The sequence below is a fragment of the Erpetoichthys calabaricus genome, chromosome 4, assembly GCF_900747795.2.
Source record: "Erpetoichthys calabaricus chromosome 4, fErpCal1.3, whole genome shotgun sequence".
Lineage (NCBI taxonomy): Eukaryota > Metazoa > Chordata > Cladistia > Polypteriformes > Polypteridae > Erpetoichthys > Erpetoichthys calabaricus.
The window spans coordinates 263,115,596-263,187,684 of NC_041397.2; the positions used below are offsets into that span (position 1 = coordinate 263,115,596).

The window sequence follows — 72,089 nt, forward strand, 5'->3', positions numbered from 1 at the left end:
ATCACAGTCAAGTATTTTATTACTGCAAATGAACTTACAAACATTTTATCATTTATTACTGAGCATGCAATGCAAATACTTTCAAATTGCAAAAAAAAAAAAATGTCAAGACACTATTTGGAATATCTGAACTTATTATGTGACTTTGCTGACTGAGACTCAAGAGGTGACATTTGTTAGAATACTGTGGCATATTTTCTACCGAGAAAAATCTGAGAAGCATCTTTCTGATGTCATTGTTGTTTAGGAGAATCCAAAAAGATATTAAAGAGATCTCGTCTTTGATTTTTACTTGCATGGGTGCAATGCTGGACCAAATGATATGTCAAATTCTGAGAAGCTAAATAATTAAACTTCTTTTGTTGCAAATGAAATCTACAAGAGTCTTAAAAGTATGACTAAAGATTTTATTTTTCTAGTATATTCTTAGCAGATAAATAGTGAGCCACGCACTCAAGGACACTTGATGGAAAATAAGATGCACATTATTGAGTGAAACCAGGAATGACTTCTTTACAAAAAGACCTTGAGAAGAGAGAACAAACTGTGTTAGTTAGCTGAAATAAAGACCCTGACCATATTTTTAAAATGTGACGATAAAATACAAAGACATTTCATCTGCTATCTGGAAAATATATTAGCTTTTGGCATGAGGGAGGACCTCTGTGGCAATCCTCAGCACCAAGAACAAGGTCCAAGATAAAAAAGGATGGAATTTTTGTTAAATAAAAACGTCAAGGGAATGATGATCATAGAAAGGACTAACAAAAGTAATTGGGTGGGGTTTTTTTCCCTACTTTTTCTTCTCATTTCATCTTGTTGTTTTATGCATAAATATAAGTTTGTAGTTTACAGATTCCATTTCTAGTATTTATTTGTAGTTTGAAAGATATTTTAAAGTTGGTTAAATTAACTTGTGTCTTTCCTGACACCATTTTGTTTCTTTTCTTGAGTGCTACCATTTTATGTGTTGTCGCTAGGGTGGTTGCCCTATGGTGGTCGTGACCTGTGAGGTCATGTCAGATTGAATACTTCCTTGAGACTTGCTCTGTGATTTTCCATGCTTGTAGGCTCCTGGTAATAGAACTTTAACTTGAACGTTCCACTTTTATTTAGGGGTTTGGTTTTGGCATTGGTGACAGTTGTGAAAACATAAAAAGATGTAATTGAACAAAATGTATGTGTGTATAGAAAATAGGACAGAGTGATGAAACTTGTTTGTGTTTTGCGTACGTGACAAGAAGCATGTATACTTTCTGGAAGTTTCTTTTCATGATGTGTGTGACAAGAAAATATACCTTTAGGGTAATGACTTTACAAAAATTGGAAAAGTACAATGAGTCAGGATGCTATTTTTTGCTTACGTGGTCAACGATCAGGAGATTAGAAAGGTATAAAAGAACAAGGACATCTGCGCTCGAGGCAGATGAAGCGCGGTGTCCTGGGACTGTGTTTCTCTGACATTTTACCCTTGCCTGGTATGTATTAATAAAAGGTTTTGACTAATTTTAATTTTCTTCTCTGTCTTCAGTCACAAAAAGTGTCCACAGTTTTTGGCGCCCGGACGTGGGGCAAGAGACGGCCGGTCGACTCCTCCGGCGAGACCATTTCAGTGATCCGTCTTAACAGCGGACTGCCGTTAACTTGAGATATCCGGCAGCAGAGCATGCAGCTCCGGCAAAAGTTAGGACTGCCCTGTCCTGAAACAGTTCTTGCGTGAGGAGCCCCTGGTCTCCTCTTTGCTACATCCACGGTGACTGAACGGATTTCCAGACAGAGCTTGCACACTTCCAGGCTGGGGTAAGCACCGGGGGATTTCCGAACATTTTTTATTTTCTAAATAACGGGAGGGCGAGTTTCCTGTTGACCGTCTAGTCATACTCATATCTCAACGGGTTGCTTAAGGTGATGGAGACTTGACCCAAGCAGTTTGACGCATACGAAAGGTCTGACGAAAGGATACTGGCCTCACCCATATCCTAGACTCGGCTGGACGTATTGATGTAGTATTCTGCTGAACCGAATCGGACACGAAGTCACCTGAGCTGGAACCCGGGGATGTGAGCGGACAGGCTAACGGGACGAGTAACGGGGTGGTATGGAAATATAAACCGAAAAGAGCACAGATTGCAGGATTGCTGTTAGGAACGGAATGACACGTAGCGCTATGGAAGATATGTAGCTATGGAAGATACGTAGCGCTATGGAAAAATAAATAAATCTACATACGAAATAAGCAACAAAACCGTGTTCTCCTGGGAACTGGATCAGTTGATAGTTAGGTGTCTCCCCTTGGAACTAAGAAGGGAACAGTTTAGGTTTAGTGAGTGGCACACTTAATGCCTTGCTGATTCATACGTACAAGGGATTAGGCGAATCAGTATATAGTTGGAAAATTAAATACAGAACCCGGGAGAGCAAGGGGATATAATGGAAATTTATAACAGTAAGCCTGTTAATCGCCGCACAGGGGGATCAAAATCATTAGTGCTGGAAGGATTATTTTCGGAGGATCAACAGACGCCCCGTAAAAATGGGTCTCCTAGAAAATTAATAGAAAAGAAGACAGGTTTAGATTTCAAGAAGGCATGTAAGAAACGGAATAGACAGAGTGGTGGGCGTTGGCCAATAGAGGGGACAGGAGATGTAAATAATAGTGGACCGTATCGAATCGATAGAAATTTAGAAGCAGTACCCCCTTTATCCTATTATTTTTTTCCCCTCCTCAGATCCCCTCCTCTATTCCCCATTCTGATTGCCCCCCCCCTGCACTACAACTAGCAGAAGTTTCCCCTGATGATTCCCTAGGCACAGATCACTATGACCCCTCTACCCATCGTGATGACCCACCCTGTACTAGACAAACCCCCGTCTCCAAATGCACTCGAAGTCACAAACCAGCTCCAACTTTTTTAATAGAAGTTCCCAATCCCCATTGCCCATCCAGCTGGACCCCAAAATCCCACAACAGTTATGATAAATCGGAATTGGGACATCCAAGAACTAAAAGATGTCGTGAATGCACTTCCAGATCCAAAGGAAGTAGGAGGACTAAAATTTGTTGAACAACTTGATCAGTTAGATAGCATGTATAAGCCTAATGCTGCTGAATGGACCCAGGTACTTCGTCAAAAGTTTGGGACCACATGGGCCACTGTTAGCAGGGGTGTCCGCAATGACATTCCATGGGTATGGAACCCAGCTTTAACTCGAGGACAGGGGATAGGTGGAGAAGGCGAATTTAACCCACAATGGGAGGCGTTGAGACAAAATATTGCAGAAAAATATAAAAAAGGAACGGACTGGTCCCTTATTTCTGCTGCAAAACAAAAGAGAGACGAAACAGTTGATGAATGGGCACATAGGATTCAAGACCTGATGGCTAATCACTCGGGCTTGGGAAATGCTGATGACCGCACCCGAGCTGCAGTTCCACCTTTTGTTTCCGGTTTGCACTTTGATATACAAAACAAGGTCCGCACTTCCTGTATTGAGTGGGAAAGTGCCACGTTTGATGAAGTCAAACGACATGCTGAACAGGCCGAATCGAACTCTCATGCCAAATTATTGGCAACACAGATGAACTATTATACCAGGAATACTCCTGACCAAGGTCGAGGATATGGCTTTAGAGGAAGGGGACGAGGACGAGGAAGAGGACGAGGTGGTTTTAGAGCTCCTCCTGTTGACCACACTAAGAATCCTTTTATTCCCTCTCCCTTTAATCCCAATGTTAATTCCTACTCTTGTTACGCCTGTGGTGAAACTGGACATTTTCGTCGAGAGTGCCCTCACAGACAGCAACAGCCCCCACCTCCCCTTATTCCACCTGTTTCCTCTGACACCCCTGACTAACAATACTGGCCGTAGGAAAACGCTGGGACCTCCAGCCACTCTTTTCAACTACCTTTGCTCACCCATAATTCAGAGACTGATCCTTTACTGACATTGTTCGTTGATAGCACTGAGACTGTTTTCTTAATCGACACTGGTGCCACTTGATCTACTCGCTAGCTGGCAAAGGTCCCTGCTTCGAACGAAACTGTTACTGTGCTTACTGCTTCTGGACAACCTCACCTTTTTCAAGTTTGAATCAGCTTTGTTTTTTCTGTTCAACCCCCAAGTTGTTGTGTCAAATTACCCCTTACCCCAAACCCTCTTTTGCAGCATGGACTTTAGATATTTCCCCACACACCATTCTCCTCAAAGCCCTACATTCTTTTTCCCCTTGTCTTTTTCCCAATTTACAGGCCCCTGACATTTTACACTGTACTGCCCAATACTTCCCTATAGAAGTAGACACCACCTGGCTAGAATTTTTCCTTACTTCTGGTATTTGCCCCGAAACCCTTCACATCTACTGTGTTTTTATTTCATCCACAAAGGCAGCTGCTTCTGTTCATTTTACATGCTCACAGCACATATATTATCTTGGCAAAATAGTGCCTCATATTTTTTCCTTAGCTAAATCTCACACTGTTAAATGGGGGGAAATAGGACCATGGGTGGAAAAATGCCTTGAAAGAACAGACTGGTTACAAGTTACTCCAGGTATTTTTGATACTCCTGACCATTTAATAACTAAAGTAGTGTTTCAAAGGATAGCCCACTGTGAGCCTCTGGTGATCCATCCAAAATCCTCCTTCCGCCCGCACCGTGCCCAATATCCTTTGTCTCCCGAAGCAGAGGCTGGCATCTCCGCCGTACATCCCGATCTCGTCAAACGCGGTACCGCCGATGGACATGGACCGTCATGCCTCAGGGATACAGAGAAGCCCTTTGTGTTTCTGGTTAAGCTCTTGCCCAAAAATTTGGACGGCGTCTGGCCGGAAGTAGTAAATTTAAACGGCGTTTGGCCGGAAAACAGTATGTAGATGGAAATCGCGACGGAAGAAAATTGTACAATAGACACCCAGAAATTGTTGCTGTTTCTGTGGGAAAATGGCCATAAAGTTTCTAAAAGTTAAGCTGCAGCTAATCAAAACAACTGTAAAATCGCATTACAGCCACTGCAGACAGTGGGTTCTAAATTTTACTGAAAGAGCACAGCCGTTGCAACAACTGGCTGAGAAGGCTCTGTAACCTCAAAATTTACTCTTTTATCTGCGCCCGCGCTAGGTTTGCCTGATCATTTCTCGTCCATTCACTTTGTTCGTGGACGAAAAGCAGGGATTTATGAATTCAGTACTGACGCAACAACATGGAGATAAACAAAGACCGGTGACTTATTTTTTCTAAAACAAAACTGGATCCAGTGGCCGCAGCATTTCCTCCGTGTCTTCGTGCTGTGGCTGCAATAACAGAAGCTGTATTAGCAAGCACGGATGTAGTTCTCATGAAATTTCTTCTGTCTTTTTCTTTTTTTCTTGTGACGTGTGTATTTGAGAGGCTGTTTTATGTTTGTTTGTCCTGAAGAGTGGAACTTGCTTTTCTTCAGAGTCCATTTGTTTCTGTTTCCTTTGCTGCATTGTTTCCAAATATAGTGTAAATATAGAATAATACTGGGGTGAAGTGTGTTGAAAATGGTATGGGTGATTTTGTGTGTTATAGAGTGTATTAAAGGGATCCCTATGAGTATCAGAATGTACTCTGTACTTTGTCAAATGTTACAATTGAAAAATGGAGCACCCTCAACCAGTTACGCAGTGGTCCAAGGGGACCGCCTGCTGGAAGCAAAACAAATTTCATCAAGCTAAGTGCACAAAACAGCTGAACTCGTAGCACTCACTCAAGCATGTCAGCTGTCCGAAGGGAAGATCGTAACAATTTATACAGATTCCAGGTATGCTTTTGGAGTCTGCCATGATCATGGAACACTATGGAAACTAAGGGAATTTAAGACCAGTCCTGGAGAGCTCTAACTAAAAACTGAAAAAGATAATTATCGATTTGTGTGATTGGTTTAGCGCAAATGAATGTCTCCACTTTTGTTTAAGGCTTGTAAATATACAAAAGTATTTTTCCTTTTAAACCCTGATCAAGTTTGAAGGGAAAATGCTCTTTTAATAATATTACATGAGAAGGGAGACAAGTTTTTTGGCGATAAGCGGAATGTGTCTAATTGTGATATGAATGTGTGTCTAATTGTGATATGAATGGAAGTTGTGTATTTTAGGTACTATAAAGGAAGAGCATGGTGACGCAGTGGTCAGCACACTTGATACGAATAAAGGTTCAAGCACGTATGTTTTCCTTGTTAATAATAAGCATGAAGGAAAAGACGCGTTTAAGTATGTTGCATAGATAACCTTTTAAGCACAACTTAAGACCAGTACTGGCAAACCCATCCAACATCAGAAATTGATCGAATCCCTTTTAGAAGTTATAACCAAACCATCGGAGCTAGCGATTGTTAAATGTCAAGCTCACACAGGAAAACAGGATTCTGCTAGCAAAGGGAATGATTTAGCTGACCACTTTGCTAAAGAGGCTGCATATAATAACACACCAATTTCTTTATTCCAACAGAGAAATGACCAGGACCCTGATAATCAAATTATTTCTTTACAGAATGCAGCCACGGATATCGAAAGGAGAAAATGGTCCAAAGAAGGGTCCCTCTCTGATGGAGTCTGGACTCATAAACACACTAACAAACCTTTTCTCCCAATGATTTTCTCTCTAGTCTTGCAGGTTTGCGAACCTCGTTGAAGGAAATCCACCAGCAGGTTGATCAAGCCTGGAGGACCAGCCCCCTTTCCAAGGATTTACCAATTCCTTTGGGCACCTGGATCCTGGTTCGAGATACTCGGAGGAAACACTGGCATCAGCCTAGGTGGAGAGGATCATTCCAAATTCTTCTATCCACACCACACGCCGTGAAAGTTGAAGGACTGCCTGCCTGGATTCACGCCTCACATTGCAAGAGATGGCACCCTTGATTGCTGTGCTACTATGTTTTTCTTTTCCCTTGTCTACTGCCCTGGTCACCTTGACTTTCCCGTTGGGAATTACCACATCAGTGCAGTTTGATTTCTGCTCTATTATCAACTGTGGGACTGGTCGACAAGCCCAGTGGACCGGATCTGACAAATACGTGTGTATGAGGGGAAGTGACTGCGACAACTGGCAATGGGTTTTTGCTAACACTGGAACTGAGGACTGGGGTTATCAACCTTTTGAGGCCCAAAAATACGGTTTGAAAAATCGGTTTTCTATCATAAAAGGACATGCCTCTCATTGTATGTGCTGACAACCATTGTAACTCAGGTATTTATGTATTAGGGGTATATGTATCTGGAACAGACCCTTTAGGGAGATTTCTAATTAAGATTGACAATCCTGTTACTAACACCCCTCATTCTCTGGCACACACACCCATCTCCCCAACTTTTGGTTCAGATTTTTCTCCTGTTAAGATTATGAATATTTCCACCTTTTCATCCATTTTTTCAGTAGAAACTGGTTATGGGGATCAGAATAGATGGTTGCAGTGGGTTCTTTATTCAGCTAAGCAAGTTAATCGTTCTCATTGTTATGCGTGTGCTGCAGCCCGTCCTCATTTAGCTACAGTCCCTTTCCCATTATCTAACATTTCTGACCCCGTGGGGTTGCCCTGCCTTCTACTTCCAAGAAACCCCTCTCTAGTTCAAAGTGTTCTAATCTATCTATTCTTTTTTCCCCCACCCGTCACATGGATACCCCTATGTTTCTAACTCACGAAGGAAATTATACATGTTTCAAATCTAATGGAGCGACATGGGTAGTAGATTTACCATTTTCTTTCTGTTCTCAAACTTTTCAGGTTACCTTTTCTCTGAACACCGTTCTGTCTTCCTTTCTTCTCTCCCAAACCACTCCTAGATCAGATATTTGGTGGATGTGTCGTAGGTCCAAATTATTTGCCACCTTTCCCCCTAATTGGTCTGGTACCTGTGCTCCAATCCAATTAGTTATGCCTTTTAGACTTCTATGCCTTTTAGACTTCTATGCCTTTTAGACTTCTATCCTTACCTCCCTCTCCTTACATGGCCCTGGAGTATACATAGATGCTATTGGAGTCCCTAGGGGTGTCCCAGACAGATTTAAAGCTAGGAATCAAGTCGCAGCCGGTTTTGAATCTATCATACCCCAAATTACTATTAATAAGAATGTAGACTGGATTAATTATAACCAGCAACGTTTCCTTAACTTCACCAAAGACGCTATTGAAGGTATACATGAACAGCTTGATCGTACTTCTCTGATGACTTGGCAAAATCGTCTAGCCTTGGACATATTACTTGCCGAAAAGGGAGGTGTCTGTGCTATGTTTGGTGATGCTTGTTGTACATATATTCCAAATAATACCGCGCCAGATGGATCAATAACTCGTGCATTGGCAGGCCTCACTGCTCTCTCTAAAGAACTTTCCACTAATTCTGACATTACAAATCCCTGGGATCAGTGGTTTGCATCCTCCTTCGGATCCTGGGGACAATGGATAAGATCTGTTTTCATTTCTTTGGTAGTGACATTTTGCCTCCTCCTCCTGGTTGGTTGTTGTATTATTCCTTTGGTTCGCTAAAGGGCATATGTGCTACATGATGAGTGCATGTCGTGTATAGCTTCTTCCATTTTCTCTCCCCCTTCCCCTTCATCAACCATTTCAAGATAGAGTTATATAGGCCCACATCATTTTTGTTCAAAAAGGGAGGAGTGTGAAAACATAAAAAGATGTAATTGAACAAAATGTATGTGTGTATAGAAAATAGGACAGAGTGATGAAACTTGTTTGTGTTTTGCGTACGTGACAAGAAGCATGTATACTTTCTGGAAGTTTCTTTTCATGATGTGTGTGACAAGAAAATATACCTTTAGGGTAATGACTTTACAAAAATTGGAAAAGTACAATGAGTCAGGATGCTATTTTTTGCTTACGTGGTCAACGATCAGGAGATTAGAAAGGTATAAAAGAACAAGGACATCTGCGCTCGAGGCAGATGAAGCGCGGTGTCCTGGGACTGTGTTTCTCTGACATTTTACCCTTGCCTGGTATGTATTAATAAAAGGTTTTGACTAATTTTAATTTTCTTCTCTGTCTTCAGTCACAAAAAGTGTCCACACAGTGTATTGTGATCTCCTGGTTCAGAACTTTGTGTGATTCTTTTTGAGAATGTGTGATCTCCTAATCCTTTTATTTATAGTATCTCTTTGTGAGTTGATATTTTTAGCAGGGATGTTTAGCAGGGCAGCTGAAATGCTGTATTTCTTGTCTAGCATTATTATTAATTTGTTTGTTAAAAGAAAAACATTTTTTCCTGCCTTTTCTTTCTTTCATAGGTCTGACCTCTGTCTAGCAGGAGAGGTGTCTCACTACTTGCTCAGCAAACCCACATTGTGTCTGTCTCTGTCTCCCACTTAGGCTGGTGCCCTGGCCTATGCTTTCCAGGGTCACTAGCAAATGCAGGAGCTCACCTGCTGCCAGTGTGACTTCTTTACTTTACTATAGAAATGTACTGTAACCCTACTTTGTGCCACTGGGTGGTGCCCTTGGCTTTTGCTAATCGGGAACAATCTCATTAGTAAAATACTAAATTCTGGCTTCTCTTCTCTGGGTATATTTTTTTTAATTCGTCCTACATTTCCTAATTTCTGCTTAAATGATTCTGATGGATTTCTGAAGGACACATTTCATCCCTGTGCTGTAAGAGGATGCCATCCATAAAGTAAGTGCCCCTATCCACAGAGCAAGTCAAAGTTTGAAAGACAGTGAATTCCCGTGTCTGGAACCTCAAAATAAATTAGTCAGGCCCCTAAAAGTATGAAAATCAAATTTTTTGGTAGCTCCTGAAAAAAAATCGTACAACCTGTTATATTGTTAAAAATTATGGAATTTGTGAGAAAATATTGTAGAAGGGAGCAGAGAGCTCTTTACAGGCAGGCCTACAAGATGGCTGTCTGTGAGAACTTATTGGCGGAGTGGTGGCTCTGAGGGTAGGGATCTGCACTTGCATTCGGAAGGTTTCCGGTTCGAATCCCGTAAATGCCAATAGGGACTCTGCTCTGTTGGACCCTTGAGCAAGGCCCTTAACCTGCAATTGCTGAGCGCTTTGAGTAGTGAGAAAAGCGCTATATAAATGCAAAGAATTGTTATTATTTATTATTAACTTCACAGGATGGATGGGTTGAGATGAGTGTATGGCAGCAGCCTGAGCAGGACTTGATATTTGGATGGCAGCAGCCCTCTAGAAAGGAAGGAGTGTACATCCTTTAAATCTGGAGGAGTGCAGAAAGAGGATGGTGACTTTATTAGGAAACAATGCTGGGGTGTCATCTTAGTGAGTGGGTTGATATGTGCTTGATGAACCCAGTTATTCACAGAAACCTAGTTTGAAAAGTGCCATGTATACACTTATTCCAGTTAGAGAAACCAGATTATTGCTCTCTCAGAAACCAGATTAACACACAAAGATTTCTTGGCAAGTAACCCAGTTGTGTGGCCATATAAACCCATAATCAGGTTGCAGTTAAGAATGTCATAGTCTGCGTTATATCCATTGCACTCTGTCTACCTTTGCATGTCTCTGCTTCACAGATGCTTCCAGCAACAGGTAGAAAACAGTGGAAGTGTCCACAAAGATACATCTCCTGAGGCAAATGCCCAAAGGGGGCATTGTTCCTTCATCTGGTAAAAATAATCTGTCTCAATGTTTCAGAAATTGATAAATGATGAGCTGAATAAGTTGTGCTAAGCTCAACTGCACAATCTTAGGAGATACAGACTTCATGTTTGTTCTCAGATTCATTGCAGCCATTAATGATGATCAATCTTTTTTTAGCACATTTTTATGACATCTGAGCATTTTGCCCAAGGAAAATACACTTAAGTGGACATGTGCATGTAAACAGAGGATTTTAAGCAACCAGGTTTCTGCCTTAACTGGATTACTCACCTTATCCTAGTTTTGTGTGTGCATATAAACTCACTCAGTGACCATGATTTACTGATACCATAATACTGAGAGTGTCCAGATTGGGAACTGTGTAAGCCAGCCGTGTCGTGTTGCCAATGTGTATCAGTTCTGGAGGCATTTCCTGTAACCCATAAATATGAAAATGTCAATACATCAATCTCGATAGACTTGTAGAGTTCGATTGTTGCTGAATGTTGATTTTCAATAAGCAGGCCCATTTTTGGGATGAACCTGTGGCAGTACTTCTGAGATTACTTCAGTTTCCGGCAATCAGCGGGAGGGCACACTTCAAAGGGGGTTGCTTTTGGATGGAAAAATTCAGAATGAAGCTGCAGTGGTCTTTATATGTCATGAATGGTGGCTTTTACACATGATGCAGGGCATAGTTTTTGTATGCTAACTGTGTATCCATGTAAAATGCAATTCCTGTACTTAACACATACATTTCGGAACTAATAACTTTCTCCATATAAAATTTATTGCATAATAGAGTAATAATAAGTTGAGTAATAGAGTAAGATTTCACTGTTCAACCAACTGGATCTTTAGATTACCACAGAAAATTTCACACACTGGAGAAAATGCATTAGCTCAGTGGTTTATTAAGCTATCCACCGGAATTATTCATATTCGATGGTCTACTGAATTAAAACCTGTATGTCTAACAGGGCACTGTTTCTGAAGTAGTATTTTCAGATCTAGCAAATTTTCATAAATAAATGCACATGCATCAAGTAAATCCATAAAAAGATGGCCTGTGTCCAGGTGGTATACAGTAACTCTGCTTCCTGTGCAGGAATCCATTCTAAGGGGAAAGGAAGTGACCCGCTCCTCCTAGAATGGATTACCCGATAGAAATAAGTATCAATAAATAAGACAGACATATGAATCAATAAATTTGATTTTATTTATGGCATTTTAAAAGCTCAAATTTCATCTTATTTTCATCCATGCAGAACATGTTTTAGGTGTGTGCATTCTTCCTAGATATTAGGCTGTTTTCAGATACTTTTTCATAGGATTTTCTTCCCATTCAGGTAATGAAGTCAGCTTGGCACTAACTTCCTCTGTAATGGGAAAGCCCCAAGCTTTGAAGAAAGGAACCAGATTCTTCTTCACCTGGTTGGAAAACCTTTCTACCCACATATTCATTTTGACAGTGACATCAGAACTTATGTCGGTTATTTTCTGATAGTCAGAAAACAGCTGAATGTAGGGTTCCCAGCCAAATGCCTCCTGCAGCTGAAAGACAAAACAGAACAAATATGTACAGTAACATAAAGTCCTAATTCAGTAATGATGTTGTTGTCTGCCTCTTCTTTTACATATTAGTAAATATAAAAGTACAGTCTGAAAAATATTTAAGTAATTTTTATAATATTTCTGGAAACTACATCAGATGCTTTTGCAATTGTTAGTACTATAATACATTTTAATAAAATAAAGGTATTCTAATATAAAACATTTCTGTTTTATGACTGTGAAATTTTACAATGCATACAGCAACTTTCATGGTTTACTCACTTAATTTTCAAAGCCATGTATTCAAACTCAGGATTGCAGCAGGCAGGACTCTATCATAACATCATTAAAGATTGAGGTTAAGGTAAGGTTTAGGTGCGATAAACCAAATTAAAAGTGAAAAGCACCTACTGGGTTTGCGTTGTTTGTCCGTCTGTTTATCTGTCCACATAAAACAACTTGGCTTCCAGAAGACTGATTTTTTTTTTTTTTAAATGTGTTGTAACAGTTCAATATTCATTGAAATTTAGAAATTTACGAATTTCCCACTGAAAAGAATTTGTGAATTTGTAAACTTGTCTATCTTTAAAAAGAAACATCTGTGAGTTTTCAACTATGAGTTTTGTTTACAGTGTTAGTTTTACCTTGGGGGCAGTTACTTATAAATTCTTTATTTTACTCATTTGACACCCCGTCATGATGGCAAAACACTGAGATATCTGCAGTGAGCAGTGAATCAACTGCACCTTGCTGCTGGACACAGAATGGGGAGATGCCATATTACTGTGTATTACCATATAAGAAAGGTAAGATGTCAGATGTGTATTTATTTATTCAATTTGGTAATAATGATATTTTTATGTATTCAATATGGTATTCAGCACAGATTTTAAATCTCCATTGGGACAGAGAAAATGTAATGTTAAAGCAATTTGAACTAAAATTAACCACATCAAACAACTAACAATACTAACACATGTAATTACATTTTTTATCAGTGTTATTTTTGAATATGACTCACTGTTGCAAAAATATTAAGTCCATACTTATTTGTACAGTGATACAATTTTAATAATTTTGGCTCTGTGCACCACCACAATGAATTTGAAATGAAGCAATGAAGAAATGATGGTAGTGAATACTTGTAGTTTTAATTTAAGGCATTTAACAAAAACATGTTATTAGCCAGACAGACTCACGCCTGGACAAACTAGTGAGGAAGGCAGGCTCTATTGTAGGCATGGAGTTTGACATCCATGGCAGAGCGATGGGCACTCAGCAGACTCCTGTCAATCATGGAGAATCCACTGCATCCACTGAACAGTATCATCTCCAGACAGAGGAGCAGCTTCAGCGACAGACTGCTGTCACTGTCCTGCTCCACTGACAGACTGAGGAGATCGTTCCTCCCCCACACTATGCGACTCTTCAATTCCACCTGGGGGGTTAAACGTTAACATTATTCAAAGTTATTGTCTGTCTGTATACCTGCATTGTTATCACTCTTTAATTTAATTTTTTCTTTATCAGTATGCTGCTGCTGGAGTATGTGAATTTCCCCCTGGGATTAATAAAGTATCTATCTATCTATCTATCTATCTATCTATCTATCTATCTATCTATCTATCTATCTATCTATCTATCTATCTATCTATCTATCTATCTATCTAGACAGCCATTTTTACACATGATCCCTCCACTTTCAAAGGATCAAAAAAGTATTTGGACATGCTTACACAATCATGAATATAATAATTATTTTTAATATGTTGTTGAAAATACAGTCAGTGACTGCCTGAGGTCCAGAACCCATGGCTGTCTCCAATTGCTGGGTTTCCACCCTACTGATGCTTTGGCAGGCCTTTATGCAGCTGTCTTCAGGTGCTGCTTGTTCTTTGGACTTTCTGCCTTCAGTTTTCTCTTCAGCAAGTGAAATGCATGTCCAATTCAGTTGAGGTCAGTTGATTGAATTGGCCTTTGAAGAGTATTTCATCTCTTTGCCTTGAAAAGCACTTGATTTGCTGTCACAGTATGTTTTGGCTCATTGTCCATCTGTACTGTGAAGCATCGTCCTATCAGTTTTGCAGCACTTGTCTGAATCTGGGCAGACAGTATAGCCCCGTACACTTCAGAATTCAACTTTTGTCAGCAGTCATGTCATCGATAAACACAGGTGACCCACTTTTACTGGCAGTCACTGTTGCCCATGCCATAACACTGCCTCCACCATGTTTCACAGATGAGGTGGTATGCTACAGATTATGAGCCATTCCTTCTCTTCTGCATATTCTTCTCAGTTCATCATTCTGATACATACTGATCTTAATTTTTATTTGTCCAAAGAAAACTGTTCTAAAAGTGGACTGTTTTTTTAAAAATAGTTTCTGGCAAAGTCTAATCTGCCCTTCCTATGTTTGAGACTTGCCAATGGTTTGTACCTCGTGGTAAACCATCTCTATTTACTTTCATGAAGTTGGTCTGCCTCCCAGTGAGTGTTCTTGGTTTGGCTAAATGTCGTGATTTGGTTTTATTCGCCATGAAAGAATTCTGCAATCATCCAGCACAGTTGTCTTCCATGGTTGTCCAAGCCAAATAGTGTTGCTGAACTCACCAGTGAATTCCTTCTCTTTACGAATGTACCAAATGGTTGATCTGATCACTCCTGGTGTTTCTGCTCTTTCTGTTAAGGGTTTGTTTTATTTTCTCAGCCTAATGATGGCCTGTTTTTACTTGCATGGACAGCTCTTTGGACCTCATATTGAGAGTTTGCAGTGACAGCTTCCAGATGCAAATTCAACACTTGGAATCAACTCTAGACCTTTTACCTGCTTAATAGTTAATGAAATAATAAGGGAACTGTTCTCACCTGGCTATGGAACAGCTTTTCCGTTGAATGTCCAGATACTTTTGAGCCATGTATAAAAATGTCTGTCATTCATAAATGGCCAATACTATATTTCTGTTAAACCCTTTGGATTAATGCTGAAAGCCTACACATCAATAATGTAATTCATTTCAAATCAATTGTGGTGGCATATAGAGCCAAAATTATGAATATTGAGTCACTGTGCAAATACTTATGAACCTAACTGTATGTAGTAAATAAAACTGTGATAATAAAGTTTTTGATGAAAGTGTTTTAGAAAATTTAAAAATTCTTTCAAATGAGCTAACCAAATCTATACATGCACCTGAATGGTATGCCAGGGAAACAATTTGTTAGTTGTTATTTAGTCACATTTAAAAATGAAAAAAATGAAATCTGTTTTTTTCAGTCATATCTACTGTACTTAACATTTGTACCCATGTTTGTAACCTTTGTGTTTAATTTGGTTTATTGTATTTATGTCATTTTAACTGTTAAAGTATTCTGGGGATTCTGTTTTTAGAATGGCCACTGATATTTATATATCTACAGTATTATTAAGTCTGATCCTGTTTTTCTAACATGGAGGTCATGCAACATAATTTATCATTTTTGCCTGCCTATTGCTACATCCACACTATAATGTTTTCATTTTTTGAATCTTCATCACATTATTTATGAAAGTTTCTTTATCAACACTGCAATGACAAGAAATGCATATGATATCGATGTCTGCCTGCACTGGGCATGCGTGCATCATTGGAAAAATCCTTGAAGGGATAGTTACACTGGGGGTTTATTGGAAAATTGTAGTGTCCAGTAAAGTATTTGGCTTTTTCATAAGTATGCAACATTCGAGTTGTACAACAAATAGATTATATGCATACAGGTAAGCAACACAGCAAGTGCCATGGAAACCAACTCTTCTAGTTTCTGCTATGTGGGAATGTAATTTTCTTCTGTGAAGGGTGACCAATCAGGGATTGAGATGTTGCAATAAGCAGGATCCAATCAAGAAATGGCTATATAATAGACACAAGCAAATCAGAGCTTGATTAGAGTCTTCATTCTTCTGTTTTCAGAAGGGACTTTAAAATCCCAGTGTAGTGTGGAAGAAAGGCAAAAACAGAGACTAATATCCACATTTTTAAATAAAAATGTAGAAGTGGGAACCTAACTGGAACTGTACAGCTTCTGCCATCTGTAGATTCAACCAAATTATAATTCACTAGAATTCACTGCATCTTTCTTTAAAGTATTAAGAAGAAGCTAAAATACAATGCCAAGAAGATTTACTGTTAGGATATTTCCTTCGTTTCCATGAACATGATTCCTGTTTTATAGATTTGTTGTTTGCTAAGCTTTCGTTCTCTCAGATGAGCATGGGATAGATGTTATATAAATAAAATGTATTATTATTATTATTATTCTGACCCCTTGCCTGGCCCTGATTATAAGTTTGGTCACCCCTACTTTCCTGGTCAAACTCCTGTTCTCTTTCTTGTTCACTTTGTATAGCCTGAATTTTCTCAAGAGATGCTATAGGTTTTTAGAAAATAGATTTTCTTTATTACAATTTTAATTCAGAATATTATTAATGAGAGTTCCTAAGTATTTATATTTAGTCCACTATTTCTGCCTCTCTAAGAACTATGGGAGGTGAACATTCCGATTTCTGTATCCAAATGTAATTTCCTTAACTTGTTTATTTTATTTTTCTCTAATTTATTCTAAATCACCTGGGAATTCATATATACTGTAAATGGTGGGTACACACAACAATGTTGCGTATGCCCATTTCCACAATCACTTTGAAATGTATAAAAACTAAACTGCGCACAGTCTATCTGAACTTCCCTCATCCGGAAAACGTTTCAGAGCCTTTCCTGTACGGACCTTGAGGCTCAGAAACAGTTTCAACCCAAGAGCTATAAAGGCACTCCATCAGTCCATCAAGTGCTCCCAGTAGAACTGTTTGTACTTAGAATTACAATTACCTCACTGTAAACTTGCACTACAACTGTAATGCTGCACACCCTGAGCCACTTTATGAAACAATTGCACTATCTGCACTATATGTACATGCACTATATATTATACTTATGCGTTTATATTGTATATTTTTTATTGTTTTTTATCGTATTATTATTTTATAGGAAAATTTAGCTTATGGATGTTTAAGACATTAAGTTTATGGAGGATTTACATATTGAATCTCATTGTAACATACAATGACAATAAAGCAATTCAATTCAATTCAATAGAAGAGAGTGCATATTTACAGATGATGATGACTGGCTTCTAAGTCGATTTAGATTTCCAAGAGCTATTCTCTTGGAGTTGTGTGCTGTTAGAATACTAGGATGAATACTTGATATCGTTTTTATGATGGAATGCATTAAAGTATGTATATTACATTTTACAGAAAAATTGTTAACATCATTTACATAATGTATACTGCTAATAATTAAACATGTGTGTGCACCGATGAGCTGGCACCCCGTCCAGAGATTGTTCCTCCCTCGCACTGTATTCTTGCTAGAATCTGGATGGATAGATGTAATAATTAAACATGTATTACGAAGATTTCTCAATGTTCCTTAAATGTTTTGAAGAATTGGTGCTTTAAGCTTATAGCTGGTTTTACATTTATTACAGAGATAATACTGTGGCAATTGTTTACATGGAGAAAGAAAACAGAAGGACAGGAATTGGGGGTTGGCACATTTGACAGACACAATACTGCTGCAATACATTATATCATCCATGGTCGCATGCGTCATAGCATGCATTTTGCGGGAGGCAGGAACAATCCCTGGATGGGGCACCAGTTCATCACTACTGCTGTGCAATTGTGCCCCCAAATGTTTAATACATGCTTTAATACATTTCATTATGAAAATGATATCAAGTATACATCTTAGGATTCTAAAATGTTCAGAGAGCTTTAATATTATGAATGTAACGTATTCTATGTGGCAATCACTGCCTGCACGCTCCTGTCTGCAAAAGAGAAAGTCCATTTAAGAAGCATTAAGTGATTCACACACATAGAACACATAGAATGCTATTTTAGTTATGATGGGATTTGAGAAGCTCTAGTAAATTAAACAACAATGTTAAGATGAAGTGTACGACATTCTAGTTTAATGATTAGATAAACTATGATATTAAATTGTAAATTTCTGACTAAAAGTCGCCATTTTGACATTTTTTTTCTTCACTATGTCTCTATTTTTTTTTTTTTCTCTGTGCCCTAATATTGCTTCTATGTGACAGTCAGACAGTGGGCTATGAATCGCATTTTTAGATCGACTTTGACATCTGACCACTTCTTTTTTATTTTGGGCACTTTCTGAACTTGAACTTTTGAGTGTCATTCCATCAATTTCCTTTTGTTGCTCATACCACTACCTAATCCACCAAAAAATAAGTTTTTCCTTGCCTCCAGTTCACTGAGTAGGACCTCCACTTTGCATTCGGTGAAATTCTTCTTTTTTATATGTGCTTTTACCATTGACTTTTAACAAAACACAGAACGGAATGGGCAATTTATATTGATTTGCATATTCAAATATGCAAAATTCTGGGAGGAGTTGGGGTGGGGCTGTAGGCATGTGCATTAAATTCACATTCATTGGGATTTATAAAGGGGAAGTGTGTGGAACTTGGCATATGCACAGTTTTATGCACCTGGATTATTTTGTGTGTATGCACATTTCCACTTTTGTCCGTACGCCATGTTTTAGTGTGAATTCTACACACAGCATTATACATGAGGCCCCTACAGATGAAATTGTTTATACAATGTTCTGTATAAATAAAATGTATTATCATTATTATCTATATTTTCTAATTCTTTCTTGCATGTGCAACCAGCATGGAACACATCTCCACATCTTGGTGCCTCTAGATGATCTACTTGATTTGTGTAATGGCTTTCTTTCTCATCAGTTATGCATCATAAAACCACAGTTATTTTGTCATATTGATAATGGAACCATGAGCTTAGTTGTGTTTCTGGTCACAAGGATGCAGTGTAATTAATAAATGATGAAACAACCTTGAGGACTTCCTGTGTTTCATTTAGTGAAGGGGAGCAGTAACACAGACATCCATTGTGCCATTGTGCTGCAGTCTTCAGTGGCTTTTAAACAATTATACATTGCATGTTTTAGTTTGTCATAATTTATTGTGTTATAGTTTGAAGTGGGTACACATTTAACCAAAAAGGCTCAACAGAAACCAACTGTAACATTTAAGTGAAAATAAGATCTAAACATCAGCGTAAATTAATTGAGAACAAAATGCTGAAAATGGTTGCATTTAATGGTGTCTTCCTTTAGATGGTGTTCTATAAATTCAAGTTAAACCAGCAGTTCTCAGTCTCAGTCTTGTTTTGTTTCAGACAGTGTCACAAACACTGTGTCATTTTTACCTCCATTTGCTCTCATTAAATGAATTACTCTCCTCCTCTCTTTTTCTGCCTTCAGATAAACTCAAGTCACATTTTAACATGTAGATATTCAATTCATCTACGTAGATTGTCCAAAATAGCATCAAATTCAGATTTGAAAGTCCCTAAAGTTCCACTCTCCCTCACACTATTTGGCAATTTATTCCATGTGTCTTTGGTTCTTTGCATGAAGAGTAACTTACCAACATCTGTGCAAAGTTTGTCATTAATAAGTTTCCAACTGTGTCCATTTGTTCTTGTTGCAGATCATTTAATTATAATTACATTTATAATAATACATTAGTACAGTAATTTAAAAATATTTATAATAGATTTAGAAATACTGAGAGAGTCTGCAACTACTTCAGTCTCGTTTAACATGCTCAGTAACAGATAATGGAGCAAATAACCATAAGGCTTGGAAAAACGGAATGAAAATCATGGTGTAATGAAAGACTTAAAAACAATTAAAAACTAAATTATCTTCATGCAATATACATAAATGTGTTGGTGCATTCTAATAAAAACTTATAAAACTTAGTTTTAGAATTTGTAAATTGATCCCAAAACTTAGAACTTGGGAAATAACAGCCTGTATAATTAGACTACGAGTCCCACTGAAATCATTATTTGGTGGGAACAAAAATCAGCAGCCTTATGGGGCCCCCATGAGTTTGAGAACCACACACTCCAAAAGATGTTAGGTACAGTTTCTAACAAAAAGTATATTATGAATGCATAAGAACATTCACAACAAATCCAAAATAAAAACAGCAGAGCTCTGACAATGTTCCTTACTGCCCTAACCTGAAAATAATATAGAAAATGGATGAATGGATAGATTTATAATAGTAATGATAACAGAAAGAATTAGGAAACAATGTTTAGAAAGTATACCAAGCATATAAAGTATCGTAAAAAGCATTACCTCAGGGCCATCTTAATGTATGAGCACAATGGGCAAAGGCCGGGGGCCCCAGGAGCATAGGGGCCCACAATGTTTCTGAGGCCTATCTGTGTTTATGTTTTGCTATCAAAACAGGGGCCACAGCGCACTATTTTGCCTGGGGGCATATGATGCTGGTAAGACAGCCCTGCAGTTTTTATATAATTGGGGAAGATGTAAAAGTGCAACAGTGTATATATCTTATGTCTTCCAGAGAAAATAAAAGTAAATATGCCTAAGTTCAAACACAAAGAAAAAATGTACTTAAAACATGGAATCTGCAAAAATGTGCACTACTTATTTTTTGTCCCCCACCAAACATGCATTTTTCATTTTTAAGAAGCCGATCATAATTTCTCTGTACTTTATTTTGAATACTATGTTATGTAATATTATTTTACATTATATCATAAAATAGTAATATAAATTGCTCACAACCCTAAACTGGTACATTTACCCTATGCAGGCAGCGTGGTGTAGTATAGTGGTCAAGCCAATGAACCTTAACTTTTAAGGTTGCCAGTTTATTTTTAACTTTTGTATTATATTACAGTTGAGTCACATTCTGCATGACACATGTCATGATATCACAATGTCAACAGTCACCTATTACCTTAAATGCTTTGCTTTTTCCTCAAAGATAGCTTGGGCTAGAATATAGCAGAGTTGCCAGGTTCATCTCCCAGAATTGAAACAAATGGTTTACAAGTAGCATTATGGAAAATAGAACTCTTACAACAGCAATCTGTAAAATGTTGATTACGAGTGGCATACATGTGAAATATGTAACACTCACCTGCATGTATGTCTCCAAACAAGTCCAAGTTGTCCAGTTTTCAAGTTTGGCTCCTTTTCCCAGATAGGCTTTTATAACTCCTTCACGGTATGCCATTGTATAGTCACCTGCAGCTAACTCCCGTGAAATGTTCAAGACTTTTTCATTAACATAGACAGACCACAGGTTGCAGGTTGCTTCTTTGGTGTAAGGGCGGAACTCCCAGCCATCCTGTTGCTGATTGTGGCCTAATTCATGAATGGGGCCCCATAGGCCTTCTTTTCTCATAACCTTTTCATCTATAATAGACTTCAGTGAAGGCAAATGAATCATGATAGGGTAACCAGCATGCATCCAACCTAATAGAAATTGGTAGAGGGTGACAGAACAATAAAGACAGCAAGGGTGAATGTAGTTTTAGACAAAGTAAAGCGGTGTGGATAGAGTTAAAAGAGGTTTAGTAAATGTCCACAACTGTTTTCATGTGATTAGATGTTGTCGAGCTTACATGCAGCCTTAATTCTTAAACCATGCCCTTTCCATTTGATTTTGTCCCTTCTAGTGTTCCCTACAAACTGTAATTATGCATTGGTCACATTGGTCATGCCGTGGTTGTTTGTAAATTAATTTAAGAGCTTTTTTTTTTTGAAAGAATGTAAAAGGACTTTGAAAGACAGAGGATTCAGGATAAATAGGAAGAAGACAGAATATATGAGGTTTAATGATGGTCAGGAATCAGAAGTTAGTCTGCAGAGAGAGCTATTGAAAAGAGTGTATATATTTAGATTCCTAGGATCAGTGGTATCCTAAGATGGAAATTAAATTCAGAGATAATTAATAGAGTGCAGCACGGATGAATCACTGGAAAAAGATATCAGGAGTATTCTGTGAATGATGAATTAATGCAGACATTAAAGGTACAGTAAGGTTTTTAAGACAGTAGTAAGTTCAGCAATGATGTATGAAGCTGAGACATGGACAGTAAAGGGAGCACAGGAGAAGAAATTAGATATTTCAGAAATGAGAATGTTGAGGTGGGGGTATGGAGTTACAGAAAAGCAGAGAATAAGAAATGAGACAATCGGAAGTACAACAAAAGAAAGTGCAGGAAAGCAGGTTGAAGTGGTATGGACATGTGGTGAGGGGAGACGATGACTATGTGGGCAAAAGAGTGATGGAAATGGAAGTCCATGGTAAGAGAAAGTGACGGACGCCAAAGAGGAGGTGGATGGACAAAGTAAAAGAAGATCTGAAGGAAAAGGGCTTGACGAAGAGGAGGTGCATGACTGAGCATTATGGAGAAGGTTAATCAAGCACACCGATACCAAATAGAAATGGGAAAAGATGATGAAGAAGAAAGTATAGCAGTGCATATTGTGTCTCCATGAAAGTTTGTTTTGAGCATTGCCTATTTAATTATAGATTTTGCCATTGCCTTATATTGTGATTCATATTACCTCGTGTCTTTGCTTCACCCAATGCCAATGTCTGCTTTTACTCTGGTCCTGGAAGCCTATTTAGTAATTTATACAGTACATCTATCAGCTTCCTATCCTTTGCTTGTTCTGCTGCTACCCAAATTCTGGCTTTATGTCTGCCTATTCTGTTCTTTAAAAATCACTCACAGTCCTTCCAGTAGCATCGACCATTATTGGGTTGTACCTAAAACCCACTCATTGCGACTGTTTTATGAAAGTGACAAAGTGACAAAAAGTGAGTGAGAACATACAACTTATTTTTGCATAACAAAACAGGGTAATGGATAGGGTGATGTAGTTGATGTCTTTTACATTAAAAGAACATTTTCATCCATCCATCCATCCATTTTCCAACCCGCTGAATCCGAACGCAGGGTCACGGGGGTCTGCTGGAGCCAATCCCAGCCAACACTGGGCACAAGGCAGGAACCAATCCTGGGCAGGGTGCCAACCCACCGCATAAAAGAACATTTTTACAAACAATATTTTCAGAATCAATGTGTTGGTTGTTTGAGTGCAGTGGTATATGCTAGACATTACTTGCTAACTATTCTTTATATACAGTAGTGTAAAGGTATTTTTACGTAGCCTATAGTATTGTCACAGCTTAATATTTTATTTATTAAATTATCCATTAACTCTTTTGATTCATTAGTGCTTTTGTAATTCTACTCTATATAGTTGTAAGGTAGTCCAATTATAAAAAAGTATCTTAAATATGGCTTTATATGCCTGCTTTCCAACATTAAATTAAACACGTGGAGGTTTATAATAATACATGGTGATGGGGAGCAGGCACATCATGGATATGGGGCATTAGTATCTGGAAGGGATGCATCATTAGATCCTTCTTAGATTGGAATTGTAAAAAAAGAATTGGAATCCCCAAAGCTTCTAGAGGAGAGCAGCAATATGTAACTATGATGTCTTCTCACAGAAGTCTTTGCATGAGTCTCTGTGGAATAAGGGCTGACTCTAGAGAGTTTAAATGGCATCAGAAGTGCTTCAGGTCGTAGCCTTGTAAAGGCGGCTGCCTCCTCAGTCAAATGAGGCTTGAGTTGGGAAAAAGTAGAGATATGAGCTTGACTGGTGATGAGGAGTAGTATTCTAGTATACTGAAGAAGGCATGGAGGTAGGCTTAAACACACTTCATGCTGGAGATCACTAGCTAGCCTGACTTTGTTTAGGTAGGCCCAGAAAGGACGTAACTTTTGTTATTTTATTCTTTTTACTGTTTTGTTGTTTCTTCCATTTTCAACCCCCCTCGTGTGTATTATTTTTGAGTATGGCTGCTTGCTGTATGTTTGAATATACTGGTGTCTTTCTGAGTATGAGGTTGTGCTCCACTGAGCCCCAATTTGGTAGTTCTTGCTATAATAAAACTGTAGTTGAGTTTTACAAAGAAATAAATGGCTTTGTTACTTTATACAACAATATAACAAATGACTAATTGTCATAATATACTTGCCAGCAGATATCTGGACATCTGCTACGATCCTTTCTTTTCGAGGAAATGTTTCTGGGATTGCTGCCAATTCGGTGATACTCTTCATCAAGTCATTCCAGAGCCCCAGAAGGGATTCAGGATCGTCCAATGTGCGAATGCTATCAGATGGTACTGTTAGGATGATATTATTGGCCTCAAGCTCAGCCCAGGGTGCTGGATGGTTCCGAATGCTGTCAGTCCACTTGGCATTACTGCTTTTTCCTTAATAGAAAATAATCTTCATTAGAAAATTTACATGTACTTTACAACGTTCTATTCCTAGTGTCATCTTATATTAACTTCAATATACAGTACATGGTAGTGATTAATGATATTAATAATAACACAAGTATAGTAAAAACAAATTACCCAGTCATTTTTGGATTTTCATAATCTTTAACAACAAAGCATTCAATATATTTTCACAAGCCTAGAGTCTCACAGGTAAGACCAGAGAAATATTACACTAACTCTCCTCCCTGTTTTTTTCATGAATTCTTTATAACATTACGTGGGGCTCTACCACAATCCCTCCGCTATCACTTTATTCAGTATCAAGGTAATCAGCAATTTAAAAACAGCATAGAAGGTACAGTGTGCATAAAACATATGTAACCGTTTTGCAAGTTTTAACATCTTATTATTATACAAGACTGAACTATAGTGGATTTACTTTAATTTGACTTTTGGGTCAACAGAAAAAGAGCATTGCCTGTTATGATGAAAACAGATCCCTGCAAAGTGATCTAAACTGATGACAAATATAAAACATAAAAAAAATTGATCGCACAAATATTCAGCCTCTTCAAATCAGAAGTTAGTATATGGCAGCAACTCTAGGGCAGCACGGTGGCACAGTGGTAGTGCTGCTGCCTCACAGTAAGGAGACCTGGGTTCACTTCCCGGGTCCTCCCTGCATGGAGTTTGCATGTTCTCCCCATGTCTGTGTGAGTTTCCTCCGGGTGCTCCAGTTTCCTCCCACAGTCCAAAGACATGCTGGTTAGGTACATTGGCGATCCTAAATTGTCCCTAGTGTGTGCTTGGTGTGTGTGTGTGTACCCTGTGGTGGACTGGCGCCCTGCCTGGGATTTGTTCCTGCCTTGTGCCCTGTGCTGGCTGGGATTGGCTCCAACAGACCCCCGTGGGTTGGACAATGACTGATTGGCAGGAATTCTAGCCTAGAGTCTGTGCTGACCAGTTTCTCTGTAGCAGCCCTTGCATGTCTCTGCATTGCAGGTTTTTCATTTGTTCTTTACAAAACTTTATACTGTGTCAGGTGGCATGGATATTGTGAGTGAACAGCCAATCAGATTGAGATCTGGACTCTGACTGGGCCTCTCCAGGACATAAACATTGTTGTTTTTAAGCCATTCCTATGTAGCTTTGGCTTTATGCTTGGGGTCATTGTCTGGCTGTAAAACAAATATTCTCCCAATTAAATTGCATGTTTTGTCAGACTGCATCAGGTTTTTCCTCTGGTATGTCCCAGTGTTTTTCTGCATTGATTTTATCCTCTACACTTACAAGTTTTTTCAGGTCTTCTGCAGAGAAGCATTCCCCCAACATGATGTAGTACCATGCCTCATGATGAGATGGTGTGTTTTTGATAGTATGCAGTGTTTGCATTACACCATCTGTGACATTTAGTTTAATGTCCAGAAGGCTCATCAGGCCATGGTATCTTCTTCCAGCTGACATCAGAGTGTCCCCTGTGTCTTCTAGCAAACTCTATCTAAGATTTCATTTGAGTTTTTTTTTTTAAAAAGCAGTGACTGGACAAGCGCCCGGGGAGCAGTTGTTTTATGCACAGTCTCTCCAATCGTAACTACTGTGACTTTTAACACCTTCATAGTTATCACAGGTCTCTTGGTGGACTCCCTCACTACTCTTCCTCTGGCTTGGTCAGTCATTTCTTTGAGGACAGCCTGCTATAGGTAGGTTAACAGCAGTGATATACTCGTTCCATTTCTTAAAGACTGATTTAACTGGGCTCCAGAAGTGTCCTTTTGTCTTTACTGTGTAGGTTAAGCTAGGCCACCATACTGACTCAGCACATGATGGACCTTTCAAATGTAGCTGCAGTTGTTGTACATCACAATCATTTAAAACCCCTTGACTATAGATCCCCATTTAAATAATTATGTGACTTCTAAAACCAGTGATGATTTAGCTGTGTCATATTCAAGTGCGTGAATAATTATTCAATTAATTATTTTGTGTTTTATAGTAATTTACTTGGACCACTTTGCAGAGGTGAATATTTTTACTGGCTCTATAATTATTGTAAATTATATGAAGGTGCAAAAAAATAAAAAAGGTTGTGTCACTTTTTGTTTTTTATAAATTGACAATCTCCAAATCAGAACATGATTGACCCAGTTTGGGGGCACTGGGGCCAGAAACTACCTAGAAATATTGTGCACAAGGCAGGAGACAGCCCTGGCAGAGCTATTCAGTCCATCAAGTAAGTGTTAAGGGGTCACCGTCGGTCATCAAAATGCAATGGTAGTGAGTGAGTGCCGTTAATGAAACCAAACCAGAGGGAGGCAAGTCTTCAGACTCTGATGATACTGAGTGGACGCCGTTACTCACTGGTCATGCACCCCTTTAGGTCCACGGTAGTGGCACCACTTGTGCTATTGAAAGGGCTCCAGACACCAAGGGGTAACAGGCAGCTGAAATTTAGTAATACCGACTACCCACTGTGGACAATGAGGAGAAAGTCTCCACAGTGGGTAGTCTAGGTCTCCAAATGGCCTTCAAACGACACTGAGACCTGGGCAGAGGTCCAGTCCATTGCAAGATCAGCAGTTACTCTAACAAGGACATCTTGGGGGATGTGGAACAAATGTCAGGAAGAAAACACATACAAACATGGAGACACAGGAATGATGATTGAGCAATTTAAACCCAATTTGCACCACCCAAATGTGAACATTAAAGTATAAACAAAACAATGAATATTGCACATATTCTATGCTTCATGTTAGTTTAACATTGAGGTAAAATACAAAACGCTTTAAAGCAGTCAAGATCAAATACGTTTGTTTAAGATAGGGTGAGATATCAGTAACTAAAGATATTTTATGTTAAATAAACAATTCAAGAATGCTGCCATTTTGACCTTTTAACTATGCTTTTTATTGAAGGTTTTGAACAAGCAAGTCCAGTCCAAACTGGTCTGAAGAATCTAACACATTTTTCATGTTAATTGTTGAATATACCATAATGACAGTTCAACAATACAACTAAGGAGCTGTACTTGAAAATGCAGACTAGCAGGCTCATGTCTCACATCTGGATTGCAGAGTTGCCCTGAGCAAATCAATAAACCTGTCAGCACAGCCACAAAAGAGTCACTGAAAAGTAAGCAATGGCTAAAGTGCGATAAGAGGTGTAAGCCTGTGTTTTTTACAGAGTCAAGGAATGGAGTTATTTGACGATATCCTTACATATCTATGAGAAAACGGCACAGCTCCACTAAAGTATATACTTAAGGTCATTAAAGAAGTATGCTACATAGGAGAGATTTTACTTTGAAGACAACAACCTGTAGACATAATCATTTCATTAGACACTTTGGTAACACTTTAGTTTAGGTACTGCAAAAATGCATCTATTACCCATGTACTCTTATGCAACAAGGCTTTAACTGCTTCTTTTGGTCTTCATAACACTTTTATAAAACATCAGTAGATACATTATTCATCCCTGGGCACTGTCACATAGTGGCATGATGGTAAAATTACTTGCTAATATGAAGGATTCACAGGTCTTATACTAAATATGTAACATCAAGAGAGATGTGTCACAGTTACACCACCTCAGAGCACTCACCCCAAAGTGACATTTTGTCAGTAAGTCACATTACAGAGATGAATAAACACTTTACTGATGCTTTGGAAGTGTTATGAAGACCCAAAGAAGAGTTTGCTAAGGTCTTGTTACATAAGAATAAACGAGTAATAGATGCATTTTTTCAGTACCTAAACCAAAGTGTTACCAAAACCTTTGATGCAAGTCTATTAGCTTTAGCAATTTCAGACATTTGCAGATAAGTATAACACAATTACAAAACTACAGCCTATGTAGTCTGTGTAGACTCATATTTTAATTGTTCTAAACACACTATCAAAAATGCAAAAGTTTTTTGTGTCTTTGGTTATTCTGATGAGATGAGAGCATGATCCTCTTACTGCAGCATAATAAGACAACATCACATATGCAAGTATATTATTGCAGTGTTAAAAGAGATCACTCATGACTTTGGCACCATTAACATGTGCTACATGTCTAAATTCAGTAGTATTTCAATCATTAATCTTTCGGATTTTCACAACACTTCTAAAGAGTGCTTCCTGAGATAGGTACGCAGATGTTATTGCTGGTTTAAATCAATGTTTGAGCAGCTGCAATGGTATTTGTTGCTTACATTTCAAAATCTGATCACAGTTTGCCTTTTTAAAACCTGTCTTATACAATTGACAGGATTTTGCTGCTCATGCATTTTATTTTAATAGACTAGGGGGCTCTTCCCCCTGCCTTCTTCACTCACCCACCCTTAGGTTTGGTTTACTAGATATACAATTTAAAGAGATTATTATTTTGATGGTTACATCTCTTTCTCGCAGGACGTATAACGCTGCTCGCGTTGTGAAGGGGGTGCGGCTGAACGCACGCTAAAGAAATGCCGTAGGATCATCTGCTGTCTTTCTGCTGTTGGCGAGCTGCCTGTTCTGCTTGTCTTGCTGCCCGATCATTTCAAAGCCTGTACATCAGCTGCCCTTTTCGCGTTGTGAAGGGGGGGGGGGTATTTAGAGCGGCTGAACACACGCTAAGGAAAAGTGGTCAGATCATCGGATGGCTTTCTGCTGCTGGCGAGCTGGGAGCATATGAAGCGTGTCTTCCAAAAGCAATCCAACAACTGTTAAGTTAGATGTCCGTGGACTTATTTTAAATGATGCCACACTGCCTTGTCTCGCGTGATGTTGTAAAAATAATACTTGTCCTTTATTTCAGATCCCGGGTGTGGTTTAATCTCTCACAGGACATATAACGCTGCTCACGTTGTGAAGAGGGGGCGGCTGAACACATGCTAAGGAGATGCGGTCGGATCATCTGCTGGGTTTCTGCTGCTGGCAAGCTGCGTGTTTTGCTTGTCGCTTGTCATTGTTTTAAGAGCTGGGAGCAACTTAATGTGTCTCTCGTGGGACTTCAAATTGTTTTCCAAGAAGATCACGTCTCATCTTCCTAGTCTCCCTCCCAAAGATTTTTTTTATAATAGAGAGATTCCCTTCTGAAATAGTTTAAGTAGAGATTATGGTTCATTTCAAGCTTTCAGAGAGTTTGTTCATATTGTCACTTGGGGAAAATGAATACAGTTTGATGGATATATTACCTGAAACAGCCAGGCTGAGATGTTTAACTTAAAAAACATACTGCCATGACAAGAATACCCAAGAAATGTTCCACAGAATTCCTCAACACGTGTTTCCTCTTATGATTACGTGTGGAGCAATAAGCCATAAGTTCTGTTCCTAAATCGAAATTTTTGCAGTGTACAGTAATTGAACTGGACAAGGCCCAAAAGAAAATAATGAGCAAGGATACATGGGAACACGTGAAAGCGAAGGCCTGCATTAAGAGGCACTTAGACGGTAAATATGCCATTGTTAGGGGTAGACTCTGCCACATCTTTGTAGACTGTCTAAACACCAAACCAATTCATGGCTACTATGCCTGCAGAAATAATTGCTAAAAGTATCATTGTGTTTTTCCGACTCAAATAAATAAATAAAATGTTGTGACTTACTTGTAGAATAAATGGAAGAAGAAAACATTTTCCCTGAAGTAAGCATATTTGGTATATAATTTATTACACATAGGTTGAGAGCCTGTGCTAATAACGCACTGCAAGACGAACCTCCTGGTTATTGAAAAAAATTGATTCTGTGATTTTTTTCAGGTAAGGATAACAGAAGTTTTGATGTAAGGATGTTACACTCATTAATTGTGGTGCTGGAAAATCCTGGCCAATCCCAGCCAACACAGGGCACAAGGCAGGAACCAATCCCGGGCAGGGTGCCAACCCATCGCAGTATATAATATATATATATATATATATATATATATATATATATATATATATATATATATATAATATTATATTATATATTACATATATAGTATATATGTATATATATATATATATATATATATATATATATATATATAATATATATATATATTATATAGCCGACTATACTTCCTTAGAAGGCTGGCGTCCTTCAACATCTGCAATAAGATGCTGCAGATGTTCTATCAGACGGTTGTGGCGAGCGCCCTCTTCTACGCGGTGGTGTGCTGGGGAGGCAGCATAAAGAAGAAGGACGCCTCACGCCTGGACAAACTGGTGGGGAAGGCAGCCTCTATTGTAGGCATGGAGCTGGACAGCTTGACATCTGTGGCAGAGCGACGAGCGCTGAGCAGGCTCCTGTCAATCATGGAGAATCCACTGCATCCACTAAACAGTATCATCTCCAGACAGAGGAGCAGCTTCAGCGACAGACTGCTGTCACTGTCCTGCTCCACTGACAGACTGAGGAGATCGTTCCTCCCCCACACTATGCGACTCTTCAATTCCACCCGGGGGAGTAAATGTTAACATTATTCAAAGTTATTGTCTGTTTTACCTGCATTTTTTATCACTCTTTAATTTAATATTGTTTCCTTATTAGTATGCTGCTGCAGGAGTATGTGAATTTCCCCTTGGTATTAATAAAGTATCTATCTATCTATCTATCTATCTATCTATCTATCTATCTATCTATCTATCTATCTATCTATCTATCTATCTATCTATCTATCTATCTATCTATCTATCTATCTATCTATCTATCTATCTATCTATCTATCTATTAGTTGTATAGTGTAGTTCTACATAAGTGTCTCCTTCCATGTTTTTCAGTGGCATTGTGCTCATTGTCTCCTTGTATTCCCATTCACTCTCCTCTGTCCATACTGATGAACACAACATAATTTGGATCTCATCATACGTATGACGTTAATCTGCATCCATTCCTGCATATAGGCCCTCCAACCTGCAGGGAAAAACTTGGGGATTGGTGGCAGAATTGGCACTCCAGCCACCATAAAAAAACCTCACACTGGTTCCATTCCATCTGAACTAGTGTGGTGCTGAGGTGTCACCTGTTGCATGTCTGCACTCGGGTCCTAATCTGGATCCAGAGTGGGTTTGTCGTGTGGTGGGTGCGACAATGAACTGTATCAGCGCATGCTCCTAACCTAATGAGCTAATACTGAGAAAGGTGCCTGATAAACTCCAGTTTAAATAAATCTAATCAAAAATAATGCTAGCTTTCCCTTATTAGCCTTTCAGTTTTATTCACTTAAAAACGGCATTTTATCTAAATAATCCTAAAATAATCTTAAAATCTACACATATTAAATATTATGAGTCTTATTTAACAAACCGTAAAAAGTACTGTTTTTTTTTCACTCCAATCCACTTACTGCCATGCTTAGAATTCTCTGTTGACTTATAAGACAGACAGCAGGTCACTGCCAAATGATCTCTAGGTTCAGAGAGCGTTTGGCAAGAATGTCTGTTATTTTTCTAAACTAAAACTATGTCATTCAACATGACAGAGTTACTAAAAATTTCTATTTTGTGTATTTTTCCTGGTATCCTGCTGTGATATTCGAGCCAGTTACTAAACTGACCAAGTCATTCTACCCAGCTTATGGAATGAGACACGAAAGTCAGTGAGAAACACAACTACAAACAGCAGCAGATGCATTACATGGACACTGATATGGCTAGCAGCCTGCTGTACACCTCTTATCAGAAGAGGTAGGTCACTATTTGTCCAAGACACAGCAGACTTTGGCTTTACAGATAGCAAAGACTCTGGGCCCCCTGAAGTTTACATGCTCCATGAATTGTGTCAAGTGTAATTTTTTTGCTTGCTGTGTATTTTTTAAAACATTTTTTAGCTTAGTTTATGCTTAATTTCTTTGCTTCTTCTAACAATAAAAAGATTAAAAATAAAAAGTATATGCAATGTTACATTAATTAAGCTACTCCCTGTGTTCACATATTGTTTGCAAAAAATGCTCTGTTGTATTGAACAAGATATTCTGTCCCTTGAACCGGAGAATTTGTTAGGTGGCTTTTGTAATTAATGCTTACACTTTTGCTTTTGGACAGCACTGCTGAATTCCTTCTATCAAGTTAGTGCCCTAATCTGATAGTCTAATTAAGATATCATCTTTAATGTTAAGACAAAGAAAAATTTACAAGTGTTTCAGAGAGAAAACAAAAAACATGCATATAATCTTAGACAGAAAGCCACCCATCCTTATGTTTGGTCGAAATGTTTTTATATTTGGACTGTAAAGTTTGCTGGTTGAGTAGAAAAATATACATAATATACTTCTGTGATTTGACAGAACAAATATAATGTAAATGATGTCCTTAATAATCCTGCACCCAAATCCAGGTAAACATAATTTGACATCAAAGTACAAATCATACCACTGATGCTGTAGGTTTTCTTTTTATAATTGACATACTGATTCAATTTTTCGATCATCTATACAGCTTAAGCAAGTTATTTTTACATCTTCAAACATACCTGAGTATTACTTGTTTAATGTTAGCAACGATGATGCCATTAAGAAGGCTAACAAATTGCTGGGTTATAGAGTGTACAAATCTAAGGAGGTTACGCTCAAGCTTTAAAGGTGAGGCCTGTGATAAGGCAGGTCCACGGTGTGTTAATCAGGCATATAATTAAGTAACCGTCTACACTCGCGTCTTTGGGTTGGGCGTGGCAGGAGCAGTTCCAGAGTGGGATATGGGAGTGGACAGCCCTGTACTTCGTGCACATGTGCAGGAACACCCGCAACCCTAACTAAGGCTGGATCTGTCATTGCTGGCAGCTCTGCCTCCCCCTCGCTTTAAAAAGGGAAGTGCGAGGGCTGAATGGGAGAGTTAAAAAGAAAGAAAGAAGAAGAGAAAGGGTAAAGAAAGATGGAGGTTAAAAAAGGGAAATCTAAAGTAAAGCTGGGCAGGGAGCAGGAAGAGCAGGTGCGAGAGGGAGAGTAGCAGGCAGACAGGTGCGTGAGTCCCAGGAGAAGGAGTGAGCTGATCAGCACTCATTGGGGATGGGTCGCTCCTGTAGTGCACCAAGTGTGCTCTCGCAAGGAGGAGCCAGGAATCAGCAACGACTGGAGAGTAGATCAAGGTCCAGTGTGGGCGTCTCATGGCTGCACTCTGGGGACATGGAAGAGGGAAGGATCTGTAGGTGACCCATCTAGCGGCAGGATGGATGGGTAGGAGAAGCGATGTCCATAATGGGAGCCCCAGTAGGGACAAATGAGGACCCGGGCCAGAAAGGAAAGGTGCCTGCACCTGCTGGTAGACGTCTCCTCAGTCTGCAAGGTCCAAAGAGGGCATGTTGAGGAGTCATCTGCTTTTAAAGGGGCATTGAGTCTCAGTGGTTTTTTTAACAAGAGAATTCCCATATTGTTTTAACCTTGTTTATATGGATTTTGTTTTGGACTTAAATGTTTTTAACCTCCACAGAAACACCCTTTTTAATATGGATTATGTATATGCATAGAACTGAGCACTGCACTATTTATGTTTTGTTTTGGATTGTTTTTAATAAAAGCATCTGCACATGTTCACCCATCCCTTGTTATTTGTCCTCACTTGCCACGGCCTATCCATAGGTTACTTATCAATGGCGGCAGGTTCAAAAGGATCTTAAACTGAATTGAGAATATGGAGCCAACCCGTATTGTCACAAGGCCTTATCTGGAGTACTGGGTACAGTTTTGGTCTCCAGGCTACAAAAAAAACATAGCAGCACTAGAAAAGGTCCAGAGAAGAGGGACTAGGCTCATTCCAGGGCTACAGGGGTTGAATTATGAGGAAAGATTAAAAGAGCTGAGCCTTTACAGTTTAAGCAAAAGAAGATTAAGAGCTGACATGAATGAAGTGTTTAAAAATATGAAGGGAATTAGTACAGTGGATCAAGACTGATATTTTAAAATGAGTTCATCAAGAACACAGGAACACAGTTCGTAACTTGTCAAGGGTAAATGTTGCCCAAACATTAGAAATTTCTTTTTATTTGGGTCACTTGCCTTTCCCAATGCATTTGAGAGCAGGAAACTTGCAGCAACAACAGGTTTAAGTCCAGAGATAAAAATCCCAGTTGAATATGGAAACAGTTATACTGGTTCTGAATGATGGACGTTTTCTAGTTTGAAGTTAAAAGAAAAGAGGCTTTTGGAGACCGTGGGAGGTGAAGGTACAGTGAAGTCACAGTTGTAAAAAAAATGGTCAGAAGGAATATTAATTTGGATCAAACACAGGACTTTTCTTTTTGTTCCTTGTAGTAGGCACCGAGGCCACAGATGCACAATAGAGGGAGATCAAATAAGTCATAGCAATATGTATGAAAAAGCAACCACTTACAATAGCTCACAGAAACACTGACTTTGAATAAAGATAAAAAGAAGGCAAAAGTTAGATACATATTTGTATATATATATATATATATATATATATATATATATATATATATATATATATATATATATATATATATATACTGTAAATACTTACCAAAAACAAAATAAGGAGCTGATACTGCATTTTCAATCGTTACATTAACTGTTCCAATCTGGCATCCTTCGGGAATAATTATGTAGATCAGGCCACCCCACAGATTAGAAACAGATACGCGTTTTGCATTCACCCTGAATCTTCTTATTACCACAGCAGCACGACAAAGATCATCCCATTCCTCCAAATTGTCTGAGTGACACCCAATTTGCACCTAAAGACAAAAGGCATGCCAGCATTTCTTACAAGCATGACAATTTGAATCAAGTTTCAAAACTGGATACAAATCTGTGCTTTGAGATTTAATGTTCTTGGGCATAACTATGCAACAATCACAGTTTATGTATAGGAATCCATGAACCATTATTTCAAACTTTTAAAAAATTGCTGTAATCATTCTTTGTTAATCAAGAACACAATGTTAGCTCCCCAAAAATCACAGTACACCACATCATACAGCTTAATAGCCATTTTCTCCGGAGAGGGGGTCAGGGGCACAGGCTAAGTTGGACAGACCCTGCCATCCTATCCATAATGACTTTTTACAGCTCCTCTTGTAGCATTTATAAATGTCGAAAAGTCAAAGGATATAATCTCTCTGGATGGCTGTCATCCTCATTAACGTTTCCAAATTCACTTAACTGACTCTTGTGAGAGTCCATCAATCCTCCACAGAATCCTCATTTGGCCACTTGTACTTGTAATCTCATTCTTTCATCGACTATGCAGAGCTCATGGCCATAAATAAAGACTGGAATTTAGACTGACTAGTAAATCAGGTTTCAAAAAAAAGAATTCATGGCTATGTAATGAGTCCTTTTAAAGTGCACACCCAAGCAGTTAAACTTAACAACTAACAACCCCCCCTCTGTACACTTTCCAGGGATTTAGGATAAGAAAAACATACCTGCCAGCCTAATCCAAGCACTTCTGTGGGGAACTCAAGAGTCGTCGATTCTCCAGGAGAAATATACATTCCAGTACTTCTCCATGCCTCTCCACCTTTAAAATTAGATGAGGAAAATAAAGCACAATTTTAAAAAATGGAATTGTAACATTAATAGGAACACAAACAAGAATGCAAAAATGTATTGTTGCTCAGAGTCCACTTATTCACCTTAATGTCTTTAATCTTTTTGATATTACTGTTAGTTCATATTAGCCAACTGATTTATGGATGGTGGACATAGAGAAAGTATAGAAAATAATAAGCAAAAGAGGAAAACGAGTGCAATAGTATCTTAATATTCTAATGTAGATCACTCCAAGATGATGTCCAACCTTACAGAGCTGTCTTATTTTAAGCACAGAATTAAAACTGCCACTGGACATTGTATAACCCAGAAAATATTCCAGAACAGATGCAGAATTAGGTATGTGCTGTGATGCAGTTTCTTTAACCGTTTTTTGATTTGTTTTTCCCAAAAATGTCAAAATGCTATTCATGTTATTTTCAGCAGAAACAAGATGTGCAACCATTTTTTTAAATTTCATTTTAATGTTTGTTTTGAGCTTTATCCAGGCAAAGCTAGATAGTGCAAGCCTGTGATGAGCTACACAAAGTCCAGCACTATGTATTCTATTGAGCATGGGAAAGGCGCTATATAAATAAAATGTATTATTATTATTATTATTATTATTATTAGAGTTTGACACAATAATTTGAAAAAAATAAATTTCTATAATGTTTCTTACGAAAGCTAATTAAGCATTACATGAAATGGGGACCAGGGTTCTGCAGTAGAGCAAGCAGTGGAGATGAACAGTAACAGAAACTTAAGCTTCCAGGAAGAAATCATCAACTTTTGGTAAGTACGAAGGACAACTGGATAGTGGAACAAACTGCAAGGGGTCTGATATCCCTTGGAAACATCTCTCAAATTGGGATGCCAAAAACCTAACAGGAAGGTTATTAGGAATACTAATTGAAGGACAATGGAGTGAAAGAATACTGAAGGACTTTGGTGCAGTTAAAGTTGTGCCAGTCTTTCAGTACAACAGATGGCAGCAGATGTAAGATAGTAGAATAGATCAGTCACCTGCAGTGTGTCAGTAGAATTCTGTTTCCCTTTGGGCTACCTTGCAGTGATATAAACCTAAAGCTATTAAAAATATCCCTGAACAGTTGGTCTCTTTGCTTTAGCACTACTACTGACCAGAAATGCTTCCTAGTTATGACATAGTGAAACCAGAAGTATTCCTGGGACGGTCCTTAAGAGTTTAGAGAGTTTAAGTAGAGAACAAGGCAAAAAGGTGGATAAAAAAGAATACAGGTGGAATCCCTTTATAATGAAACTCATCCATCCATCCATCCATTTCCTAACCCGCTGAATCCGAACACAGGGTCACGGGGGTCTGCTGGAGCCAATCCCCAGCCATCACAGGGCACAAGGCAGGAAACAATCCTGGGCAGGGTGCCAACCCACCGCAGGATACACACACAAACACACCCACACACCAAGCCACACACTAGGGCCAATGTAGAATCGCCAATCCACCTAACCTGCATGTCTTTGGACTGTGGGAGGAAACCGGAGCGCCCGGAGGAAACCCACACAGACACGGGGAGAACATGCAAACTCCACGCAGGGAGGGACCCGGGAAGCGAACCCGGGTCTCCTAACTGCGAGGCAGCAGCGCTACCCCTGCGCCACCGTGCCACCCCCAGTGAAATTCATGGGACCATAAAAATATTTCGTTATAAATGAGGAAAATGCATATAGTTTTGTGACCGGGGTTGCCATCTCTAACAGCAGGGGTGCAAGGTCAGCTCTGTAGCTGCTATGCTGTGTCTAGTAAACAGTAAACCAAGGACAAAGTAATTGGTTGTTCTCTGCAGGATCAGGCTTACTGCATAATGTGCTTGTTGCTCATTTAACATCAGCTTTGAAATGCTCTTCCTCGCACTTTTCCGATCTGTCTTCTCCAGACCGTGTCTGCCACAGCAGTGATTCCGAGCCGCTGGTGTTCTTCTAATCTGATGATGGGAGTTAAAGCAGTATGATTGCCTATGTTGTGGCTCCTAACAGTTCCTATTTTGAATGAAGTCTTGAGACTGTACCTGCCTTCTCTATACAGTAATAAAGTACTTATATTTTACTTGGGAACCTGGACTCACCTTCACATCTCTTGTGCAAGTCTGTGACCCAAGCTTATTAATACCTGCATAAAAAATCTTCTTAAACTACAAAAAATATTTTATTTGAAAAAGAGATGTTAGATGTAACTTCTTTTTTACAGAAATATGGTTATGAAAATACAAAATGAAAGTGAGTTGTTAGATGTAACTAAATTTTAATAAAAATACAGGTATGAACATAGAATGAAAATGAGACATTAAATGAAACTTTGTTTTAATAGAAATACAGGTATGAAAACACAGAATGAATACGAGATGTTAGATGAAGATGAAAGTGCGATTCTAAATGCTTTTCGCCTCTTGATTTTTTTTCATTCCGGAATCAATTTTGTCTAGGATTGTTTATTTTTCTTTCAGCGTAAACTGACGCCGTTTCTCACTTTTTTTTGTTCATCTCAAAGAAAACTTTGAGAAGCGCTATGAAACTCAACAGTACAGTATCAAAAATGTTTTTTATACTGAAATTTATATTTCGTTAAAAGCAAAATTCATTAACATGATGTAGTATGAAGGTTTGTCCGGGCCCACAAAAAATATTCATTATTCTGAAAATGTTGTTACTTCGGTATTTGCTATAATGGGATTTGATCTGTATAAGGGTAAAAGTTGAAGGAAAAATAGGTATAGGAGTCTAGATAAAATAGGTTCACAAACGGGGCACCACTGCTTTAACATGTGTGGCTATTCTCCATTGTCCCTGTATGCATTACTTTCAAGGCTCAAATAAATTATTTTGTTTGGATGATGGAATCATGTTGTCTTTGCTTGAATACATAATATATGTTTGAAAGTGTTTTGGCATAAGATGTTTTCATTGAAAGACTTCAAATGAAACATAAATACCTAAACATTTTGTGTCTCTCCTTGTAGGGAATCAAATCCACAAACTCCGATGGTGGAAAATGAGTGATTGAATTTAGTTAGCTAAAAGAGAATTCTTTTATCCCAGAGGGCTGGGATTGGCTCCAGCAGACCCCCGTGACCTGTGTTCAGATTCAGCAGGTTGGAAAATGGATGGATGGATGGACATTATTACTGCCTTTGTAAGTGATAACATCTTTTTAAAGGGCTTTCATTTTAAGGTAAATACTTCAAGTAAATATGAATAGGATTGAAAGAATCCTTATACTTCACTCCATAGATACCACTCAGCAAATATCCACGGGAAAGGGGAAAGGTATACAACAAGCTTTTCATCTTCTGTTTAACAATGTCAGCAGTTGTTTTGCTTTCATTTAAGGGTGAGGAACAATGTAATCTAAAACAAACTGGTTTGTGAAATCCTTTCTGTTTAAAACAAGTAAAGAAAGACTACTTTTAAATAGTACTAAATAATCATTAAATTATGATATGTGTTGTAATGTGGTACTTTAGGTACCTCTGTCACTGCACACAGCTTAGCCCCCAGTGAAATTCATGGGTGGAGGACATTTAAACATCTAGTTCTTTTAAAAAATTGGATATAGCATGTAGAGAGTGGGTATTCTTAATTTCTTACTTTGGGTTAATGACTTTAGAAATTAATATTTAGCATTGCAAAATGTTACATGTCAAAAGGGGCCTCTTATAAAATACATATTGGTAATGGACGGCATGCAGGGACTGGCATCCCGGCAGGGACTGAACAAGGATCTTTACTCAGCCGAGAGGCCGGTATAATGTAAGGACAGGGGAAGACAATTTATTCGGGTAAGTTTTCCTTCCCCAAAACGCTAGATGCCAGTCTCCCTGAGTTATGATAACTCTACGGACACCCAAAGGACATGTTCCACGGAAAAGCCCTGTTGGGTTCAGTAGGTACCTCCAGGGAGGACTGAGGGGATTAATGGTCCCTACTGTGTGGGTCTTCAGCCTTATGTGGAAAGTGCTTCTGAGTGACAATCTCATGGCACCGGAAGCATTCCCGGGTTCTGTATAAAAGAAGCAGCCCTGCTTCAGTACAGCAAGCCAGAGTCCGGTTGGGAAGTGAACGAAGCTTGCCTGGAGGACTGGAGAGGGAGAAAAGGAGAAAGACATTGAAGAAGTGTTTTGGTTGTGCGCTTTTGAAACCTTTGTAGAAGGTAGAAAATTGAAGATTAATCTTTTATTTAAACTGGAAATGTGCTATTGTGTCTGGGGTTTGGGGTGCTGCAACACCCCCCGGTGGTCACAATATCCACCTCCAAAAGATACTCAGGTTAGGTTGACGGATGTCTCAGAGTTTGTGTGATATAAATGAATGGACCTTTCAATGGATTGCCACTCTGTTCAGGGTTGATACCAGCGTTGTGCTCAATGCTGTCAACATAAAACCTCACTTTCTGTTTAAAAAAACGAATGAGTGTTTAGTATTAATTATTCAATCCTCAGTACAATTAAATGCTTGCTTTCCTATTTCCCCATAGACATTGAAGACTAAAACTGTCACAACCTGTTCATTTTATCAATAATTTTTTATTTAATTACCCTAAATCCTTACATTCTTTTTGGTCATGAATTATTTATCTTCATGCAATGCATCGTTGGCATAAGTTCTCCATTATATAAATTTTATGCATCTACAAAAGGCTGAATTCTGCGTACTCAAAGAAAGTTTTCTTAAATCTAATTGACACTTTTATTGTTTAAATGCTATTAATGCACCTTGTATAAAACAATTAATTTGTTTTATTTAATTTTGATACATTTGTCTTACCTTTGTTTGTCCCTTCCACTTCCACACTTACTGATGACAATGTAGGCAGCACAGGAATATTAGGAATGATGATCGGGAGCAATTTTTGCGGGTTGGGAATTACATTATAGAGGGCTGGTGCAAAATCAATAAGAAGCCGGTCTTTTATTGGTTTTGCCATGTTAGTTTTGGGAAGCCTGTGGAACTCCGAGTTTCTCAATCATATCCGTCAAAAGTCGTCGGATTGATGTGTAAAAAAAGTTGTCTTCGCTTTTAACTTCAGAAACTGAACCCCATCTTCTATGACTCTCTTCCAACGGTCAGATTCCTCTTTTTCTAAAGGAGTAGCCATCACAGATGTGAAATACAAATTTAGCCAAGCTTCTAAGGAAGAGATAGGATTTAGCTCTTTCTTCGGGCTGCGGAACCACATAAGTGCCTGGAGAATAAATGTACCCTCTGCAGGTGATGCCAGCCCGGTTTAAGATTTTGTTCCCAGGATAATCGGTTAACTCAGAGAGATCTGGATTTTTGTTTGCCCAATTCCAACACTGGCCAGCAATAAGAAGTCCACCGCCTTCAGCCACAAATTGAAGGACTTTATCAGCTTCATAAGATGTGCAACAGTATACACTAACATCATTGATGGATCAGAAAGCTCACAATTAAACTGTTCTTCCTTCAGTAATTTGTAGAAAGTTGACAAATAATTTTCCACCCAATTTACCATTTGGAGTAGCTCCAAGCCAGCGCATAGCATTGAGCATGAAAGTCTTGAGTGGTGGGTGGTGTGGATGGTTATCACGTGTTAGCACAATAATTCTTCCTTTACCATAGAGGGCTCCAGCTAGGAAGGGTCTTTCATATGCATCGTATGCTATTGGGAATGCCAGAGGGCCATGTACAAGCAAATGAGATGGCTGGAAGGCCCCACGAATGTCAAATTCTTGACATCATTTTCTAACATCTTCAGATCATTGCTGAAATCTCTTCCTTGTCTGTATTTGAAGAAAAAAAAAATGAAGAAGAAACTAATACATTTTATTTCTGTAGACACATTTATACCAACCTCAGACATCCAACACCATTTTGGCAAATTTACTTCTATTCTAATTGGCTTCTAAATAAAATATTAACTCTTGTCGTTGAGATTCTTAACTTGCAACTTTTCTGTTTCATGTTATGTGTTTAAAAATCACCCCATTGTGGCTTCATCTTGTTGATAAATAAATTATTCTTAATATACACTTATTCAGTAAGTACCTGAGAAGACTGACAAACAAATTTCTTCAAGTCCAACTCAGATGTGATAGACAATGAGTAGATATTGATAAAAAAAATTAGTTTTGCACTTATGAATAACCCTGCAGTGGGTTGGCACCCTGCCTGGGGTTTGTTTCCTGCCTTGTGCCCTGTTTTGACTGGGATTGGCTCCAGCAGACCCCCCGTGACCCTGTAGTTAGGATATAGCGGGTTGGATAACGGATGGACTTATGAATAAGGCAAGCTGACAGACACATTACCACCTGACTAAAAATTGTGCACCAGATAATAAATGACAAAGATATTCAGAGGTCAGCATTTTTGTTAACTTCAGTTATTGCTCTGTTGTCTCTTTGTTCACTGAGTGACAACAATCAGTGGTAGCTTGTCCATAAGTTGACGAACTTCTGTCAGTCTGGATAGAATAAATATAGCTGATTTCTTGGGTTGTAAATTTGAAAATCTTTCTTTCCTGTGCTTTACAATTTGTTAATTATTTAGATAATATTTCCATAGTATCCTTTCATTGTTCATGTTGTATGCAATGTGCCCGTCTTCATTACTTTAACATGGCTTTCTCATTGCTTCATTTTAGTGTAACCCTGATATTCTGTATATGTATTTAATTATCATTTTTTTCATGACTCTGCAATCTGTACTAACCCCTACTTTCTCTGCTGTTCTCTTTCTGGTGTTCTGTGGTGGTGATCTGCACCACCACCACCACCCGATCAAAGCACAGTGCAGTCCCTACATTGATGGATTGAAGGCCAGAGGTCCATATGACCATCATCATCTAATTCTTCCACGTGAAACTTGAAAACCATGAGGACTGATTGAGATCATTTATGTTAGGTAGAATACCCAGTGGGGGGGCTCGGCGGTCATTATGCAAAGGTACTGTTTATAAAGTTGGAGAAACCTGCAGTCAACTGAGACTGAGGAAGTCACTTGGATGAGTGATGTAATGTATCTCCCTGGAAAAGAACTATGTCCAGATGAACTGAATCAACTTTCTAGAATTTCCTACCTGGATTATTGAGCATGTATCGAGACACTGCACAAATCTCTTCATGCAGAGGCCCATAGATACTGCATGACGAACAAGTTGCATAGGAGTGTCTTTTAACTCTTTCAGGGCTGATGTTGACTTTTGCAAAAATCAGGAGGTAGAGGGACGGTAATCAGCTATACACTGCAACAAAACTCACCGTTACGTTTTAGTTTGACTCTTTTTTGCTATAAGTTACATAGGTTTGTTGATTTCACCTCGATTCCCTGCACATGCATGAGTAGCGAAGAGCAAACAACCTCTAAATAGGCACTGACATCTGGCGAGAGACCAAAGCGAATGTGCAAAGCAAAATACTCCATGGGACGTTTTACGCAACTTTGTTGAATAGGGATTTTGATGCAAGTGATCTGTAGATGGATATCAAAAATGAAAGTGAGGTACCAGCATCATCTGAATGGTCCCCAGCTGAGTTGTGACGCCGAACACTTTTGTGTAGGTGATGTGCCTACAGAAGCGTTTGCCTGGTAGGGGACCACCACTTATGATGTCAAGAGGTACAGAACCAGATTGCATCACACTGCAACCGCCACCGCACCCACATGCTGTGTGAAGACAGCCAGGTAGCTGCCCCATCATGCATTCTACTAACCTTTGAGGTGCCCCCATGCAGCCACTGCTGCCAGAGATGACGAACATATGCCAGAAGTAGCCACAGCACATAGCAACAGATGTTTTATGTTGACTTATGTGTGAAACCGTGTGAAACAAGTTTTTTTGGAAAAAATATTCAGCCCTCAAAGAGTTAAAGTACTACATTAGCTAAACTTCAGATATTGAGGTTAAAGTTGTTTGGGTTGGGCTGTCTCTGCATAAAGCTTGCCTGTCTGTGTTACTCCACATGGTGTTTTTGAGAATATTTGGTCTCCTCCCAAATCCTCAAATTAATTGGTTAAGGTTGAATGGAATAAAAATTTATGGAACTGGGCCAGTGTGACTGAGATCAACCTTGATATGGACGGACATACATCGTGGATAGCTTGCGCCCAAATGACACCAGAAAAGATTTCCTACAATGGGAAGGTTAGGAAAATGAAAGAATAAATATAAAGTTAAATAGAAACTAGTGAGGTTTTCATGAGACAAGATGTCTGTTTTTGATAAATCATTTGCAGTGTTTGAAGAGTCCAGGAGAAGATACGACTTTTTAAAATAACGTCAGTCCAGACTGGCAGACTAAAATGCATTTTGTCTTTCCTTTGAGTTAGGAGATACACCCTCCTTATCTGTGTCCATTAGCGCTAAAGACTTGAACTCTTTCGGTGTCTGACCATATTTTTTGCAGCAATTATTTAAGTAATGAACTGAGTGAATGGGCTGGTGAGAGACACACTAGGGCTCGACACTGGGCAACCAGACTTCTGCTTGGTTAATGATACTGATATCATGTGAGAGATTTGGGATTAACAGAAACAGAACGGAAAATCAGGGTAGCAGAACAAGAATGGTTTCTGTGTAGGAAGTGAAAGTGGATTTAATATTTCAAAATAATACATTTAGAAACAAGTATCTTTTGATTAACAAGAATACTAAAAAAAGTGAAGAAATGATCTGTTTCTAACCCAGGTTAATGGGGGACTCTGGTCTCCAGTCCATCACAGGGCACGATCATGCATAGAATAACTTACGCATACTAACATCCTCATCATTGGGATGTGAGAGTGAAACCGTGAAACATTCAAACTTCACACAATCAGCGTCTAGGCCACCCAAGGTTAACAATACTAGCATTTAATACATAGCATAAATTGTGAAGCCCGAGTTAATGTCATGAATGCAACACTGCATAGTACGCCAGTCAGCTGAAGGGCCTGCTTAGGCAGATACCCACACTTGCCACTTTAGAGTCACTAATTAACCTCTGGGGTGAAAAGTAGGAGTCAACTCAGGATGAGCATACAAACCCAACAAAGACAAAGAGCGGACACAGGATTTAAACACCTGTGGCTGGACCAGTGAGGCAGGAGTATTAACCACGGTATCATCTGTATTCAATTAATCACTTTTACAATGTTTGGTCTTACTTACACAAGTGAACGCCAAGACCGAGGAATGTCTTCGGTGACGGGGCAGACTTCTTTTTCTCCTTTGCTTCCATTAAAATAGACACTGGCTACACTTGTGACTTTATTCCCAGGATAGTCATAGAAGACATCTTTGTGCTGTTGCTCTGACCACTCCCATGCCTGGCCAGCGATAAGCAGGCCACCTCCTTTCTTTAAAAACTCAATGAGCTGCTTATCATCTCCAATGTCAGAAGCCTTGAGGCAGTACACACCCATGTCTCCTCTAAACTCTTCACTTACAACCTGACCATCTTTGCACGAAAGAGACTTGAACATTTCGGTGAGGGTCTTAGAGACTCCAACCAGTGCATCAGGTTGCGGTTTTAGCCATGTAATTGCATTCTGAACAAACTGGGAAAACTTGGGGTCAGACACATAAGCTTCATGTGTCAGTACCACCAGTCGGCCTTTGCCATACTGAGATGCAGCAATTAGCACCTGACCTTTTTTATTAATTGCCAATGGGATAGCATGGTCTGCCAGGATCAAATCACAAGGGGTATCAGGACCAGTAAAATCAAACTCTTGGATTCCCTTCACCAAGGCCTCATATGCAGTTTGCCGGGTCATTCTTTAAATTTGTTCACCTGTAGTAAAGAAAAAACAAGAAAGTTATCACCATACAATTAGTCTTGTAATGTTACCCATAAATTATAAAAAAAAAAGATATGTTGTATTTAATATTCATGCACTCAGGAAACATCCACCAAACCATTTTTAGATCGACTTAGTCCAGTTCAGCATCATAAGGCCAAGGCCTTAGCATCAGTAATAGTCACCCGTCCACACTAGACACACTCACACAGGGCCAATTTGGAGAAGTATGATCGACAGGCGGATCGGTGCGGCATCGCAGTAATGCGGGCATTGCATCGGTCTGTCGTGGTGAAAAAGGAGCTGAGCCGCAAGGCGAAGCTCTCAATTTACCAGTCGATCTATGTTCCTACCCTCACCTATGGTCATGAGCTATGGGTAGTGACCGAAAGAACGAGATCGCGAATACAAGCGGCTGAAATGAGTTTCCTCCGCAGGGTGTCTGGGCTTTCCCTTAAAGATAGGGTGAGAAGCTCAGTCATCCGGGAGGGGCTCAGAGTAGAGCCGCTGCTCCTCCGCATCGAGAGGAGTCAGATGAGGTGGCTCGGGCATCTGATCAGGATGCCTCCTGGACGCCTCCCTGGTGAGGTGTTCCGGGCACGTCCAACCGGGAGGAGGCCCCGGGGAAGACCCAGGACACGCTGGAGGGACTATGTCTCTCGACTGGCCTGGGAACGCCTTGGGATTCTCCCGGAAGAGCTAGAAGAAGTGGCCGGGGAGAGGGAAGTCTGGGCATCTCTGCTCAAGCTGCTGCCCCGCGACCCGACCTCGGATAAGCGGGAGACAATGGATGGATGGATGGATGGATGACATGTTTAGAATGAGAACTGTAATTATTATATAAATCCTACACAGTCACTGTGCCATCATTAATCATCCATCCATCCATCCATTTTCCAACCCGCTGAATCCGAACACAGGGTCACGGGGGTCTGCTGGAGCCAATCCCAGCCAATACAGGGCACAAGGCAGGAACCAATCCTGGGCAGGGTGCCAACCCACCGCAGTCATTAATCATCCACTGTAACAATTTTCTAGCTTTTTTAGAGTTATAGGGAGCTGGTGCTGAGTCTAATCTGTACCAGGGGTGGGTTTGGACAATAAACTAAAAAGAGTTATTTATTATAAAAGAGGTCACAGTGTGAACTGAACCAACGAATACGACTGGACAACAGGGAGGGGAAATTCTGCTACAGGGTGAGAAGTCATTTGTTATGAATCTGGAGATTTAAAGTGTCCCAACTTTTCCCATGTTCCTTTTTGTACTTTTATATTAGTATTAACAATATTGCATTTTATATTTATTTGGTGAAGTCATAGTATTTTAATTTTTACGATCATCCCCATTGTGTGTTATTCCTGTGTGTTTGTGGCTGTGTTGTTGTTGGTTACGAGTGTCCAATTGCTAAAATGTGATACTATGAATAATGTTCTTGCATCATCACTGCTTAAGATAATGGTGCACTATCCCTGATGTCCATGTTTGTGGATATAAATTATATTGCTGTTGGTGTGTTATTCTGTTCTGGGCTAAAGATTCTGACTCGGTATTTGCACTGTTCTATATGCCTTATGAGTTTGATTTTTGGATCTTGTTTTAGCTTAGAGGTTTTGCACTTTTTAATCTTCTGTTTTTCACCCCCTGCCTTATTCTGACCACATTATTCTTTCTATTCCATCTCCGGGTCTAGTAATTTTTTTGCCTTCGGTGTGCCTTTTTCATTAAGTCAGTAAAGGGGAAGATGTTCCTGGTAACTAGCATGAGAAACAGTGGTCCACTGTCTGTTCATTGACTGAGGAAAGTGAAATGCCGAATGAAGGACTTCACAGGGCTCTGTTTAAAGAATGGTAGTCTCATTTATGGCTTGATACCAATGTTTACCACTAAGGTAAAATTCTGACTGGAAAATACAGTATGTTGAGTATTGCCACAATAGGTGATAGCAGCAGAATTTTAGAAGGAAGCCACTGCAGCCCCACTGCTTATTCACATGAATGGGCAGTCCAAGATTGGACTACTTTGACTGGCCTCTTAAAGAATTATTTGGACTAAAGGTTGTAGTTTCAAAATCGGATTTGAGTCACGTACTGATGTGGTCACATATTCAGTTTGTGGCCATGCGACATGAATGAGAATGACTGTCAGATTGGATTTTTTTTTTGCTTATACACATAGCACTGATTTAATCTCTTCACTACAGTTTATGCCAGTAACAGCATTTGTAAGACAGGGTCTTGTTTTAGACTGAGTCCACTCTCTCTCTGACAGATACACACACACACACACACACACACACACACACACACGCACACACACACACACACACACACACACACCATAGCATTTATAGAGTTAGCTGAAATGAGCAGCTTGTATGCTTTTTAACTGTGGGAACAAAGTGAAGTCCACATGAAAACATTCAAGTACCAAGGGACTATGCAATCAAGCATCTGGATGTACATACTGTAAAAAAATTTAAATCACTGCTAATTCTAAAAGATATTTTTAATCATGAAATATTGCTCGTACATATATGAAACTGTGTACATATGAGATAATGATTTGTACATACAAGATATTATCTTGGCCATTGAGAAGAAGGGCCAGGGGCTCAAGCACCGCAGCCACCTCTTTGTGCACGTCCCTGCCATATGTGTTGCACAATATTGAAATCACTGACCATTTGATAAACTATTGTCTGTTTCAGACCTTCAATCCATCCATCCATTCATCCATCCATACAACATTGGATAGTATGCTATTACTCTATCATGCTTTGAATTACCAAGTAATTAGTAAAACCATTTTGACTTTAGCATTTTCAGTAGGAAATCCATCTAATCATCCATTTTGATTTTGTAATTTAGCGTCAAATATGCCTTCATACCTTAGACTTGTATGTTGCTTTAAAAGGTGAGTCTTATATACTTTCTTAGCCTTCTTTATGAAACCAGTGCAGGATGGCCTCCTTGGCCTACATTTAAAAAATGAAGTGGGAAACAAAATACTAGTTTTGTTCAAGAAAAGGATAAGCAACACTCCAGAATGGAATACTGGTATGGAAGGGGCTTTTAATGGATTAAGAATGGTGTATAGGGACAAGATGTGGTAAAGCTGGTCTGACAACGGGGGAGATCACTTTTTTGAGATATGCGGTTGCCATTAGATTTGGCCATTTCTAAATACAATTTGTGCCAGTGTCACTGTTATTCAGTGGCTATGATAGCACATTTGTACGGGGGAGCTGTTTGCACAACGACATTCTGCTGATGAGTTCAAAGTCGAATAAACCGGCATCCTTCTGTTATAATTCCTAAAATTAATGTTAAAATTACATTGCCAGACACCATTGGCTTTTGCAAGAGGAAGAGCAAAGCTGTTAGCACGGAGCACAGTATGTACTCCCAAGTAACACAATCAGGGCCGGATTTACAAAGAGGCCAACCTAGGCCATTGCCTCAGGGCGCCACAGTTTAGACAAATTTTTTTTTTTTAAAGTAATGTGATTTTGCTTAAATTTAATTTTTATAGTAATAAATAATAAAAAAGGGGCGCCAGAAGAATATTGCCTAGTGGCGATGAAAACTCAAATCCGGCCCTGAACACAATTCTTTGAAAATGAAAGAAGTACAGAGTTCTGGAGCATTTGCTATGGACCTGTAATGCCTTTAGAATAGTTAGTGAATATTACAAACTGTTATTTAGCCAATCATGTCAGTTATTGACTAGACATATATAAACTAAGCTCTCTGAAGATGATAAGTGTGGTGTGCTGCAAGATTTTCACCAGCAGAAATAAAGAAATCTGTCTTTCTACCATTGGTTGTGTCTCTTGTGAAAGAATATATGCTCAGTTTTCATTGTATTTATGTGAAAATATGTGCCTCTACTCAGGGTGTATATTCTGCTCTATTAAGTTTAAATCCTACCACCAGTAAAATACATTTTATTGTTTGACAATAAGTATTCAACTGGGTTTCAATGTATGTTAAATAGTTTCATGCCATGTTAATATAATAATAAAAAATAAAGTAAGTTTTAACCAAATTTGTATCTTTCTAGCTACTGTGATGAGCCCGGCAGACGAGTTTGCCGCCCTGCCACACAACATGTCCTGCCGCAATGACGAGTTTGCAGCCCCGCCATGCAAGGCCCCGTTGGCCATAGACCGATTGCCGACTCTTGTTTGGTATAAACTAAGCAGTTTGGTATTGACTAAGCTAAGGGGATGGTTCAAGTTATATAGAGTGTACACTTTGTTAATTGGGTATTTAGGACTTTAATTTAAACTTCTGGATCGGCATTAATGCATTAATGCTAATAAAGACCTCTTTTTGTTTAATTAATATACTGTAGCTTCTTCCACTCTGTATTCTTCTTCCATGCATGATGCAGCTAAAAGCATTTACACCCCTCTTGAGTGGACCTCACCTTTGTCAGGCAATGAGACAGATGCCGGAATTTGAAGAGAATGGATATGTGAAAATCCCTGATGCAGGCCTCATAACTCTAACTGAATGCTGATTTATGTATGCCTATGGAATAATTTACCCTTGCTTGTTCACAAGCTCATATTCGTGATTCTTTTTCATTTTTTATTATATATACGAACTGAAACATAGTAAAACTTAAAATGTATATATTTATTAACTGCTCTGCTCAGTGAAAACCTCCCACTGCTGAAATCTGAATATTTGATGCCCCTGTTCATCCATCCTGAAAATATGATGCAAGCATAAATTCAACCATTTTAAATATAAATTAGGCATCTATTACTCCAACCAGCCGAAGCAACTAACCATCCAAATACTTTCAATATAAATGATGCATCCTTCCATTAATTTATTCATCCATCTATTGTTTCATCCACCCTGAATTCTGTACGTGAAGTATGCCTTCTGATTGAATGATGTATCCGTTCCATCTGAATTCACGATACATCTTCTATCCATTAAACCATTCGTCCTTAATATATGATGCATTCATTACTCAATCTGTCAATTCTGATTAATTAACGAATCCATTAATCTATTATGAATAGAAGTGATGCATCCATTTATTCGGAAAATATGACGTGTCTGTTCATTCTCAGCATATGACCCCTCCATCCATCTAGTAATTCACATCCATTCTAAATATTTAATACATCTACACATCCTCACTTAGCCATTTTAAAGTTCCCCAAAGGTTAGCCATGTAAGCGAGGGGTTACTGTCATAAAGGTAATATGGTTCCAGGTATTTGGCATGGATTTCTCACTGTTCCTCTGTCAAATTGGTTTCTCTGACATACTCAGAAGTGGTGTACTTAATTGGGTAAAGTAAATACGAGGTTAAAGATGAATAAAAAAAGTCAATTATCCTTATCTTTTAAACATGATGGCAGTTTCTTTGGCTTTAGTATTGTTGTCTTAGTGACAAAGGAAAGTAATGAACCCTTCTGTGTGAATCACTTTGATCTGCTTATGCTCGTGCGAGGAGATCTCCTTACAGTTCAATGACATTCATTTAGGTGGATTGTGGACTTTGCTTTGCCCTGGTGTTGGTGATGGACTGGCAGGTGTCAGAGTAGCTTCTAGGAGATGTTACTGACCTCTAGCACTTAAATACTGGAAAATCTGGACTTGCAAAACAGAAATGTGGATGTAAGGGTGGCTGTGGAGAGTGCTTGACAAGGCAGAGAGTCCCAAAGGTTAAATGCCTCAGGCTGCTTACAGAGAGATGGAAGGAGGATATCCGGTGAAAGCACAAGATGTAGAGAGAGACACAGATTAACACTGCCTGGTTTTTATTACTTAACGGCCTAATAGCCTGGAAGGTTGAATGGGTGATTAACTGACTCATTGAAAAGCTTCCTTTTGAATGGAATGGAAAAATAATGCAGCCAACTGAGAAGGTTATTCTTATAAATTCTGAAGGCACTATTTTCCTATTCATTATAGCAATAATATCAACACTGCACATCTTGGAAAAAGCATACCCTTAATTTCATTGATAATAGATTTTAATTGCTGCAAAGTGTCAGATATTCTCTGCTCAGGACCAGGCCAAACACGGTGTACTTTATGTAGATCATAACATTTTATTTCCCCTTGTTCTTTCATACCATTTAAGATATTTCATCTTGGTCATATGGTGAGCCCTAGGTTCAGTTCTTGGGCTGTTTACTGCCTGTGTCTAGTTTTCATGTTCTCACTTTATCCATGCAGGTTTTCTTCTTGTATGCCAGAATTATCCCAAAATATAATGACATCCATGACAGGTTAATTGCTTACTGAGTGATTACATCTTGTCTGAAGAAGGGGCCTGAGTTGCCTCGAAAGCTTGCATATTGTAATCTTTTTAGTTAGCCAATAAAAGGTGTCATTTTGCTTGGCTTTTCTCTACATTCATAATGGCTAACACGGTACAACACCCTAGTATTACTGAGTGTGAGAATCTGAAAAAGTGTAGCTTGCACTAAACTAGCATTCCCTCCTGGGATGGTTTGTACTTTATGCCTAATGATATCAGGATAGGCTTCTACAAGAAAATGGGGATTTTAAAAATGGATGATTGGACATGTAAGTGTGCCCTCTGTTGAATTGGCGTGCCATGCAGTGTTGCATCCTACCCTGAACATGATGCTGCCCTCTCTGACCAACACTGTGACAAGTAAAGTTGGTTAAAAAATGAGAGGATGAACAGATGAGACACATCATGCTTATTAATAATCACTTCAAGGTGAAACAGAAGTCTTGATAACTTGAAAAAGCAACTACATGAAATAGTGGGACTACCTAACTATTACCTAAGCAAATAAGTTAAAGCAACTAAATGGTCTGCTGTTTTTTGACAAATTGTTATGTTCAAGAGTGGATTTTACTTGCAAAGAGCCACTGACAGGTTAGTGAATGTAAAACTAACTACTTATAAGAAGTTTTTATCAATTGCAAGAACAAATACATAATAAAAATAATAATAGTACATCATCATGCAGAAAAAAACATTCAAGTAACTTACCTTGAAATATGCCAAATTATACAAGTAAATCTGACACGGGTGAAAAACTCTGGACAGGAGTGAAAATGCCAAGATGTTCTGCTACAGGCAAAAAGAGCACAGAATGAGAAGGCCACAAGTGATCTTTTTTTAAGGGTCCTGCATTTGCATATTCATGATTTCATTCTCCCTTTTTCCTTTCTTAGTATTGGACAGACTTATCTCCTACCCCGTGTTCACGTGGCCCCTTCAGTATGTTTGGAGGAGCAGGGAATCAGAGGAGTGTGTTCCTCTCCCCCTTGTGCCTCTTAGCCGATGTCACACCCTTCTTGGTCTCTGCAGTTATTCACCCTGAGGCTTTTCAAGTGACATGTGTGGACACAGCTGTGGCAGATAGGTTACCACTTGTATAAACAGAAGGGAATTCCTGAGTATTGTTGTATTGCTTGTTAGATGAAGTCCAATAATGCATATATTAGTAAGCCTTCTTATTTACATTTAAGACTTTGCATGTAATTTTCATTTAAAATAATGTAGCCATATACTTCTTTTTGGCAGGGTACCTGGTTGGCAAAAGATTGCTGTGGACAAAGGCATCACCAGGTTGGTGTAAGGCAAAAAAAAGCTTCAAATGAGAGAAAGGGATGTACTTGGGCAGGGACACAGCAGCTTGGCATTCCCCTACACAGATGTGCTGAATGTCCTGAAGAACAACATGGACAGTGGTCCAAGAAACAGAGAATTACAGCTATAACTGAAACATGCTGTGTTCATCTTAGATATGAGAACATGGAAGATTATTTGTACAATATAAGATTGTGTCACATATCCCAGAACCCTCATCAAGCTGTTGTGTTTAACTTCCCAGCTGCATTTTTAACTCTACCTTGTACAGACTGAATAACAAGGCCTAGATAACTGAACTGGAGTTACTCCTGGCTGTGTCTGGTAGCAGTTACTCCCAACTGCTCACATAAACAGATCCCAGACCTGCAGTGAATTTCCCCAACATCAATGACTCTTAGAGGTTAACAAGCAACTTTACAAGGGACGTATACAATGTTTTACATGGGTTTCTCTAAGCTCCTTTTAATCGGATACTTTACAACTGAATTTAAAGGAATGCTTCACCTAGAAACAATATTTTCTTTAAATGTTACTTAATGAATTGGCTTTGTAGTGGCGGCCGAGAAATATTTTAACTTCATGTTTTCATGCAGAATGGGAGAAAAATATCTGTGATATAATAGAACACTAGTGTTACTAGATTAGAGAACACCAGTTCTAGTTCTATCCAGCAACAATCAGGGTGAACACATCTGTGGAATAAATATAAAAAAATTCTCATGTAACCCACGTCTCATAATCCACATGTCAGTTAACCATTTGCATGGTCAAAAGGTACAAAATATATGCATTTTTTTGCTAAAATATTATTATCATTTACAGAACTTCCTGAAAACTCTGCATTGAATATCAACATTAAAGCTGTAATTTCCGCAATATTGTGTGTATTGTAACCACAAAGGAATGCCACGAGCAAAAGACCACAGAAACAATGCCACCCAACAGTTCTTGGTTCAATTAAAAGGCTTGCAATCACCCCCTGGTGGCACCCAATGAACCCAGATGGGCTGTACTCTGGGACTGCAGTTCCCAGTGTGCCCTGTGGGTATCCAAATGGGTACTTAATCCTGTAAATGCCAATAGGGACTCTGCTCTGTTGGGCCCTTCAGAAAGGTCTTTAACCTGCAATTGCTGAGCGCTTTGAGTAGTGAGAAAAGCGCTATATAAATGCAAAGAATTATTATTATTATTACTTAAGCCCAGGGATGACCCCATCTAGTTTGTTGAGGAAGGGAATATTCACCAGACATCACCTCCCTGGGTCTTTCTGTTACATGGCCTGCTGGCAGGGAAAGGGTCCCTGTCCAACCCTGGCTGGGACTCCAGCCCATATGTGCCATTTGTTACAGTAACATTCAAACAAAATATCGTTTTTGGATTGAGTGTTCCTTTAAAGCACTATTTTGTTAACCTCACCCCAAAAGTTCCTACAAAAAAAAAGCTCCATTGAGGATTTTGGTCTTGTCCATTATGAGAGATGGATGTCTGAAGTGGAGCTCCGTTAGCAGCAGCTTTTATTTTTTCTTTTATTTGTTATTATCCCGAGGTATCCTGTATTTACCCAACACGAGGAGTTTCTACTATAGTATATAAACATGAGCAACAAGAAAGGGAGTCAGAAAGAAACGGAAATGAAACCTAAAGCTACATCCAAATCCAGACAGGCATTAAGTCCAAATGCAAGGTACGGCCTTTCAGAGACTGACCTGGAACAGACAGGTGAAAGCACAGACTCCCCTGGACCCTGCTTCTCGCCAATTCCAGAAGATCACTTAAAACTGGAAATGGCCTTGCAGTCCGCGCTTTCATCTACTCCTCGCCAGCCGGAAGCATCGGCTGTAATGGGGATTTCCACTTCACCCGCGGAGCATGAAAGCCGAAATGATCAATCCGAACTGAAGGTAATGATCACAACAATGGCCACAGCCATAAATGAGCTCAAGAAAGACATTCAGAAAAATAAAAAGAAAGAAAGTGAGAAGCTGCGATTGGAGATGCAGGAGTGGCATCAGGACAATAAAGACTTGGAAAAACGTATATACAGTATAATCACTTTGATGCAGCCTTCAAAGGTATGCTGGGAAAAATTGAGGAACACATTCAGGAAAATGCATCCAAATTGAGAGCACTTGCCGATCAGCTGGAAGACGTTAAGCAGACATTCATGACTCGAAATGAAACAGCTGAACATTTGGCATTTACCGCCGATGGAAAAGCTACAGCTGCGAATTCCGAATGGAAAAAACTCGGAGACAGACTTGCTGCTCTGGAAGATGGATGCAGAAGGAATAATATTAGAATCGAAGGTCTACCTGAGAATCGTGAAAGTCTAAATCCAGTGAAACTCGTAGCTGAACTTTTCTCAAAAATAATTGGAGAGGGCTTTAAATCAGATACTGAGATAGCAGCAGCTTATCGTATATGTGGATCAAATACCTCTAAACCTAGAACTCTAATTGTTCGCTTTGAGAGATTACAATTTAAGCTTAATGTAATGGCACTTCTCAAACAGAAACAAGAAATTATATTTGAAAATAACCACATTCATATTTTCCCTGATTTCTCACCCCCAACAGCTGCTAAACATGCCGCTTTTTACAACATTAAACAGCGGTTATGGAAAGCCGATATCAGATACAGCCTCTTGTATCCTGTTTATGTTTTAATTACAATTATAGGCGTATGTGCGGAATTATTGCATTAGTGTTTACTATGCTTATCCAGGGCCACTTTTTAACACCATTCCCTGGGTTTACTATCGTAATATATGAAGACTGTTGAAGATTATATTTTATGCTTACAGTATTTAGACTTTATCGGCAATAGATATCTCTATTTTTTAATCCTCAAACGCTGCTGCTGGGGGGCTTGTTTTGTTTTGGACGTGATCTGTCTCTAGGTATGTCAGAGGACTGGGACTTAGTGAAGTGGGGTCCAGCCTCACATGGGGATGCAAAATGGGGGAGTGGGGGGATACAGGGAGGAGAGAAAGTGAGTAAGCTATATCTAATCTATTCTTTTAATCATTGTAATTATAATTACCAACATAACAATAGGCTGCATGGCAATAACTCGTGGGAAAATTGGAAAAGTTAAGACTACAAAATGACATCAAAAATTCAGAATCAATGTCTCCATGACGGGACAGTTAACTTTGTGAGGTGGAATGTTAAAGGCCTGAATCACGAATTAAAGAGTAAGAAAGTATTCTCTCACCTAACAGGACTAAACGCTAAAACTGTATTTTTACAGGAGACCCACTTACTAAGCAAGGATCAGTTCCGGCTGCAAAAAGACTGGACTGGACAAATGTTCCATTCCAGCTTTACAAAGAAAATTAGAGGTGTGGGAATTATCATACATAGAACAGTCTCATTTGTAGCATCAGATGTAGTATCTGATCCTGATGGGAGATATGTGATTGTCATGGGCAATTTATTTAACTGTAAAGTGATTTTGATAAATGTTTATGCACCCAATCTTGATGATAGGGAATTCATGCAAAATGTATTTGCATCCATTCCCAATGTGAACACTCATAAAATTACAATGGCTGGGGACTTTAATTGTGTTTTAAATCCACTCTTAAATAGGTCTCCTGTCACAGGGGTGATAACATCTAACACTGCAAAGACAATTACACAGTTTTTAACTGACCACAACTTATTAGACCCCTGGAGGTTTCTAAACCCTATCTCAAGAATATATTCGTTCTACTCACCAGTGCATCACTGCTACTCAAAAATTGATTATTTCTTTATAGATAATAATTTCTTGCCTACGATTAAATCCTGCAAGTATGACGCTATTGCTGTTTCCAACCATGCCCCTCTGATCTTGGAGCTAAAATCATTATGCCCCACATACTCATCTCGCAGATGGCGTCTTAACTCACCTCTGTTAGCAGACGAGAACTGTACAGAATTTATATCAAAACAAATCAGTTTCTTTCTAGAGACAGATACATCCTCAGAGGTCTCTGCAGGATTCTGGGAAACTCTAAAGGCCTTCTTAAGAGGACAGATTATTTCATATATTTCCCACAAAAATAAATTAGAAACCAAGAAGGTATCAGAGCTAACCAGCGAAATTACTAAAATAGATTTAGAACATGCGAGGTGTCCAAGTGAGGCTTTTCATAGGAAAAGACAGACTCTGCATTCAGAGCTCAACCTCTTAACAACCAAAGAATCTGAACAACTCATTTTTATATCAAGACATCATTACTATGAACACGGAGAGAAGGCTAATAAGCTCTTAGCTCAACAAATCCACAAGCAAGAAGTTCACAATGCAATCCCAGCAATCACCAACATGAACGGAGATAAAATCATTGACCATAAAAATATAATGCACACATTTAGAGACTACTATAAATCCTTATATTCTACTGAGTTTAAAGAAGACAAGACACAATCTAATGCATTTCTGGATGCATTACAGATACCACAAATAGATACTCTTAGTGCAGAGGATTTGGATAAACCTCTGGCGCTATCAGAATTACTAGATGCTAATAAAGTCACTTCAGTGGGAAAGCAGCAGGCCCTGATGGTTACCCTGTTGAATTTTATAAGAAGTTCTCCACACAGCTATCCATCCATCCATTATCCAACCCGCTGAATCCGAACACAGAGTCACGGGGGTCTGCTGGAGCCAATCCCAGCCAACACAGGGCACAAGGCAGGAACCAATCCCGGGCAGGGTGCCAACCCACCGCAGTCCACACAGTTAGCTCCCCTCTTATTAGTAACATTTACGGAAGCTAGAAACAATCAAATTCTACCTTAAACTTTTCGCCACGCATTAATCACCATCTTTCCTAAACAAAATAAGAACTTATTACATGTGCATCATACACACCAGTTTCACTTCTGAATAATGATGTTAAGATACTCTCCAAAGTCCTAGCTAGAAGGATGGAGAAAGTGCTGCCTTCGGTAATATCACAAGATCAAACTGAATTTATTAAAGGCCAACACTTAGCTTCTAATCTTCGACGCCTGTTTAATGTAATATATTCACCCACAAAGTCAAACACCCCAGAGATATTATTATCGTTGGATACAGAAAAGTATTTGATATGAGTGAATGGAACTACCTTTTCACTACATTGGAGAAATTTGGATTTGGCCCGAACATTTGTACATGGATCAAACTACTGTATACCATTCCAGAAGCTTCAGTTTGTATTAACAACATTTGTTCAGACTACTCTAATCTAGAACATGGTACCAGACAAGGATGCCCCTTGACACCACTACTTTTTGCAATCGCAATTGAACCACTGGCAGTTCACTGTCGAAATGCTTATCAGATAAAGGTGATTATCAGAGAAGGATTTGAACAGAAAATTTCTCTATAAGCAGAAGATATGGTACTATATATATCAGACCCACAAAATACAGGGCACTGTGCCTGCAGTCCTAACAGCACTAACAGAATTTCAAAAGATTTCTGGTCTCAGAATTAATTTGAATAAAAGTATGCTCTTTCCAGTGAATTCTCAAGCATATAATATTAGATTGGACACCTTCTCTTTTATCATTGCAGATCAGTTTAAATACCTAGGGGTAAACATCACAAGTAAACATAAAGCTCTTTATTAACAAAATTCCGCCTTCTGTATGGAAGAAATTAAGCAAGACTTGCATAGATGGTCAACCCTTCATCTCACTTGCCAGAAGAATTAACATTGTTAAGATGAATATCCTTCCTAAGCGTCTCTTTTTATTTCAAAACATTCCAATATACATCAATAAATCATTTTTAAGCAATTAGACTCAACCATAACCTCATTTATTTGGAACATCCACATATCCAAAGGGTGACCCTACAAAGACCTAAGGCAGAAGGTGGCATGGCTCTACCCAACTTTCAGTTCTATTACTGGGCAGCATACATACAAGCTATAAAAACCTGGACACAAATAGATGAACATACACAGGCTTGGTCCACAATAGAAATAAAATCCTGTAGTACTTCTTTATATTCCCTGCTTTGTGCCCAATAAATGCAAGTTATCGCCAATATACTAATAACCCAATTGTACTTCACTTACTCAAAAATATGCATTTCAAGATGAAGAATCTTTTATCTGTGGCACCTCTGCATGAGAACCACCTTTTTCAACCCTCTCAAACATATGCAGTTTTTAATATCTGGAAAACATTAGGGATTAAATTACTTAGAGATCTTTATATAGACAACATCTTTGCATCCTATGAACAATTACATTCCAAATGTAACTTTCCAGCAACACATTTCTTTCACTGTCTTCAAATTAGAAACTTTGTTAAACAGAACCTGCCCGATTTTCCTTATCTCCCACCTTCCTCTATGCTGGAAAAAATATTGCTCAGTTTCGAGGACTCAGACAGCATTTCTGCAATTATTTTACAGTCCCTCCCTTTCAAAGAACCAAGGGGACAATGGGAAAAGGATCTCTCACTCAACATATCAGAAAAGGAGTGGAAGGTAGCAATGCAGAGAATTCACTCGAGCTCCATATGCGCAAAGCCTACAATTATTCAGCTCAAAATTATATATCGAGCACATCTGTCTCGCTTGAATTTGCCTAAAATATTTCCAGGGCAAGATCCAACCTGCAAACGCTGCAGTCAAGTTCCAGCCTCACTCACTGGGTCACATGTTTTGGGCCTGCACCAAATTAACATCATTCTGGACAAAAATTTTTAAGTGCCTTTCAGACAGCTTGGTGTCACAATCCTTCCTAACCCATTAACAGCTGTTTGGTGTTCTTCCAGATGGACTTAAAGTGGAGAAGGACAAACAAATCTGATTGCCTTACTACACTATTGGCGCAGACTTCTTTTGCTATTTGGAAGAATCCTAACTCTCCTCTTTTAAGTCAGTGGGTAACTGATGTTTTTATTATTTGAAATTGGAAAAAATCAATTCTCACTTAGAGGATCTGTGCAGAACTTTCTCAAAACCTGGCAGGATCTAATCAATAACATTTTAGAATAAGCTCTTAAAGCACTGAAGAAGCAGATTCTCTTCTCATTTCTTTTTCTTCTCCATTTATCTTTATCCGCTTATTAAACTCATCAATGTATTTATTTTTACTAGCTTTAAAAGTTTTACTCCGTTGGCCATGCTCTCTTTCTCAGGGGTGGGGGTTGATTTGTTTTCAATCCTATTTTTTGTAAAAATTGATCTATTTGTATGGAATGATTACAATCAAATCAATAAAATTATAAATAAAAATAAAAAAAGCTCCATTGAAAAATAATCATTTGAAAATACTCATTATATTGCTACCATTTTTGGACCTTCAAGGGGGCTAAGGCAAAGTTATGAAAAGTAATATGAAATAATATCATAATTTAATAACAAAACAAGATTTAAGCATCAAAACAGCACAAAACTGGGCATTTGAAACAAAAGAAATGACAGACACTCATAAAAGAAAGCTACACGTTTCTGAAGAAGAGCTTGTCCTTCTTTTAAATGACAATACAGTGTTAGTGTTGCTTATTAACGCATGTGGTATATGAATTGGGGGAGAATAAGTGCATCCATATGATTACCTAACTTTAATACCCCTGAACAGCCTGGTGGCAATTTTTAAATTGTTTGAGCATGTATTGATTATATAATCTGTCATTTTTATACAATATTTAAATAAAATATATAAATAAAAGTTAAATATATTATCATGTGCAAAATAAATTCATTTTTGCATGTTTCCTCAGAACAGTTGACAAAAATGCAATACCAAAAAACAAACAATCTTAATAAATAAAAAATGTATATACAGTATAGCATGCAACATTTTTATATATTGTAACAAAAGGTGCTATATGGGAACCTGACCCGACACAGATTCACACCAGAGGCAATTTAAAATACATAAATTATTTATTTTTCTTCACCTGTGGGGCACGTCTTCCCCGTAATCCCCACAGGCACAACACAGTCCCAAGTGTAAATAAAGCACCCACAACAAAGCAAAGCACACTCTTAATCTTCCTCCACCACTCCTCTCAGGCAATCTTGTCCTCCTTCTCCCGATTCTGACTCCGGAGTGGTGGCTGCTGGCCCCTTTTATAGTTCACCCTAAGGGCTCCAGATGTTTGATTGCTGAGTTTCAGCTGCACTTCCGGGTGTGCTGAAAACACTGCTCATAAGGGCTCAGGAGTTCCAGCTGCAGCACCTCCTGGCGGCGCCTGTGGGACCCAACAGGGCTACACCCTACTCCAATTCCCATGGAGCCTTGTGGGAAACCGAGGCACCGCTCCAACCCAGGGGGGCGGCCATCTAGCGTCCAGGGGGAGGTATTGCACAGTCCATGGCTGTTCCCCCTGAGCATATAACGAAGGGGCGTCCCGGCTGGTCATGGACCCCGGCTGTCTGCCACAATATATATATATATATAAATTCCAACATCTATCTGTCTGTCCGCTTTTCACTAGAAAACTACTTAATGGATTTAGATTTTTTTTTCTATAATTTGCTTGAACATTCCGGTTAATTTAGCAACTTCTCTCATCGCTCTAAGTATAATAGCTCGCTTGCTTTACCGATTTATTTGCGCATATCCGAGAGACAGACTGAGGGCCAAGGGGGGGAGGCGGGCCCTCCTCGCTCACGCATCTGCCTCGGGGTGTTCCTTACCTCTGCTTAGCGAGCGAATGAGAGAACTACTTAACGGATTTCGATTGGTTTTTTTTTCTATAATTTACTTGAACATTCCGGTTGATTTTGCGACTTCTCTCATCTCGCTAAGAATCATAGTTCGCTCGCAGCAACAATTTATTTGCGCTAATCTGAGACAGAGGCTGTGGGCTGAGGGGAGGGGGAAGTGTGACATCAGGAGTGGGGAGCCGGGCAGGGCCCTCCTCATTCACGCGCCATCCTCCGTTCGAGTTGGTCAACCTCTCTGTTTTGGAGTGTACCTTGCCTCCACTTAGCTAGTGATACCTGTTTGTTTATTGATTTTTAAAGTTTGTCCTGTTTCACTACTACGCAGGCAGAGCTGTGGGGGACGGCTAGTACTGTATATATAAAGAATATTTGCTCTTATGATTGACTATTACAGCTTGTGAGAAGAAACTGTCCCTGAATTTACTCGTGTGAGTGCTATAGGCCTTTGTGATGGATGTCCGGGGGCCTTACCCGGCCAGGATGCCTTCGTAAGGGAAGGACTGGGGGAAGGAGCTTGCACGAGGCAGTACCTCCACTGGGGCGATAGAGGGCAGCCCCCCTGGTTTGTTACGGTGCCACAGGTTTGGAACATGGAAGCTCAACCCTGCTGGAACCCGTGGCTACCCCCAGGGGGCACGTGGAGAACGGCTACACACTCTTTTGCAGGGCTGCCGCCACACCCAGAGGTGTGGCCAGAAGAAAACTGTGCAACACTTAGTGCACTTCCTGCTACTTATAAAAGGGGCCTCATCACTCCATTCGAGTAGCCCGAGTTGGGAGGTGGAGGACAAACTTGTAGGAGAAAGAGTGTAGATGGACAAGGAAGGAAGTAAGAAAGTCTTTGTGGTTATTGTGCTTGGTATACTGTGCTGCATGGGTGGGAAACGAGATAAAGCATTTCCCACAGCTGAATAAACGTGTGTTGTGGTGAAGTTGTGCCCTGTTATCTATTGTGTTGGGTGTTTGGGGGGGCTGTGCACCCCCTGGTGTTCACACCTTGTACCGTTTGCAGAAGGGATGAGTGAGGAAAATGACTGAGCTGGAAGCCGGTGGTGTCCAAGAGTCCTGCTTGCCTTACTAAGACAACAATTGTTGTATACGTCATGTATAGAGGGCAGCTGGGCAATATTTTGAGCCGCCCTTACTACTACTCTGCAATGTTGAAAAAGTCTTTCAATTAGAAAGTATGATTATGAATCAGCAAATTCTTCTACTTACCTCTCCAAGTTCTCTAGCCAAGGGATGAAAGTTCCATGTTTGTCAAATCGACCCTAATCATTTGATAACAGCTCAAGATCATGACTTTGTGAATTGTATCACAAAGATCACCCCATGTATCGTGATGATGTACCATGAATCGTATCACAAGACAAAATGGATATGGATGTGATGCTGAATAGAATAAGGAAAGACCATTGGGAAGAGATGCTTAGTAGTGATGTGAGTTCTGTCATGGATTTTGTAAGAAAACTGGAAGGCGCACAGGTCAATTGGAAGGAGAAAGGCTATCCTAGACTGACACCTGCCCCTGAGATAGATAGATAGATAGATAGATAGATAGATAGATAGATAGATAGATAGATGCCACCTTGCCTTCATTCAGCCCCTCGTAGAGGCATGCAAGTTTATACCAGAGCATCATCCTCAAAGCTCTGCTTGAAGTACTCAAAGCTATGTATCCAGGTGTGGGAAATCTTTGATTTTTGAACTGCAGACTGTTTATATTTTATTTATTTTGCTCAAACGAACCAGGATGAACTGAATTTACAGGACTTTTAATTACTGGCACTGCAAGCATCCTTTCATATTGCATTAGTAATTTATGCATTTGTTCCAGTCAGATTCTTTTCCAATTAGTGTATGACCTTGTAGCGGGGCTACATAGTAGTAATAGTGTTGTCAGTGTTAGTACTAAGTGCGTCTTGTTTCCATCGTCACATTTGCTGTTTATGTGTGTGTTAGTGAATGTCGTCCCCCGGATAATGTAAAGAGACCGCAGCCCCAAGTTAGAAAACACCTGTTAACGATCAATTACATCCAGCAGTACTATTTAAGCAATCAGGAGGAAACGAGGAGGGGAGAAAGGAGAAAGAAGGAGACCATTTTTCACACACCACGAACCAACTTACGTGCTGTTTTCCACATCGCACTTTTACACTAGTTTGTTTTCATTCCACCAGACTGTCTTCCATCCCTCATCACCAGAGACCCCGGGGTCGGATTACATCATCCACCACGCGCAGAGGATTCACGGTGAGGTTGCTCCATTTGCCGTGAAATTCAAACAAATCACTTATCTCTCGTACAGACATCCGTATTCAGGGCAGTTTTTATACCCGGACTCTAATTCACAATCATCGGCATTTCCGTATCCATTTATTTGTATTCGTGTTTTGTGTTGTTATATGTTACTGGGACAAGGGAGGGTTTTTGCTATTATATATATATATATATATGGTGTTGGCACTTTATTAGTTTGGTGGTGGACTTCCATAGTTATATATATGTATTGCTCATATGGAATTTGTATTTTTGTTATTTCATTTAATATAGTCATTTTAATTTTACATATCTGCTTTTGTGTGCCTATGTTTTTCCGTTGTGGGAAAAATTGTATTTGTTAGAGGTACGGCTTGATATTTAGATTCACCTCAGTAATTTATCCAGGCCACAGGTCTTGGAGGTGTAGCTGCCGGCTGGGTAAGGGGTTGGCCGTTACAACCTGGGAATGGGAAATAAGTATAGATGCTATAGAGACTGTTTTAATTAATATATAACCTTAGAACAGATGGATGCTGTAGGACTAGGAATTATATAATTAGTTTACAGCTTGAGAAAGAAAAGACTTTTGAGGTTCTCAAAAGATCAACCAAAAGATCAACAAATTTAATCAGTCATTCATCATCAGGACAACATCACCAGTCAAACGTGTGCAATGTCACATGTCCTGATACCCCACAAGTGCATTTTAATGTAAATATGGCTTGTCTGATGAGCCAAAATAAAGAAAAACAACGACAGATGGGTGGCATGGCAAGCAGCATCAGAGACCAAGAGACGTGAGACCATCTGATATGGATGTCAGAAAATATAACCTATGAATAACGCCAATCACTAAATTAAAAGCCGCTAAGGACAACATCCACCCCTTGACATTTCTGATTTTCAATAAGCTTTTTCTAAGGCAGGAAGAACCACAATCTAAGAAAGCCAGGTCAGTAGCTGGTTAATGAACATCTTCATTAGCTAAATAGTGGAATTTGCTGCTTTGATTTGAGAAGACTAGGTTTGCATGTCATCTTTGCTGTCTCAGGAAGGACGACTAGAGAGAGAATGGGAACATCACTCTGAGGGATTCCTTGCCAACAACAAATATACTGGCCCAAATCAGCACAGACACTGGAATGAAATGACCTGAGGCCGTGCCTTTTGTTTGGGGGTCTTTATGAAACGCTCCTACTAGAAAGACAGGATTGTCATAAACTATGCTTGCCATGAAAAGAAATGGAAGCATCTACTGTATGTGTTTCTGTGGCAAAGACTGAAGGATGTTTCTAGCACACAGCCAGGTAACCTGGGCAGGCACTAGGGGTGCTTTACACTCTTTAGACAATCAGTATGATTAATGGGGACTTCCAAAACCACGTGGCAGTAGAGGAACACTAGCTGAAAGCTGGCACCAAGTTGCCTATTCAACAGCAAACTCATAGAAAACTGAGTGGGGAGGAGAATATAGTGGGAATACAGGAAACTTTTGATGAATGGGCATTGGTGATCCAGTCCTTTGAGGGCAACTACAATTCTAGAGACAGAGAATTCTAGCCTGGTGACCTTGATCAGATTCGTTCAGAGTGATTACAACATACACTTAAACGTTGCCTTGAGATGAAGTGTATTTTGAGCCTAAAGTTTGAAGGCGAGTTCATGCGCAGGCTCACAAAGGTAACATTGCACTGTTTTTAAGTGGTCAGCAAGTGAGCACTCACACAACCAGGATACAAGTCACTAACACCTATGTAGTCTTCAGGTTTGCATTCTCTCTGTACTCCTCTCTTCATAATGTTTTTCTATAATAAACTCACATTTTTACACTTTTTGGCTTAATTGGTATTTATACTTGATAAGGAGAGTTGCCATAAGACCCTCTTCTTGTTGTACTTGATTACAAAAAAACATCAATGTAGCCATGAAAACCATGAAAACTGGCAAATGTTTTGCCAATGTAGTAATTTTTTAACAAAACTTTTTAATAAAATTTACTGAAATCACATTTCTTACATATGACATGTGAACATGTTTCATAAGATGCCATAACCATGATACATTCTGTTCATACAGAACAGATTTTCTATAAAGCTAAAAAACAGCTTGAATCAGTCATACATTAGGATGAAGTAGGCAAATTGATGTAAATTGCTTACAGTTAGTTTCCATACACTGTTATCTATTAAAATTGTTTCAAATGACTAACATTTCAGTTTTTAATAGACAATAAACACTGTCAACATGGAAGTAAAAGGTTGGTGTAACTTCTAATTTGGTTTAATTCTCCACTGGAGAAAACTTCAATTGTGAACTTTGTTAAGTAAACCATGTTGAGGTTTGCACCTACTAAAGTAAAAAACTGAATGACAACACAATCAGACTCAAGACGACTTATGTGAAAGCATTCTTTAAAGCATGAATTAAAATGTTAAATCTGATTTGCAGTTTTATACAACATTTTAAACTTATGCAATATTTGATACTTTTTGGCAATCAAAGCACTCATTAATATTTATGCATGCATGCACAATTTGTATCACCAAATTTCCTAAATGCTCATCTGTTGGAATTGAACAAAACTATTTACAATGATAATTAACTGCTGCCAATCTAAAGCAATGCTGAAACAAATAAATAAATATGAGGCTTTTACATTCATTTTATTAATTGTTCAATTTCTGGCTGATTTTGCAAAACAGCACAGTAAAACCACGGTCTGGACTTAAGATACTTTGGAGATAAACAGCTTTAAAATTGAATAGATGGATAAAACAAAATCAAGAGAGTTCTAAAATGTGGGCTGTGCATTTTACACAGGTAACTGTCCATTGGTATACACATTAATCATTTTATTAAGAACAACTGTCACAAATATCATACAGTGTTGAAGGAAATACAGCATTACAATAAAGTCATGAAAGCTATTCAAGAATGAAAGATAAATGGTTTAACATTATTATTTTACCCATTGAAGAACATAATTCATGTATGGGTCAAAAGGGCCCCAAGCCTTCCATTACAAGCCATTTTAGAGGAACGGATTTACCCAGGAGAAAACTGGAATCCTACAGAGACAAAGGGAGAGCATGTAAAGCACACATACAGTGACCTGGTCCAGAACATGAAACTACAGTAGGTCTGTGGAACTGTGAGGCAGCTGGATAATCAGTGCAAAAATATTTCAGAGTTGTTTTGTTTTTTTTAAATAAAAGGCCACTTTGTAAATGCGATAATGAATGTCTCAACTTAGGCATAAACTTAACTTAAAATAATATTAAATTTATTAATACATTTTGACAGTCATGCATATTAGAAAATGCAAGTCATGCATTTGTTATGACTAAATTGCTATGTTCAGCTGGATGCACCAAAAATAATTTTAAATCTCTTTTTGTTTTTTAAAATGGTTAGGAATGTTTTACAATGCAAACATATAATAAACAGTACGTACAAATAAATTAAAAGTTTTTCAATATGTTAAAATTTTATAAAAAACTATCAAGAAAGGCAGTCCTTTCCTACAAGGATTTCTCATGTGTTACTTTATGCCAGATGAATCTACACCATATTGCACAGTAAGTCTGAATAAAAAATGATTTTTTACATGAGTGGCACAGATATTTAAAAATAACTTTAAAAAAATTTATATAAATTTGTTTTTATACAAATATTTTTATCAAAATAAATTAAAAAATATAACCAGACTCTCACAGCAACACTGACAGAAAACCCCACAGTGGAAGAATATTTAAAGCAGTAATCTATTTAAAATGAATGTAACATGTACAAAATTACAAATAAACTGCATATTCAAATACATTAGGATCTACAATGTACACACAGAAAAAATAAAAAAGAAACAAAAAATGAAAAAATAAAGAAAAGAATCTTTATTTACATGTGAAATCTTAAGGTAATAAATCACATTATATTTCACAGAACACTTACTGAAGAAGTTTGATTAATGATAACATTAAAATAACCCTCTTAATTCATTCCGCCACATGCACACAAACTCAACTGACATTACTAGTATGATTTAGAAGAAAGCTTTGCTTAAAGAGCAACTGAGAACACAGACTAAGAGGGAATAAGACTTGGTTCGGCCAAACTAGCAAATATAACAAACACACAGGGCCACAACAAATAATAGATGGACAAAAGTGTGGTGGAAAATTAAGCAATATCAAGGTGGTACTAAAACTTTAAGAACTGAAAGAGTTATTTTCATAAAAATGCAAATTAAAAGTTTTCCATAAGAGGATAAATGTTTTGTTCTTGATTCTGCACATTGTCATTATCTGTTCTGGACACATTTTCCATGTACTGACATTGGTATTCTTTGGTTGGTTTTCCACTTACATTCCATAAATGAATATGTTAGGTGTATGCGAATGAGACCTGTGATGGACAGATGTCCTGTTTACGCTTAGTCCCTGCCTTGAGTTTAGTGTTGCTGGGATTTACTCTAGTTCTTCGCTACCCTGAGAATGATTAATCAGGTTGTAGAATATTATGTAATCAAAATAATACCAGTCAGACAAAAATAAAATAATTAACACTGATCATAAAAACTCTGACAAAGCAACACTAAGTACGGTGAATCACAAACCTCCTTCCACACAAAGTATGCTCTTCTCCACTTTCCCTTTGATTATGTCATTTTACACGTGTTGAACAATTAAGCTTTACTTAGATTTGTCACTTTCTGACCTGTATTAAACATTGGGCATACCAGTAACTGACACAAACATGACTCAAGAGCTCTCTCATGCAAACTGCATTTGGTAGGACAGAGGAATTCACAAATGTCAGTGTCGCTCAAATGCTCTTGAAGCCTCTTGCAATACTGTGAAGCACCTTGATTATTCACCACAGAATCATATGTAATAAAGGTGTCTCTTATTAGTAAGAAAAATTTAAAAATGCAAATTTCAGACATTGATGTTTTAATAGTTCCACGTTTTTCCTATCCCCAATTGAATAAATATACAATACTGAAATGGAAAAAAGAAATTAACAAACATGGATAGATCCCTTTTCTAAATGTCCAAAATGTGAAATATCACTGATAGAATGTGATCTCTCTAAATTTTAAAAACAATACAATAAATTCAAGAAATGAAAAGTATGAACTACATCATACCTGCTAATTCCTTACATCTTTATATCACTAACCAGCATTGTCCTTTGTTGATGTTTGAATCCAAAATATCACAAATAAATTATGATATTAAAGTAAATAATTTCTCTAAAATCAATTTAAATAACAAAATTTATTTGGAAAAACACAACTATGTTCTTTAGGTGTATATTGTACAAGAACAATCAAGCAATAAATGTGTTTTGTATTAGTTATTTAAAAGTATGTACATTTTCAATGTTTAAAGTAAATAGGTCTGACAGCAGCACCGTGATCTTAACCTCACCCATGAATATATTCAGAGAAGGGATAAAAAAGAAATCGATTAGTACATAAATAATAAAAAAATTGCATGCACAGCTTGTTTTAATAACAACTAATATACTTGATGAAAAAAACTTTTTTTGTTGTTGTTACAAAACCACTAAATTCTGTAACAAACAAATGTTGATTAATGAAACCTTAAAGGTAACTTCTTTTGTTTAAGATCCTCAATGAAGAGTTCTCTTCATGTTGTGATTGGCAAATAACTAACACATGATCAGCTGTTCATTTCTACAGTAGATTTCAGATTTTTAACCAGTGCCAAGAAGTCCGGGTTAAAAACAGTCTCCATTTGGCCTTCTGTAGATCCGTAATTTTCATGGTGAAAATCCATGGTTGACCTTTGACTACACTTCGCAGTCCTTACATCATTCAGTTCAGTTAGTCCAATTCTTCACTTTCTAAAAAATGGCATAAAGAATTTAAGAATACAATACATAAAAAACTCAAAAATATCATTGCCCCCCTATGACTCTGTACCACTTGTGCACTATAATATTCAAAGGTACCCAAAAACAATAATCAATTAACAGGAAACAAACATTAAATGTACTTAATAATTAGGAAAATGATACTTTACATATTATCAATCTCTCTTTTACTGACCCTGCTTAATTCATTTTAGACTCAGAAAAGCTCGAAAAAATGGCAAAAAATTGGGTACAAGGCAGGAACCATTCAAGGATGGAGTGCCAGTACATTGCAACACATGCTAGGTCAATTTAGAGTTGTCAATATATCTAAACTGGGATATCAAGAGAAAAAAATTCAAATATGACATAGGCAGTGACCACACCAGAATTCAGTACCTGTGAGATAGCAGGGCTGACAACTGTACCACTGCGTCATTAATGAGCATATTGTGATATTTACATATGAAGGTAAACTTAATTTTGTCCTCCTGATGTTCAAACAATTTAGCAGTCTTATTGCTAAGAAATACTATGCTTAAAACAAACAGAGTAAGTTGAGTTTTTACCATCCACATTACAAAATTAGTAATTACAGCGAGATTAAACACAAAACAAACAGCAAAGTTAAAACTAGGAAACAGTTTTGACTTAATAAAACATATCAACATTACAGATAACAAGTTTACATATACAATAATTGTATTTGATTAAGCTGTCAAAATGTAAATTACCTCCTAAATGTGTATATTAAATACTATGCCCAATGGTTTGGTTTTACCACATTTATATGTACCTGAGTGGTGCCAAGAGCTGCATCGCTCTATGTAACTACTGTTTTTAAATAACTGATTACTAAAGTAAGGGAAAGGGCATATATAGCTAACATTGGACAACTGTGTTTATGTATTGGGGAATTTTGTCAGAGATCTGTCTGGTATAATCAACAGTGTACTAGAGAATACATGTGGCAGTTTCAAAATATGCACAAAAGTATTTGCTCATACTTCTTTCATTCAGAAACATGAAGAATAAGCTGTAATCAATAGTCAAAAGATCTCTGTGTACTGTGACCCTAACTGCTTTAAAAGAAATAAAAAGCTTCATTTGGATACAGCATATGTATATGTACTGTACATGTATAGGCACATTGGGTGGAATGGGGTAATGCCCTCCAGAACTAAAAATATCACTAAACGGTATGGGTGAGACTATGGAGAGAGATTCTCAAAAGCTCAAAGTCTTCCAGGTCAAAAGAAGGCAACAAAAACACGGTTGCAGGCTAGGACAGCAAGACTGCTAGAAGAGCAGGAACCAGGGTGGCATTGAAGAGTTGTGGTAGGGAGAAGGATGCCCTTGAGACATTGACTTTCTAAAGTTATTGAAGGCTCTGATTTGAGAGGATTCAGGCAGGATTTCTTGAGGTATCTAGTACAGAATGAATATTACAAAAGTATGACCACTCCTGACCCAGTATGTGATTCTGGGGCTTCCTTCTAAATTACTCGTCAACAAATTTTAATGTAGCCTTGAGTGCTCAGGTTAACTAGGCTTAGACTTAGGAGATGGTTTGGCACAAGGTCCCCAACTATATAAGACAACAGTCAGGGATGTCAGGGAGAAAGGAAGAGAGATAGGAGGTAATTTTGTGAGTGCTTGAGGTAAGCACGTGAGCCACCCATCCATCAAAGTCAATCACCAAAACCAAAACACTAAATGAAAACCATAGTTAAAAGAAACAAAGCAACAGTCTCAACATCATATTGGAAAACAATACTTAATTTAGATTCATGTTTCTTGTTAATTCTTTTGTTTTTAAACCAATAGCTGCACAACAAGTGGCTAGGCGTTGAATTGTTATATAGATGAAAAGCGATGACACAAAGTGACACATAAGCTTGGTGACACTTGACCAGCAAGGCGTAGTAAAGGTAATTAACGTAGATGTGGCCATAAACAGAATGACACACTGAAAGCTGACAATAACACACAAAGTGGTCTTAACTTACTAATAATAAATCGAACAAATGTAAAGAAATACACATGCATAAATTCCAAAAAACGTAGCAATCAAACCA

At 38.6% G+C, this 72,089-nt stretch overlaps 2 protein-coding genes across 51 annotated transcripts in view; both read right to left on the bottom strand.

The window, feature by feature from the left end:
* Positions 1-11,850: 11,850 nt before the first annotated feature.
* Positions 11,851-52,687, bottom strand: LOC114650834 (TRPM8 channel-associated factor homolog). Its single transcript, XM_051926661.1, has 8 exons — positions 52,579-52,687; positions 44,960-45,568; positions 40,618-40,811; positions 35,712-35,806; positions 34,805-35,018; positions 24,127-24,366; positions 21,202-21,539; positions 11,851-12,137 (listed from the first exon to the last, which is right to left on the bottom strand). Exons 2-8 carry the CDS (start codon positions 45,565-45,567, stop codon positions 11,886-11,888), a joined length of 1,941 nt encoding a protein of 646 aa, XP_051782621.1. The 5' UTR covers position 45,568; positions 52,579-52,687; the 3' UTR covers positions 11,851-11,885.
* Positions 52,688-66,966: 14,279 nt separating this feature from the next.
* LOC114650835 (uncharacterized protein DDB_G0286299-like) overlaps positions 66,967-72,089 on the bottom strand; it is a 121,429-nt gene continuing 116,306 nt past the window's right edge. For all 50 annotated transcript variants that reach the window (XM_051925686.1, XM_051925683.1, XM_051925684.1 and 47 more), the window contains one exon: positions 66,967-70,002. The gene's annotated coding sequence lies outside the window, so the exon portion shown is untranslated. The remainder of the gene's footprint in view (positions 70,003-72,089) is intronic.

Coding starts and splice junctions, on each gene's coding strand:
- LOC114650834 (XM_051926661.1), bottom strand. CDS start 45,567: ATGACCCGGCAAACTGCATATGAGGCCTTGGTGAAGGGAATCCAAGAG. Junction 35,807..40,617: donor AGTGGAAGGGACAAACAAAG/GTAAGACAAATG, acceptor CTAATTTTAAAG/GTGGAGAGGCATGGAGAAGT. Junction 12,138..21,201: donor GTTTGGAGACATACATGCAG/GTGAGTGTTACA, acceptor TTTGTCTTTCAG/CTGCAGGAGGCATTTGGCTG.